Source organism: Aristolochia californica, unplaced genomic scaffold (assembly GCF_029961685.1).
Source record: "Aristolochia californica isolate CCGP_79_NKW_82.1479 unplaced genomic scaffold, dmAriCali1.0.hap1 SCAF_8, whole genome shotgun sequence".
Taxonomy (NCBI): Eukaryota; Viridiplantae; Streptophyta; class Magnoliopsida; order Piperales; family Aristolochiaceae; genus Aristolochia; species Aristolochia californica.
This window is the reverse complement of record NW_027182279.1, coordinates 4,201,895-4,272,618: the sequence shown is the minus strand read 5'-3', so window position 1 is coordinate 4,272,618 and position 70,724 is coordinate 4,201,895. Positions and strand designations below refer to the sequence as shown.

Sequence of the window (70,724 nt, the reverse complement as noted above, 5' to 3'; positions counted from 1 at the left end):
GGTTCAGCTTGGAAGGGTGTGGCAGAGAGTGAGTTACAGGTAGAGAGGCAAAGGAAGCGAAAAAGGATCGATTTGCTCTAATACCAAGTTAGATATTGGATTGAACCACATTAAAGGATAACTGAACCACTCCTTTAAAATGGGATCTTATCCATATCCCTGATCAGTTCACACTAATTATCATGATATTGAGAGTATTTTATCATAACTTGGACATTTTCACTACAATCTAGGGAATATGAAGCCATCTCAGATTGCGGAAGAATTGATAGTGCTCCCGTCCTGCTGCTCAGATGTGCTTAATTCCATTCTGAAGTGGGTGTGGTCAATAATTTATGAAAACAACAGTTTGAATTCAATCATGCCATATTGCCATTGAGTTTCCGATAAGATCTTATGTGGAAATAGTTAAAAGTAAGACAAAGAATGTGAAAGGCCACTTCCATGAATTCCGATAAAAGTCGCAACGCCTTGCATTTGATACTAAATTGCCATCCTTATCATCATTTTGTGTAAAACTAAAGGATTTCAAAGAATTTTTCAGATGATTCTTCTCCGTTTAGGAGGCTATTTATAAGATATTACATATTGATTTTAGCTCTAATTTAATCCTAAAATCAAAGTCACGGATTGATGGAAATAATTAGTTTCTTAGGGTTAAGGTTAAAGAAGATTTGGAAGGAGATAAAAGAGGGAAAGTTAGACAAGAAGATTTGGAAATTTAACACTTGATGGGACCTCTGTGAGAGTGTGAACAAGGGGGTTGATCGCAATAATCAAGAGGAAGTTGGAGCTTGAAAGCGAAAAGAGAAGTTGATCGATGGGGTTCATGAATCGTCAGAGGTCTCAAGCACGTGCATCGACCTTCGTGCTTGCACTGTGGCGTTTTCTAATCGAGGAATTGGGAAAGATTTCCATCTTCTTGGCAGTTTGTAAACATCTCATCCAAATACGATCGAGATCTCTGTACGAATCTTGGCACGAGTCCAAGGAAAGTGCTGTTCATGGAAGGGGATGAGATAATGTTTTTTACTGCTTTGAATGTTCTTCTCATTGATTTTTCGGCAGGACTCCTTCCTTCTATCAACGATTCTAGAGTGCTCTTTGCATTCGCAAGTCCTTGCAGTGATTCGACTCTAAACAACACTGACAGTGAAAAAGGAGGAAAGAAGATGTAAATTAGTCTCCTATTCCACTGGTTCGCAAATTCCACCCATGCCTGTACCCTTATCTCTTTTGATCTGGTTTTAACAAATCTATCTTCTCACCAATGATTTGGGATAAGATTTCCATATTCTTAGCGATCGTAAACGTCCCATCCAAATAATGTAGAGATCATAGAATATGCCGTTGATCACATCGTGCTTCCAGTTGTTTTTTTTTCTGCAGGACTCTTTTCTTGTTTGTTTCGATAGAAAATTCCTGTAAACAAGCAAATTTACTGAAAGCTGGAAACGGTTTTGGCAATTCAGTCGGAAAATGGAAGCTAACTAGACAAAGACTGTAGAAGAAAAAAAAAAAAAGAAGATTAGGGCCTGCGGTTAGCTGTGGGATGTGTGACATTTGAACGGTGGAAGAGACGCGCGGCGGGCGGTGTCTCAACCGCCGGATAATGCCAGTGTCTAGTTGAATACTGCCCCACCCACTCGTCTTTGTTGACTACTCTTTTGACCCTTCTTCCATTATAGCAAATGGGCACTGTCCTATTTCTATCAATCATTATTGAACAAGCCAAAGCTTAGACTCATGGAGGTGCTTTGGACTCGGCTTCTATTCATTATTGGTATCCTCTTAATGGTTACTCGTGTAAATGTGTATTTTTAGATCAGAAGTGGAGGGCACCCAAATGTTCCGGGTCCACTCGATGTATTACACTATTTCATACTTTAAATTTAGGTTAAAACTACATTTTCCATTCTATTGATAATATGTGTTGTATAGCCAAAACAATGTCAAATTTGAAGTTATTGATGCAAAACTTGTTGAAACCAGTAGGCTAAAAGGCTCGAACCTTTTAGGAAAGCAACCCCATAAATCTTATACAAGAACTGTCCTGGTCAATACAAACAAATAAACCCATGGACAAATTCACTGGAAAAACCTGAGACAAATTCCTGAAAAACCCAGGACAAATTCGGTGGGAGCAAGATTTGAACTTGGGACCAACCTGCTCTGATACCATGTTGAAACCAATAGTCTAAAAGGCTTGAACCTTTTAGGAATGCAACCCCACGAATCTTATACAAGGACTGACCCGATTGATACAAACAACTATTCCAACAAAACTTAACATTATATACATCATTTTTTTTATAAAAAAAAATATTTTATTTGAGTTGGACCTATACAAATAGCCCCACCTCCACACATGGGGATGACAACATGGTGGGTTTGAGGCAGGTTTTAGACCCCACCCTACATTAGGGTTGGTTTTGACTGATAGAGATAAAAAAGATAAGGATAAAAGAAGTTGAGATTATCTCAACTTGTAACTCTACAGTCATGTACACTTGTAACTCTACACTCATGTAAATCATTTTATCATTTTGTACCTATAAATAGTTGTATCAATGGAAGTAATATATCAAAAAATTGTTCTTTTATCTATTACTATTTAGACAAACAACCTTATCCCCTCCCCGTCTTATAATGGGGTTGGTTTTTCAACTTTATCTTACCTTGCAATTATGTCCATTCCACGATGAGGTTGATTTTAATATTGTTTATAACTTGTCTCATATAGAACTTTACAAGTAAAATCCCATACCTTATCCACCCATTCACATAGTTTAAGAGATTTTGAAAGCATGACATGAGACCTCTGGTAGGGGAACCATGACCTTCTCGACATGTTGCGACTCCATCAACCTTAATAGCATATATTCAATTTACATGGTAAAGATAGTAGGTTAAGAGATCAACGAAATGATTGTCATAGTATACATTCACTAATTGGATAACAAATCAGAGCTATGTTTCCCTGAATTCACCAAAAAAAATCAGATTTCCCATCACATGTAGTAGATTAAGGGTGGGTTTAGAACGGTATGGAAAAGAAAAGAAAAGAAAATAAGAATTTAATTATTATTATTATTCTAAAAAATAGTTAGTAAAAAGGAGAATTTGATCATTATCTTATTTTTACTAATTATTTTTTGGAATAATAATAGTCAAAAAAAAATTCTAAGGGTTCGAAACAAACCCTAAGAGATAAACTACTTTTACAATGAGTAAATGTTTGTTAAGAGCCAATATTTGGCAACAAATGGAAATTTTCAGAGAAATGTTTCTTTCAGAACTGTTTTTGAGCAATTGTTCCAAATTTTATAAGATTTAGATTTTTATATTCAATCTTCCCAACCCACACCAACTTTTTTGTCTAGGAGTCTTCAATAGTAAACAATCTGCACTGGTTTTCACTTTCTTCTTCAAATTTGAAATAATGGTATGATAATATAACAGCATGTGACCTGTGATAGGAGCAAAGGGCCCAGGTTTTATGACCAGATATTCACAACTGGACAAATTCAGGACCTGCAAAATGCAGAATCAGGGAGGAGGACGAGGAGTCTATCCAAGCAAATTTGATAAGAGAATGGAGTCCGTACAGTATAAATACTCTTTGTTAGCTCATCAAGATCAAAACTCATATAGGCGGCTCCTCAAAGTTAATTGTCGATCTTCGCCATGGATCCCTACAAGGTTTAGCTTTCTTTTCTTTCCAGAGGTTTTATATTATTTGCTTCAATCGTTTTTTAGATGGATTTCACCTGCAGTTTCTTCGTCCCGGTTTCAAGGCCATCCATCTCCCCATGATCTTTTGGGAGTTCTTGTACTGTTTCTTTATTTCATCTGTATCAAAATGGAGTTCTGTGTAGGACCATGATCAGCTTTGCCGGCAAAGAGAAATTTTCCAGAGTGAATGAGATGAACTGCACTGCCACCTTGTATCTTCCAACTTCTTTTCTTGTGATCTTTCTCTTTGAGAGAGTTGATCTAGTTTATGATCTTATCCCTGTTTTCATCAGATCTTCTTCATTTGGGTTTTCCATTCGATCAATTTTCTTCTTGAAAAATTCATCGGCCATTCATTTTGTTACTTTCTCTGACATTTCAAGCATGGTTTTTTATCAAGCTTCTTCTCATTTTTCATCTTTCTGATTCAACTTTTCTTCCCCCGATGTTGGATGCAGTACCGCCCTTCAAGCAATTACAACACGTCCTTCTGTACCACTAACTCTGGTCTGCCCGTTTGGAACAATAATTCAGCACTTACAGTCGGAACCCGAGGTAGAGACAAAGCCTGAACCAGAAGAGAATTTTATAGATTGTAATTAATATGCAGATCGCCGGACAACACCGTATCTGAAAGAGTCCCACCACCTCTGTTCGTTTCCGTAGTTGGATTTTTCGTAGCAGAGGCTAACATCTGAGAGCAGCCTTGCTCGACTGGAAACAGCACTCAGTTGACGCAGCTCGACACCATTAGATTTGATCGAGTTACAACTTTAAACCTAATTAAAAAAATGAAGTATTAATTGTGCATGAGTTCTGGGTTTCTGACGATCTTGAGCTTACAAACTCACAGGTCCGATTCTGCTGGAGGATTACCATTTGGTAGAAAAGATTGCAGCCTTCCACAGGGAGCGGATCCCGGAACGAGTTGTCCATGCAAGGGGAGCGAGTGCCAAGGGCTTCTTTGAGGTCACCCATGACATTACTCACCTCACCTGCGCTGATTTATTCAGAGCCCCCGGCGTTCAGACGCCGCTCATCACCCGCTTCTCCACCGTCATCCATGAAAGGGGCAGCCCAGAGACCATCAGGGATCCTCGCGGTTTCGCAATCAAGTTCTACACCAGAGAGGTAAATTGCCAGCAAGTATTGATTAAAAAATACTGAAAATGGGTACTTCAAAAGTTTATCTGGATCAGAAAATGTACAGTAAGCTGATCACTGTTGTTTCATTTCGAACAGGGTAACTGGGATCTCGTCGGAAACAACTTTCCAGTTTTCTTCATCCGGGACGGGATGAAGTTCCCGGACGTGATTCACGCCTTCAAGCCCAACCCAAAGTCCCACATCCAAGAGAATTGGCGAATTCTCGACTTCTGCTCCTACCACCCCGAGAGCCTGCACACCTTCGCCTGGTACTACGACGACGTCGGCATCCCCTTGAACTACCGGCACATGGAAGGCTTCGGCGTCCACACCTACACTCTCATCAACAAGGCCGGCAAGGTGACATACGTCAAGTTCCACTGGAAGCCCACTTGCGGAGTCAAGTGTTTGATGGACGACGAGGCCGTGATCGTTGGAGGGAAGAACCACAGCCACGCCACCAAGGATCTCTACGATTCGATCGCGCAAGGAAACTACCCGGAGTGGAAACTCTACATTCAGACCATGGACCCTGCGGATGAAGATAAGTTCGATTTCGATCCGTTGGACGTGACAAAGATATGGCCGGAGGACATCATCCCTCTCCAGCCAGTGGGGAGGATGGTGTTGAACAGGAACATCGATAATTTCTTTGCGGAGAACGAACAACTTGCCTTTGCGCCTTCTCTAGTTGTTCCAGGGATCTACTACTCGGATGATAAGATGCTTCAGTGTAGGATCTTCGCCTACAATGACACGCAGAGGCACCGACTGGGGCCAAACTACCTGATGCTTCCGGTGAATGCACCCAAGTGCTCCTACCATAATAATCACTACGACGGCGCCATGAACTTCATGCACAGGGAAGAGGAGGTGAGATTTTTTTTATTTTTTCCTTTCTATTTGAACTTGAAACAAGGAGATTATGCTTAACAGTGAAATTTTCAGGTGGATTACTTTCCTTCAAGGTATGATCCAGTGCGACACGCTGAGAAGTTCCCCATTCCGGACAAGGTTTTGACAGGGAAGCGGACGAAGGTGAGTCTAAACTTGTGCTTGTAAAGAAGGGTTTTAGTTTTGAATTCAAACCGCCATTTCTGTTCTGAAATTTGGCTTCTTCCTGTATATTACAGGCAATCATCGGGAAGGAGAACAACTTCAAACAGGCCGGAGATCGTTACCGATCGTTTTCGCCGGATAGGTAATTTTGTCTGCGCCAAGAATGAAAACTGTTGCCCATCAACATTGTCGTTGATTTTCTCTCCGGCTTTTGCAGGCAAGAGCGCTTCATCAACCGAATCATCGAGGGGCTATCTGACCCACGGCTCACCCACGAGCTCCGATCCATCTGGATCTCTTATTGGACTCAGGTAAAACATTCATTTCCGATCAACTACATGGATTTGGGCCTTGACATATTTACCCCTATAACATCGGCTTGGGCCATATTTACAGTGTGACAAGTCCGTGGGCCAAAGGATCGCGTCTCGCCTCAGCGTGAAGCCCAGCATGTAAATACATACGTGTTGAAACTCCCACGTGTACGAGATGACATTGCTCTTGTGATGTAATCATGTACCTCGAACAGTAAAATAAGTTCTACGTGAATGACACGTGTTCGCATATTATCTCACTGAGCTGTTTGCAGATTTTCTCCATATCAACCTATTAATTATATTCTTTTATTTTTCGTTTCCATATCAAACTATTAATTATATTCTTTTATTATATTGAATTATGTTATTAGACTTTGTTGAATCGGTTAAATCCGACTCTGTCACCTTAATGGTTTATAACCTAGTTGGATCTAATAATATTGGATTACCCATTTTTTTACAAACAACATATGATTTTGTCTCAATTTTATATCGATCAATAGAAAAGTTCATGTTACAGTGAGGGATATATTGAAGAGACAACGGAGAAAATGGGATAATCGCTTTGTTTTCCAAGTCGATTTCGAGAAATAAACTTAGTAACATGTTATAGTGAGGGATATATTGAAGAGAACAACGAGACTGAGAGGAGGAGAGGAAACAAGATTGTCCAACAAAGGTCATGACATTTGGAAAGTTATAGGGATTGAATGCCATAGAGGCTTTCATCGACTCCAAATAAGGTAAAAACAGAATTATCAACATACACATTTGAGAGATAAATCTACATTTTGAACATTGTGATCACTGTCAACAAGAAGTTAATGACTGTGGCCTGACTCAAATAAGGTAAAAACAAAGGGTTGTTGCATTCAAGAATGCATTAACACAAGATGAATAGGTCCAATCGGTCACATAAATTAGTTATACAAAGGAATAAATTTCTTGTATCAAGAAGATTAACCAATACACCCATCACATAATATCTCATTAGAAGAGAGTCATTTCAATTTTTAAAGTAAGGGTCCCATGGAGTAACATGCTCCAGCTCAAGTTGACCTACTTTGCATCGAAGAGACTGAAAGTGTTTCCTTCTTCCTAAAAGTATCTAGAATCCATTAGCTTCGAAAAATGATTCAATTATTGAAAATGGAAGGTTTTTAGTTTGTATTATCAATCAATAACTCCAAATAGTAGAAAACTATTCGATTTAGTAAAAAAAATGAAAACAAAGATGATTGAAACTGTAATAGCAAAAAATTGTTTCATAATAGCACCAAAAAGAGTTCTAGTGACTCCCTACTATGGTAACTTATAGACTTGGAGTTTTTCCTTGTGCCAGAGGAAGCATATAAATCATACACCAGGATCAACATCCTTCTAAGCAAATTGGGAGATATATGCATCTAAGAATGAACTTTACGTCATTCTTGATTATTAAAAAACTTAGACCGGCTTTATGATACATGATTTTTCATCTTTCTATCCTTAGGAAAAGAAGAGGTGCTATGTCATACTAAATAGCTTTCATAACCATGCACATACAATATTCAATAAAGATCTTTATTCTTCGAAGAAACAAAGCTTAGCATAATGTATCTGGGGAATATTGTTATAAATCAATCACCCTAGACAACTTTTGGATTTAGTTAAAAAAAATTCTCATTTATTGGTTGTTGCTTGGTATAAAGCATTTTTAGCATCAGGTCGATTTGTTTGCAAAATACCAACAACCTTGTCATTGTTACAATGTAGTTTACCTGCAATTATGAATCTGAACAATTCCTTGTCAATTTAGAGTATTATGTCAAATTTCCCTAACATTCTTCAAAGCAGGAGGCATACAGTTTAAGCCACAACACAACACCCATTCCAATCTTATTCAACACCTCACACATTCTCTTTCATCTCCAAAAAGTTTCATGCAAAACAACTTGATCCTCTCAGATGACTTGACATATCAGAAAAAAGTAGCAACAATTGATAGAAAAATGTAAAGAAAAAAAAAGGGGGTGTCTTAGATACAAAACAACAAACATTTTTAAATCAATTAAACATGCCATGTTAGAGAGGCATACCTATAAATTCGTGTTCCCTTTAGTGAGGAGGAGAGAAAATGTGGACAAGGACCACCACAATCCAGTAATCAAGTTCACTTTTGAGAGCAGAGGAGATGTAGGGGGTGTTTCTGGGAAATGGAGACCCTAACGTCATGGCAATGAAAATGCGGAGATAAATGTTGAGAAGCATAGATGAATTTTTTTTAAAAACATGATGGCAAAGGTGAAATGGTCGACATCGCCTCCCAAACTATAAAAAACAATGGCACCGTCTGACTCTCTTTTTTCTCCTTGCACCCTGACTCTCTTTTTTTCTCCTAAACTCTAGATGTTGTATCTAAAGTTGTTCTCTTTGGAAATTTTCTTGTCTCCCATGTTTGCTTAGAGTATAAGTGGGCAGGAGGAAGAGTTACCATCTTCAACAAACTTTGAATTTCTCTCGACCCCTGTTGCTTTACTTAATATATGATATAGATTTTATTAGAAATAAATTATAAATAATAAAAAATAAAGTTAAAATAAGAGAAGATAAGTGATCAAGAATATTTTAGTACTTCTTGATTTATTTTTCTTATATTTTTCTTTAAAAACAATAAATTTCTTATAAAAAATATTTAAAAAATTATTTTTTAATCTTTTTAAATGTGTTAAAGGTAGGAGGAATCAAGAAGAATGAAATGGAAATTTTCTCTATCCCCAAAAGTGATACAAAAAATTATAATTTTTTACACTACCCATGGTTTTTCTGCAATTAATTTAATCATTTAGAGAAGGCTGTGGCATAGGTTGCCCATTTCAAATCCCACCACACCTCCTTCTAGAAGCCCACAAAGGATCCCTCTCATCACTGAGAGCACACGTTTTCAAGCGCTTTTGTGCGTACGTGGCGAAGAGCAGCTGCAGCCACGTCGGCTTGTGGCAGAGCTTATAGAAAAACGCAAAAGCAGACAAGGAAGCCATCCATGAACGACGTTCTCCCGATTTACTCCTTCACGATAAATATTTCTAAATATTTAGTAAGAATCATATGATGCAAATTTCGATAAAATCGATTTAATAGCGAATGCGCGTCCGAGTATTTATAAATCCTTTCGGTGGCGTACACCAGCTCTTCACCAAGACTCGAGACACAAACATTATATCCTCAGCCATGGATCCTTACAAGGTACGGCCTTTCCGGTGTCAGTCCGTTTACCCAAGTGATTTCTTTACTGGGTTTTTGTTGTTCGTCTCTGATCCGCTGGATGGTGATACTTCCTCCGATTTTATTTTATTTTTTTGTTAACGTGAATAGTTTGGAATTGGTTCATATGTTATATCGTCATTGATTTCAATGCAGCAGTGTAGGTTCTTTGTTTTTCAACCAGTGTGGATAAATCTTATGAATTCATTCACGGGTACTTTGATTTCATTGTTGTCATTGACAAGGCTGGGCTGAATTTTTTGCTTGCTGGGTTTTTATTGCGTTATATATTCCTTTTAGGACTTTTCTTTCATTATGCCGTTTGTCTTCCTTTGTTTTAATGTGTTACCTGTGCTAAGAATTCTTGAAACTCGACGCAGTACCGCCCTTCGAGTGCTTTCAATTCTCCTTTCTTCACTACAAACTCTGGTGCGCCGGTTTGGAACAACAACTCTTCTCTGACTGTTGGATCACGAGGTACGGTTGCCATCTCTATAATATTTGAAAGATGCTAATGTTGACTGTTTCTGTTCTTCATTTTTGTATGCTCTTTGTATGGGTTAAGTTAGTGGAGATTTAATTCCCGCTGTATTAGGCTTAAGAGTACTAATTTTGATTACTCTCGTTATTTTTATGTTTTATGCCTTTCAAGGCTTTGTTTTTTATCTCATATTCTAGGTATTAATCCAGTTATTTGAATGGTCCTGGAAGTATTTCTGTTGTCAATTCTTACAGTAGAATAGTCATGAGAGATTGTGAGTGGACATCAATTTTTATCATCTGCTTCTTTGCAGTTTTTTTTTTTCTTGGTTTTTTGAAAAATTTCTTTGCAGTTAGAATTTAGATTCGTCAGTAATGATCCAACTGGAATATCAAGGATTATGAACAACTTGATAGATGTGAGATAACTTGATAGATGTTTCCGTTTGATTCCCTTGCTTAGTATATGCAAGGTCTTGAACAGTTATCCAGGATTATGAACAACTGAAAAACCCTATCCATCTATCTAGAGATTTTTGCAGTAGAAAAAGTTGACTGCAGTGACCATTAATTAGCTACCAGATTGTTCATTATGTAAATTATTTTGAGTCATCAACATATGAGATTTTCTGAAAAAACATCACCATATGTGAAGGCAATATATAGGTGGTCCTTCTCATCTGCTGCAACTCTTCTTTTGGTGATTACCTGTTGATTGATTCCTTGTTTATCTTCCTTATGATGTGAGAATGTTGTAGTCTTTGTTTGTTTTACCAATCAAATTTTCTTGTCATTGCCTGTGCATTTGTCATCTCATCCTGTATATCAAAATTTTTCCTTTATTTAGGGTTATTTGATGAAAAGGATATTAAATATTCCTTATATGATCTATTCCTACCTTAAAATTGCATATATGACCGACTATTACCTTTCTTTATTGCTTCAGGGAAACTTTGACCTTGTTGGAAACAACTTCCCCGTCTTCTTTATCCGAGATGGAATGAAGTTCCCTGACATGGTCCATGCCCTCAAGCCGAACCCCAAGTCCCACATCCAAGAAAATCGGAGGATCCTTGATTTCTTTTCTCACCATCCCAAGAGCTTGCATATGTTTACCTTCCTCTTTGATGATGTAGGTGTACCACTTGACTACAGGCACATGGATGGATCTGGTGTCAACACCTACACTCTTATCAACAAGGAAGGGAAGGTCCATTATGTAAAATTCCACTGGAAACCAACTTGTGGAGTCAAGTGTTTGTTGGAGGATGAAGCTGTGGTTATTGGAGGAAACAATCACAGCCATGCAACTAAGGATCTTTACGACTCTATTGCTGCTGGAAACTATCCTGAGTGGAAGCTTTTCATTCAAACCATTGATCCTGATCACGAAGACCAGTTTTATTTTGATCCACTGGATGTTACCAAAACCTGGCCTGAGGACATTCTTCCTCTTCAGCCAGTTGGTCGATTGGTCCTGAACAAGAACATTGATAACTTCTTCGCTGAGAATGAGCAGTTGGCATTCTGTCCAGCCATCATTGTTCCTGGTGTTTATTACTCGGATGATAAACTTCTCCAGACTAGGATTCTCTCCTATGCCAACACCCAAAGGCACCGGCTTGGGCCAAACTACCTGATGCTCCCTGCAAATGCACCAAAATATGCATCCACAACAACCACCATGATGGTTTCATGAACTTTATGCATAGAGATGAGGAGGTAAAAATTGTCCTTTTTTGTTGGTGGTGTGATTGGAATATGGTTTCGCCAATTTTTATTGCAGAATACTTGATTCCATGCTGTGGATTCATTTACAATTTAGTTTATATGGGTTTCAGGTGAACTATTTCCCTTCAAGATATGATCCCGCTCGACACGCAGAGAGATACCCTATCCCATCCAGAATTTGCTCGGGAAGACGTGAAAGGGTGAGCTTCTGCAAATTTTTAGGTCTATAACATCCACTAATGGCCATTCCTAGTTTTCATCAACCTTCCTTGTTTTTTTAGGATAAAAAATTTGGAAAAAAAAAAAAAAAACACCATAAGAAGTTGCTGAATTTCCTTCATTTCCATTTTATAAGCTTTCATGGAACTTCTGCTGGTGTTTGGTTATTTGTAATGCAACTCTAACTTCACGTCTTGATGAATTCAGTGCATGATCAAGAAGGAAAACAATTTCAAGCAGCCTGGAGAGAGATACCGTTCCTGGGCCTCAGACAGGTTCATATTTGTTTTATAGATTATAGATCAGAAGTGTCCTGTTTCCATGCCGCCATTGATGAAACAGAGTATGGTTTGAGAGATTGGCCATTGAAAATCTCATGTTGCTTTTGTACTTTTCCACTTTCAGGCAAGAGAGGTTTATCCGGAGGTGGTGGAGGCCTTGTCTGACCCAAGGATTACTCATGAAATCCGCAGCATCTGGGTCTCATACTGGTCTCAAGTGAGTTTTCTCTCTAGTACCCATGTTTGTATTGCTTTCCATGCTTCAACTGGAATTTGACAAATCTCCGTTTCTATTTTACCGTGTTGCAGCGTGACAAGTCTCTGGGTCAGAAGCTTGCTTCTCGCCTTAACTTAAAACCGCACTTGTGAACCAAATCTCATCCGGAGCCATTTTGAGTTGCAGAGACGACATTGGAGACAAGGGATTAATGTAATAAACTGCAACTTTAATGCAAAACATTCTCTAATTGATAATATTTTTGGGGATTTAGAAGAAGATGATTGAATCGAACTAAACTAATCGGTTCAGATCAGGTTTAGACCAGTTGAGAACTGTAGAAAAAATAATTTCGTTTAATCAAAATTTTCTTGTGTTTGTGGCAATTTTGAGAATAATTTTTTTTTCCACTTGTTCCTCTAATTCCTCTTGCTTTAACCTAATAAAAATTTATTGAATTTTTTTTAAACTTTATAAAGTATAAGATATTTTATATGTTCTTAAATCAGAGATTAAAAGCAAAAGTTAGACTATTTCATTTATATAAGTTGCTTAATTAAATAAAATAATAATATTAAAAAATAATAAATTTTATTTAGCATCATTCTTCGCAGGACCTATAAGAGTATTTTTGTTTCATTCTCTAAGATTCTAAACAGACTTCAACCAGTCACTCGTCATCCACATCTCAGCTTCTTAAAACACCAAATTAAACTACTATTTTACCAAACACAACACTCTAAATCCAACCATGAAATTCCAGAAATAAACTGTTGCAAAAACCCTTCCGAAAGTACAAATAGCAGTCTCTTTAAATCAAACAAACAACTGGTATTCTCATGAATATGCTGGCATAGATTAGAATAAGTTCAAGTTCTTTTTCATAGATCTCATAAAAGAAAAACAAGGAAAAACTTCTCTCATATATCTATACATTCAGGTAGAGAGGAAAGCAAAAGAGAGACATAAAGATTATTTAACTTATGTCATGGATCATTCCAACATCAAACCGAAGGGAGACAAACCTTAATCTGAGCACTTGATCATGGAGTCTTGAAGAGGCTGCTCTGATACCATGTTGACTTGAAGACTCCATAATATTAATGTCTTCAACGTTGAGGTGAGGAATGAGAGAAGGAAGAAGGAGGAAAGGAGACGAGGAGAAGATGAGAGGTCATGTCCAAGAGGAAGAGATACAAGAGAAGAGGAGCAAGTTGAGGAAAGAAAAGGAAGGAAGATTAGGGTTGTGTACTCGTCCTAACCCTCCCCCTTAAGCTTTATTCAAACGCAGTATGTGCCATCTCACCTACAAATTGCCGACATTTTCACCAAAAGTATTCCACACCCTCTCTTTCAATTTTTTTTATCCAAACTTCATGTCTGTTCCAATTCGACGCTTAGCTAGGGGGGGGGGGGGGGGGGGGAGTGTAACGGCAGTGCAACGGAAGCTTGCAGACCAGGCTTCCATCACCCAGAACCAATGGATCACCGAGCCATAAATAGTTGTTTTCAATTTTATGTATAAATACTCAATGTAATCTTAGTTATAATCGTGGTGAATAAAAAGTTTTTCCTTAAAAAAAATAGTGTTAAGGAATAGTCCCACATGATATAGTGAATACAAAAATCTTGAGTTTATTAGTTGGGAAAAAGGTTTCCTGAGTTGGCTAGTCATTTTGGGATGGGCCTTGGACCCAACTTCACATAGTATCAAAGCAGGTACTCATATATGGGCCTCCACCCAAATTATCTACATGTATGAGCCCAGAGGGCCTACACGTGAGGGAGAGTGTTAAGGAATAGTTCCACATGGATTAGTGAGGACAAATATATTGAGTTTATTAGTTGGGAAAAAAGTTTCCTAAGATGGCTAGTCATTTTGGGAAAAGCTTTGGACCCGACTTCACAAAAAGTATCAATATTATAAGTATACCCTTCATCTTAGTAGGAGTGAATAAGAGAAAAAAATCATAAGATATTTACATCAATGACACCCCAACTTATTCATATCTTCCCATATAGAGTATATAATAAAACTTCTATAAGAGTTGTGGTGTTGATACATGTTGAATTAGATGAGTCGGATTGACCAAATTCAACACCAACTCCAATTTTAGATGATGGAGAAGTAAACCTCCTTGAAACATCTAAAGGATCTAAATCTCAAGATCCAAATCTTGAAGAGAAACCACCTAGAGGGACCAAGAACTATAAGTTCATAGCTGATCACCCCTTGGAACACATCATTGGTTACCCAATGGGTAAAATGGAAACTAGAAGAGCAACCCATTAACATATGTCACATAGTACCTTTGTTTCTCAATTAAAACCCCAAAATTTTATTGAAGTTGAAAAAGATGATTTGTTGTTTATGGCAATGCAAAGGTTTAACCAATTTAAAAGAAATCAACTTTGGAATATAGTCCGTAGACCCCAAAACCAACAAGTCATAGGTATAAAATGAGTCATAAAGAACAAGGTGATGAGTCAAATAGAACTGTACAACAACAAAATTGAGTTAGTTGTCAAAGGTTACAATCAAGAAGAAATAATAGATTCTGAATAATGCACCCATTGGTGATAGGAGGAAAGGAGGTAAACTCTTCGAAACAAAGAGATATTTTGTCACAACCTCATGATACCTCATTGGACTATCAAAAATGCCTTGCCATGCGTCACATTGTACCAAGCAAGAAGTTCAAACCACTTGCTAGTTAGGATACCAAATCCAATTGTTGGTTCAACCATGAAACCAACAAAGATTGTTCATTTAAATCAAATCAAAGGACCAAAGAGGACATTAGAGTCTTTCATCACTTAATATGTTTTTCATTATTGTGCTTATAGTTGCACCTCTTCATGGATTGATCCCCTTTATGTGTAGACATTCTTGGCATACCTGATGGGATATCTCTGTCTCTTAACTCTTTCTCCAAAATAACAAAAAGAAAACAAAATGCTAAAGTGTCATGGCATCTCAAGGCAGAAAAAAGAGTCACAATATCAAGGCTCTTCCATTAGGGACCGTAGGGAGCAAATAGGCTCTTCCCTCCTCTATTGAGTGAAAAAGTAACGGAGTGGATAGAAAGAGAACTTTCCTTTTTTTTTTATGACATTTTAATTTTTTTTGAAAATATAAGAACTACTTTACACCTAAACTTCACATGTTCTGTCAACCATATCTAGAATTTAGAATTATTTAAAATTGTGACATTAATCAATCACATTTGCAAAAGGGCATTTGAGAAGACTATATATAGAAATAATTATATAATTTAAAGATAAATTTCATATACAACCTTCTTACATGTCATATTTTCAATATGACCAACTATATATAGCAATTTACCAAATTTCAACTACAACTAGATGAATATGTAAAGTTTAGAGATGAATTACTAATTAAGTTTAAATATATTTAATACTTAAAATTTTAAAAAAATGAGTCCATTGTTGGCTCTTGTTGAACAATAGTGAGGGATAATCCTGTTAGTCCATGTGGCTTCTTGTGAGGGGAGTGAATTGAGATATTTTAAATTAAAAAATTAGTGTTCAAATAAAAGTTAAATAAGTATAATGTAAAATATGCACACACATCAAAGTTGAACACTAAGATGTTTTTCTATCGATATTTTCCTATTGGTATTCACTGCCCAAGAACCCTTGCTTGGAAAATTTCACTAATAAACTCTATTAGCTAGAAATTACATAAAAGAGATTCTGTCTATCTTTTAAGCCATGTGTATACTCAAATACACAACTTTAGAAATCTTCTCAGAGATTAAATGGCTAGATTCTAGCTCTACCAAGCTCTTCTATCTAGATTCTAAATTTTAGATCAACCACGGAATGAGAAAATAAAAATACAAAGAAAGAAAAGTTTACACCATTTGAATTGATGTAGAGAATTTTGTAAAATTCTAACTCTTTTATCTCAAAAGTAATTTGTGAGGAATTTCAAATAGAAATAGCTTTGAATGCACTTGGTTTACAAATAAATAAATAAATGTTGAATAATTGCTTTAAGGCACATTTGGTGGCGGACGGGGTTATAAGTTCTCAACCAAACTAGCCGTTATATAGCCATTTATAAAAAGCTAATAGACTCATTGATTGATATATGAAAATGTATGATTGATTTATCGAGAGTAACAACTATATTTTTATGAGTCATTAAGCTTATTGATCGGTCACATGATCGATCAATGTAATTTTAAGCCTTCAAAAAATAAGGTAGATCAATCAATCCAAACCAATTGATTGATCATGTAGTGAAGCTCTACCTATGCAAATCTATGTATGATTGATCATGCTTTATGTTCCTCATTGACACAATTCTGCTGATCGATCAATACATAGGTATGATCGATCATGTTTTATATTTTTTCAATGCCTGAACAGGTTTGATTGATCAGTCCAATGAGGATGATCGATCATGTTTAATAGCTCATTCTAGCATAGTTTGTTTGAATGATTAATCCACTTGAACGATCGATCATGTTTTATACATTTTACCAATTTGTACTTTTGATGATCAATCATTACTGGATAATGATCGATCATGTTAATTGCCAGTTTTTTGAACTATGCTTCTAAGGATGATAAAAACAATCTTGATGGGTTCTAGCAAGTTCAAAACATTGATGTGCATCAAAAAACATGATTTGGAAGAAATATATCCTAGAGCTTCAAATACTCTAGTGTACCTCAAATTTGTGTTGGTGTTGTCCTTTACATTATTATAGTTCTTGAGACTTTTTTATACCACTTAGATCCTAATTTCAAGTCTTCATTTCTTTACTTGTGGGTGCTTCTTCAAGATGATTTGACACATGATTTTTGTGTCTCTCGAAGGAAAAAAATCTAAAATGCTGAATTTATAATTATTAGTACTATTGAGTTTCATTATCATGGAAATATAGATGAAAGTCAACTCTAGGTCAATAAATCCCTTTTGTCTATAAGAAAAGGGGAGAGGGGAGTCTGCCTCTTCTCCTTTTTGTCTCATTGGCAACAGAGGAAGAGAGGAGGGAGACACCTCTAAAAAAGCAAACACTCTATCAGAACCTCATTGAACCTCATTGGACTGTCAAACATACATAAGAGCAAAACTTCTTTATCACGAGTCACATGACGCGACAAGCAAGAAGTTCAAACTGCTTGTTAATGAGGATACCCAAATCCAACTGTTGGTTCAATTATGAGATCAAAAAAGATTATTCATCCCAATCGAATCAAATGACCACAAAGGAAGTAAGACCCTTCATCACTTAATACTTCATAATTTTTTATTATTGTGCTTATTATCACTCCTCTTCACCTATCGATCCCCTTTGTGTGTAGACATTTTTGGCATACCTGATGGGATATCTTTGCCTCTTAATTCTTTTTCCACAACAATGAAAAGAAAAAAAGGCACTCTATTGTCACGGCATATCAATATAGAAAAAAGAGTCATGATATCAATCGCTTTTCCCCTCTTCCCTTTACTTGTAGAAAAGCAAGAGAGTGAAATGAAACAGAATGTTCCTTCTCATTTGTTTTTTAACATATTGAATATTTTAAAGATATACTAACGAACAAGTCTAGAATTTAGTATTATTTAAAATTGTGACGTTTAATCAACCACATTCGAAAAAGTAGCATTGAGAATGTTGTATATAAAAAAATAATCTTATAATTTAAAGATGATTTTCACATACAACCTTCTTATATGTTGCATTTTCAAATACAATTATATGGTAATTTACCAAATTTCAATTATAGTAAAACAAATCTATAAAGTTTAGAGATGAATTAGTAATTAAGTTTAAATACATCTAAAAATAAAAACCATTGTAGGCTCTATTGAACAAGAGTGAGGGGAAATCCCCTTTATCTATAAGAAAAGGAGAGAAGGGAGCCTCCTCTCCTTTTTCCAGTGATGGGGGAGGAGAGGAGGGGGACTCCCCTTTTTGCCTTCTCCCCTTTCCTCTGTTTTTTTTTTTGAGAGAGGAGAGTAAGAACCCTTCCTTTTTTATTGGATGGAGTGGACAATTGCCACCCTTTCGTTAGATATTGAACTAAACCACATTAGAGGATGAACTTGGCACGATAAAGGCATATCCGATAACTAAAGGGATTATGCTTATCCCTTATCATACAATCTTGTCTCGTAGCAACTGAAATTGTTAACTTGACATTGGCTATGTAAGGAGATTTATTTCAAGGGTTTTTGGAAGCAAAAGGATGGGAAGAACAACGACACTAGTAGCGGGAAAGAGCAACGACATTTGTAGCGGGGAAGAGTAGCAATACTAGTAGAGATTAGGATCACATTGTCCGATGAAAAGATGTAGAAGAGCAGCAACATTGATAGCAGTTGGGGAGAGCAACGACTAGGAAGAGCAATGACTGGGAAGAGTAGTGGCATTGGGAGTGGGTAGGAAGAGCTGTGGCTAGGGCGGGCAAGATCGAGAGCGAATCATCTAGGTGGTTCAACTTGGGAGGGTGTGGCAGAGAGTGAGTTATAGGTGAAAGAGGTTCTGATACCATGTTAAATATTGAATTGAACACCTTTACAATTGATTAAGGGTGGTATTTATATAATTTAAAATATAGAAGATAAACTTTACATGATAAGATAAATACAACATGAGATAAATCTAATGAGATCTTATCCGATAACTAAAGGGGTAATGCTTACCCCTCATCATCTCTTGCTATTCTCTTATTATTATTTTTTTAAAATTAACAATAAACAATAAAAATATAAAATAATATTTTTTAAAAATAATGATGTTTCGTTTTTCTTTAGATCTACTAATGACCTATTTCAATCAAACATCTTCCCTTATCCACGATTATCTTCCATTTTCTGGGTAAACAGCGTAAATGAATTAAATCAAAATAATAATTGGAAATGGCTGTAAGCCTGTAACGCGTTACCGGACTCTTTTAAGGCGAAGATCCTGTCTGCGTTTAAATTTTTATGCTTATGCGGTCGTCAGGGCTGTTATGCGTTGGTCACTCCTCTTTCCCCTCGACTCGGAATTCTTCCTTCCTCAGATCCCCATTTCTCGATCCTACTATAATTCCCAACAGAAACCGCGCTACAAGGCTTCTTCAACCACTCCTCTCTCGGTCTGCTCGCCTCTCCTGCCCTTTGTGCCTCCTTGACACCTCTCTCACTTCTCCCCTTCCTCCTGGTATGCCAAGTTGATTTGGGTTTGCGTTTTATTTGTTTTTTGCTTCGATTATGGTTACGGATGTAGAGACACAAGGAATAATGAAATGGGTCCTCTTTGAATTTTTGTTTTTTTTTTGTCTCTAAGTGAAGTTTTACGTTATTCGGTCGTGAAGTTTGATGTTTTAATTTTTAGTAAATCAGATAGTGGCTGCAATGGAGAAGGTTGATTCTAGGCAAAGGTTTTGCGAGCGAATGAGACTATGGGAATTGCCGGATCAGTATGTCATTGAGCCGACTGATGGCATCTCCCATTCACTTTTGACGATCAGTCGTGTCGATGGATCTATCAAGCAAACCGGTAAGAAATTTTGAAGTTGGGAAAGTTTTGTAGCGCTGCTTCATCTTTTTCTTCTCTTTTACCATTTCTTTGTTGGATTAAAATTTGTCTTTTGGTGACCGTTTGTTTTGTTGAATATAGGAGAGCTTCCTCAAAGCAGCTCCGTTCGAGCTCCAAAAATTAGCACAATATATGGCCTCATAGGGGTGCTGAAGCTTATTGCAGGCAAGCATGTTACTTATTTCGTGTCAATTTTACTGTGCTCAATTAAAATTCATAAGTTAATCTTAATCTGTTCAACTCACATTGCACTTGTGATGTTTGAATAAATTTCATGTTCTCTATTGCCCTTGAAAATTTTCTTTACGTGTACTTTTAGTGGATTTTTAATATGATAGACGTATGCGGTTATTTTTTTACTATCCATTAGGAAGAAAGTAAAGGTGATAACAAGTGCATCGGTCTGTTACACAGACTAGACACCCACTCATCAATTACTTTTCTTATTTATTCTCTCTTTTTTTTCATTGCAGGTTCATATATAGTAGTAATAACAGACCGTGAGTGTGTTGGGACTTACATGGGGTATCCTATCTATAAAGTTACTTCTTTGCAGATATTACCGTGCAACCGATCTCTAAATAATTCTACCTCAGAGCAGGTAAAAGGGTGGCTATTAGTTGCTCTCTGTTATCTTGCAAAGTCAATGACAAAATTCATTTTTGTTCACAGAAAAAGATGGAGAATGTGTTTTCTGAGCTCCTCAATGCTTCAGAGAGAATGTGTGGTCTATACTTCTCTTATAATGTCAATCTGACTCTTAGGTTGGTGCATATCCCTATTTTGATGCAGTGTTACTTTTATCTTTCTTTTGCTTCATTGGCTTTTCTGTAGTCATTATTTTTTCCACTATATCACATCTTTCATTTAGACTTTCTGGTAATGTAGTGCACAGCGGCTGTATGACTTGGGCAATGAATCAAAAATTCTTCCTCTTTGGAGACAGGTAAAAGTTTTTATAAAGCATGAACTAAGAGAAGTGCTTCTACATTCACTTTGCAGAGTTGTTATATTGTAACAATATGGCTTTTAGTGGTAGAAGATATGAGGTTCTTTAGGCAGGATCAGAAAAGAAATGTTGAACTGATTTGATTCAGTCAGTAACAACTATATGATTTTGACATACCGATGTTCTGCAGGCAGAGCCTAGATTTATCTGGAATAATTACATGTTAGAAGTGCTCATAGATGACCAGGTGATATCCTTTTTTCTTTATCTACCAAAAAATAGATGCAATTCGATATTTCTATGTTAATGGTGTTATACAACTGTAAACTTGCCCCATCTGATAGCTTGTTTACCATTATCTTATGTATGCAGCTTGATCCATACTTGCTTCCTGTGATCCAAGGCAATATCCTCACAGTTTGAAATATTGACATTTTTCTTTGGCATCAGTAGTATTTGTAACTTGTTCTAGGGTTCAAGATGGGTTGTTCTGATTCTACCAGTTCATGGAAGGCTTGAGCTTAGATATTGTCTTCATTTTTCTGTTGATTTGTCACCTTAACTGCTGATCAGGTTTCCAGCATTTCCAGTCAGCAATGGGGAAAGAAATAATTGATGTAACTCTTATTGTTCGGAGATGCACAAGGAGAACAGGTAAGTGAATGGTTGAGATGATTGTTTTCTTAGTTTCTACTTTATCTTTTTGCTGTTTTGACTGCTCCTTCCAGATATGGTCTCAGCTAATGTGTCATCGGTGCTTAATTTCATTGATCTAACATTTGTTGATTCATTATGTTACCTTTTGCACTAAAAGCCACATCAGAACTTCCGATGCTAGACATATTTATAATGTCAATGATCTTCACATACATTAGCTTCAAAGCTGTGATGTTAGCTTTCTGATCAGCTGATCCAATTGTTAATGGGCATATTTTTGGAAGGAACTAGAATGTGGAGAAGAGGGGCTGACCCTGATGGCTATGTTGCAAACTTTGTGGAGACTGAACAGATTGTACAAGCAAAAGGATTCACATCATCATTTGTGCAGGTAAAGTCTAGGAGGTCATTTATAGAGCTCCTTTGGCTTGTAGATCTTCTAGGAAATGGTGTTATTACTCTATTACTGGTAGTTCACTTGTCTAAATGGGTAATTATTTGTTAAGGTTAGAAAAAGCATTCTGAAACTCATTAGGAAAAGCTATTATAGCCTATATGGTCATGTGCTCTAGTTCATTTAATCTGTTTGTCATTTGCAGCTCAATGTAATTTGATATTGAATAATTGTTTTGCATGGTTCCTTCACTTCTTTGTTCTTATTCTGCTGCCACTTTGCTGTTGCTTACAACTGTGGCGCTCACCTTGGGAAATTGTCTATTTTTATTTTTAGAAAGCAGTTTTAAGTTTCTGTAGTATTTAGACTGTTTGATCATGAACTATGCTCCTCATTTTTTTGAAACTGAACTCTGCTCTTTAACCACATTTTATTTGGATAAAAAAATATATCATGTTCATTCTTTGGAGATCAATTATTGTGCAAGAAAGTAAGTTCTCAAGTTTTGAAAGCTGGACAGGATTGAGGATATTGAGGTTCATATACTATTGAATACTGCAAATTTGTCCTTGGTCTACTATAGAAGCAAACAACTATCTTGGTGTTAACTTTCTGTGGTGATCAACGGAGTAAACTTATGGTTCGATTCTGTAAATGAAGAAACAAGAAAGGAAAGAGGAGAACTGGAGAGAGTGAGCTAATCAACTTGTTAATCTTGATAGTTCAGTTGCCATTCTATTCCCTGTTGTAGACACTTTATTAATAAATTTGGTGTGCAAATAGAATGCAAATGTGATTAATAAAGAGCCTTGAAGCCAATTGACTTTGACTTTTGTGTTAAAAAATTGTCTTTAGCTCTTTAAAACTGAAAAATTAATTTCTAAACTGACTTAAAAATAGGACAGTAAAAGAACATGTCGAAGAACCGGAAACATGCTTATAATCTGACTGTTGACTCCTATTTATTAAGAAAGTGAGCACCGAATTTCCCAAAGATAAAGCTAAAGATTCTTGATGAACAACATGAGGGAGTGAGGAGCTGATAGCAAGGTGCTGCTGCATGACTCCTTCCTGAGCTAAAATATTGATGATGCTATTTGTACTTGTAGGAGCTTGTAACCAAGAAATGTTCCGATTTTTACATGGGGTCCTCTATCTCACCAAAGTACATCAAGCAGTGACTAGGAGGATGCTTGCTACCACTTACCCAACTAATAACGACAACAAGGGGGGGTCGTGAACCATCCCATGTAAAGTTGGAGGCCCTGGAGGATGTCTCTCAACTCTGCATCAGTTGCCTTACACTGGCTAAAGGATGCAGGGTATACAAGATTGATATAACCTGAAATATCTTTAACAAAGCTTACCCTTGATGTCGTACATGGCTCAATTGTGGAAGAAAAAGTTAAAGAATATGAAGATATTGTTCTAGAACAATCGAAACTATACAACAAAGGAAAAGGGAAAGAAAAAAAGAAGACTGAATGATAAAAACTTGCTTCATTGGAAGCTATTGTTTTGGAAAGTACTCACTTGTAGTACTTTTTATGTAGGGCAAGATGGCAAGGTTCTACTCTCAGTAGTTTCTTGTTTTGTTAACAGTTTTAATTAGGAGAATTTTTTTAGGAAAGTCTTTGGTTATTATTGATCCTTTATTCATTTTCAAATTAGGAAAGTCTCAAAGTTATCAAGTCTATTGTTAGTAGTTTCCATCTAAGATAGTTGCTGAAATTCTTTCTTAGCAACCGATTCTCAATTTAGCAAGTTAATATTCAACTGCAATTAGAAGGTTTTAGTCGTTGGGAATTTCTATTATGGTGATGCAACTTATTTTTTTAAGTCTATGGTTGTTTTAGAGTCTATAAACTGCCATCAAAATTGAGTTTCACCCAAGCTGTGAGATTGGGTATGATGTGATCAAAAGAACTGATGACAACCTTCTAGTTCCTTTTTTTTTTTATTTGAAAATGATGTATATATTAACAGAAAAAATTACAAAGGACAAATGAGCAAATCCTTAACAACAAGAGATTGAAGGATTGTTCCCATCTTGGCAAGCACATTTGCTGTCGAGTTTGTAGATTTCGGAATGTGAGACCAAATATAAGAAAATTGAAAGGCAATTTCAAGAATCTCCCGAAAAGAGTCCCAATGGCACCACCGGGGGGAGGATGCATATTTGCACCAACCAATTTCTACCTTTGAGTCTCCTTCACTGTGAAGAGGGCCACTTCTACTTATCTCTAAACCTTCCAGTTCCTTCTTATGAGAGAGCTAGGGAGGTGGCAGGTCTCTTGAAATTAGCTTGTCAAAAAAGCACAATGCATTGAAGCTTCAACAATTCCTCCACTGAACTTCTACTTATCGTAAAAATTCCTTGGTTCTTTCTCTCCAGATGTTTCAAACGATTGCATCAAAGGACAATATCCAATTTTCTTATCAAAATTTTCCTATGGATTGAGGTTGTTTGCTCATGCATTGAATTCAAGGATGAGTAGGAAATAGTATTGAAGCCTAAAATTAAGAAGAAAAAACATTTCACACTTGCCTTGAGAAAGACAATGGAGAAAGATATGATCCACAATTTCTGGGAGCTTGCCACAATGTTTATCCGTTGGTCCTCAATAGTGTTACCTCTTCTTCATAGTTTGTCCACCGTGAGGATTCTATCTTTTGCGGTACTTGTTATAAAATGTGTGATTCCTGAGGTAGAGATTTTCTAGGTGATGATTGTCGACCTTTTGCTAAAGGGCCTAGTCATTGATGAAAGCATATTGGGTAGTGGCCATGTATGATCATGAGGCGCCACCCCTTTAGATTATAATGTCCTCTCCTGAGCCTCCAATGCAAGTATTTTCAAACATCACCTTGAGGTTCATGGCTTCCATCTCTTCATTCTCCCTCAATGCTCTTCTTATGTTAAAATCCCAGATGTGTGTGTTGTGTGAGATGCCATATGAGGAATGTATGTCCATTACTGATGCATCATCAATTTACTTCACCAAGGCAAGGAGTTGTATGATGACTCTTGCTATGCCATGCTGTGAACTTCTATTAGTAATCAATTCTCCAATTATTCTGAATTTGATTTTGATATGTTTTACTCAGGTTGTGGCATCTTAAATTACGTTTTAATACTCATGAATTTTATTTAGCAAAGAGAAGGAATTCAGAAAGCACCATTCGCCGAAAAGGAGAGGCAATGGCAAAGAGCCAAAGAAGAGAAAAATAAAAATAAAATGCAAAAAGGTGATAAAGATGTCCACCACAAGGGTTTAATGAGCAAAGCCATCACTACCCAGATAGAGCAGTACTGAACTACCCGATCTTGGATAGTGGATCCAAGAGACAGAGAGCAGTGTAGAGATGTTACAGTCCTTGCTGAATTGATCAAGTCTCCAAGGAGCCTTGTTGGTTTCTTTAATGCAAGATATAATGACTATGGTATCTCCATTCTCCTGCCACCATTCAGTGGCTGGAGCTGGTATTCTTGTAAAGCTTTAGGCCTTGAAGAAGGATTCTATTTTTGCCTCAAACGAGTAGCTCTCTCCAATGGACCGGAATACTTCAGCTAAATGCACCCTTATACTTGCTAATGACACTACTCAACCTTGCTCAAATTTTCTCTGGAGCTCCCATTAGAGTTAAGCTAGTGGTGCCTGCCTAAGTGGACATTCCACCCTTGAAGCTGTCCTTGGTATGAGAGCAGCAGCTACTAGTCAGGGAAGGACTGTATTCAATAGAAAGCAATGAAAGCCCATTTTCTCCAATGAATTTACTTGGCTATCTTCAAACTCTTTGTTGGATTTCTTCAGAACAGGATGTAGTGGATGTCTTTTCAATCACCCTAAATTTTCTGAAAAAAATCTTTTCATTCATACCAAGCCCTTGGCACTGAGAAATGGGAGCAACACTGATTCTCTAAAACAACATCTCTAACAATGAGACTAACATGTGAAGCTGGGTAACAGAATCAGAGACCAAATACTACAAGGAATTAATTCAGTCAGAAAGAGAAAATGAGCATGCACAGATTGAGGATACAAAAAAATTCTGGTCCGATGAACTTCCAAGCCATCGATGGAAGGTGGGTGCTGTGGTAACTGCCTTGCTACAAGATACTTGATCCAGCTCCTGTTGTGTTCTGAAGAAATTTACACAACAGACCATTCTCCTAAATATAAACATTGGCATAAATGAAGATTTATGCATATCTAGGTCTATCTCTTTGCATATTTATAAATTGAATACACTCTGTCAATAACTATGTATCGCTTGTCTGTAGCCTTTGCATTTAGACTAATGCTGTAAACCTGATGAGTGATAATAGGAAGCTTGTATGCTTATTGTCTATCCAATTCACCCAGTTTCCTCAATTAGTTGAACTGGCTTGATGTTATAAATGATAAACTCAGGTGAAAAATTCAATATAAATTAGTCTATCATATAAAATGTGATGATGTGTAAAAATTGCTTTAAAAAGGGAACATATAAAACAATTTCATGGACCTGTCTGGGTTTACTGATTCAGCAGTAGAATCACATGACAGTCCAGATCGTCTGGTTTTAGGAAGATACCCTTTTTGTTACGTAAAAGGAGCATACCTCTGGCTCCAGTTCAGCCTTATTGGGCTGCTGCCTTCTCGAGTTCTTGAAATACTGATTTGTAGTTTGTATAACATGTAGCATATTCCAATCTTTTGCTATTCACCTTTCTTCTACTCTTTTTTAAGTTGAGTCTTTGTATTTGTTAATAGTGGTGGCATTGTGTTGCACCAAGCCAAACATGAACTTATACAAGCTTGGGCTCAGCTCATGTCTTTCCATTAAGGTTTGAGCTCGGGCTCGAGTTCGAGCCTATTGCTAAGTTCAAACTCGGCTGGAGCAATTTTTCTACGAGCTCAAGCTCTGCTCAAGTTACAAAAGCAAAGGAGAAAGATAAACCGGAGATCCAAGAGAGAGGAAGAAAACCTTAGAACAGAGATGAGAGAAGAGGAAGAGGAAACTGAGTATTTTCCTCAGGGATGTACAATAGACCCAAAATAAAATCACATTACTTATCCCAAATAACCTCTGTCCTCAACCCCAAAACAAAATGAGTAGCCAACGAATGAATGAATACACCCTAATACACATTCCAAACATCAATCAAACCCCCCATCCACACACTCTGGTTTGATTTGTACAGTAGAACAACCAAAGATAAGAAATGAGCAGATGGGCATGCTAGGACGACCAAAAAAACCCCAATCCAGCATCTAGCAACAAGGCCTGTATGGAGACTGTGGCTATGAATATGGCCATGATGACGAAGAAGAGAGCTGCAAAGACTACTAGTATAAGATCTTAACTCAAAATAACTTGCAAAAAAAGAAAGAAAAGAGAGAAAAAGGAAGAAAAAAAGAAGAAGAAAAGAAGAAGCAAGAAGCATTGCAATTTGAAGTCTTTATGTGTCTGTAAACGTGTCAGTAAACTTGGGCAGATAAAAAGAAGGCAGAAAAGAAAATGGAAAAACAGTTGTCCGCTTGCTTGTAGCATTTAATATAGGGCAGATTTTCAGGGAACATTTAGAATTCACAGGGAGCATAAAGGCACCATCTTTCATCTCTTGAAACAGCTGCAAATGACCATGTGGCTCTCAAACTCATGAGCTGAGCATTATCATGCTCGAGCTCAGCTTGTTTCACCTAACGAACTCAACTTAAATCCTGAGTTTGGCTGGAGTTTGAAAAAAATCAAACTGAACCAAATCAAGTATGGCAGGGTTCGGTGGTGTTATCCACGCTAAAAAAGGGTGACCTCCTCTTCTCTTATGCAGGCCCCCTTGGCAACTCAGATTCTACTATAGCAGAGCTCTCGGGTCTTTAACACGGGCTCAAAATCTTCTATGGCAACCTTTCTGGTCCCCTTTGTATTGAAGGTGACTCAAAAGTGGTCATCAACTGGTGTGCAAACCACGACCATCTCCCATGGCGTCATTGGGATATGTTCAAGGAAATATGTAATTTAATTTCTCCTTTAATCTATAAGTGGAATCACATTCCACGATTTGCTAATCACCTGGCAGATTCCCAGGCCAAGGTGGGCATCTCTCTCCAACACTTTGTTGTGGAGTCAGGCCCCCAGCATTAGGTTTGTAATCTTCTTTCTTTTGTTATCAATATATGCAGCATAATTCAAAAAAAAAAAACCAAATCAAGTCCGAGTAGTTCACGAACCGGCTCAGTTTAATGCCACCCTACTTGTTACGCTTTAATTTGTAAGATTTCCTGGATTTTTTTCTTACAAGAATTCTCTCTTTGTAGGTTCGAGGGTCCATTCCAATACTATGGGAGCAGGTTGTTGATTTGTCATACAAACCACCTTTTAGAATTGTGAGACCGGAAGAAGCAGTGAGTGTTGAAGCACCGTATTTATTTATTGAATGATATATGACTGTTTTTTATTGTATTGATATTATATTACACTTACAATCTATTATAGACTAGTTTTTGGTGCATAAATTGTTACCTTATTGATTCCATGGCAGTGCTTTTTCTAGAGATTCGGAACTAAGTTTGTTTTTCTTTCAATTTTGACTAGCCTCGAGTGGCTGAACGTCACTTCCTTGACCTGCGAAAACGTTACGGATCTGTCTTAGCTGTTGACCTTGTCAATAAGGTTAGCTGTTGACCTTGCCAATATGAGATTAAAATTTTCTGATACAATTTGTAATACATGTCAAGTAAAAAAAAATAAAAATAGGTGTTTATTTTATAGATTACAGTACAAAAATGGATGAAGGTGCATGTTGATTATATTTCTATCAATTGGTCATCTGAAGCACCTAATAATTATTTATTTTCTCACACTCTTCAGCATGGGAGTGAGGGCCGCTTGAGTGAAAAATTTGCTAGCGCAATGCAGAATCTTTTTAGCGAGGATGTAAGGTGAGAACTCTTGGTTCCTTATTTATAGAAAGCAGAGTTTTCATTTCTATGCATGCTCAGCTTAATTTGTTGTACTTAGATATGTACATTTCGACTTCCATCGGATTTGCGGGCATATTCATTTCGATCGCCTTTCCCTCCTTTATGATCAGATTGCAGATTACTTAAACAGAAATGGGTATGTGATCTTACCATAAACATCATTAAGCTTTTTGTTTTAAAATGTTGACCTGTTGGACTGTAATCTTAAGTTGCTTTATTTTCTCTTTTTTTTGCTGCCTTTTTATCTGAGGATTTGGATTCTTTAGGTATTTTATGTTGAACTCTACTGGTGAGAAGGTGAAGGAGCAACATGGAGTTGTGAGAACCAATTGCATCGATTGTTTAGACCGTACAAATGTTACACAGGTAAAATTTATGTTAGGTTTACTAAGTTTTAGCTTTGCATGTTGAATGATTCCACCTGATACCAAGGTTGATACTCATCCAGTTATATTTGGAGGATTCATTTCTGTCAGAAATTTGAGATGTTTTATATTTCATTTATCTGTTTGACATTGCTGATGTACACTTTGTATCAATTTGAGCTAATTGTAGAAACCCATTTCCTTTCTGTTGTATGTTGTTGTGGAAGATGATGAGCTCAAAGTCTAAAGCGTAGAATTAATTAAAAATAGACGCGGGAAGGCTCTGTCTTCTACATAATTTTACTGCTTAACATAAAGTATCTGTAGTTTGAGTTAAATGTACCTATATACTTTTTAGATATATTTATATTTGAAAAATAAACTTAGATATTCATGGCATTAACTTAATGTCTTCAATATGTATGTGCCTCCAAATTGTTTTGCAATTTATCACTCATATTCTCATTATGTACTGAAAATATGATCTTTCACCTATTAAAGGTGGTAATTTGGTGATGGAAATAGCTCTGGAATTTGGGGTTGGACTTTCAGAAATTCCGAGGATGTCAGCATTGAGTTCATATCTTGTCTCCTGTAGTTATTTTCCAGCTAGTAGTTTATTCCAGAATATTTTCGGGTTTGATGCACCAAGGAGACTATCTTGGGTGATTTCACATAATTTCAAATGCAAACCAGTATCAAGGCATGCCTAGGTCCGTAGGTGGTCCAACTTTTGTATTCCTGGCAAAAAAGAAAAGAAGCTCCTTCAGATTTCAAAAGAGAAATTTATTTTTTCGGATGTTTGCATGGCTGGCCAACGATTAGCTGCACCTAGAGGATTTGATTGCATTTATATGGCAAGGCAGAGCCAAAGAAAAAAATGGAAAAAGAGAAAAAGGTGAAAACAGATGATCTCCTTTGGTACTATGGCTGTTTGTTGCGCCCTGGGTCGCTATTATACTGTTATAGAGTTAATCTCAATCTTTAATAGTTATATCTACAACTGCCGTAAGTATAGATTTTTTATGTCTCTGATAGAAAACCTACAGCGATGTTTCTGTGAATGGGTTCTTGCTTCTGGATAGCCTAAGTATAGCATTTGTTCTAATAATCTGCACTATGACTTTCAGAGCATGATTGGAAGGAAGATTTTGGAAAGCCAGCTTCAGCAAGTAGGGATTTTCTCAGAAAATGAAACCATTAGTGCACACCCAAATATTGATGAAAGCTTCAAGAAGGGTAAGTAGTTTTCTTTCTTATTTTTTATTTTTCTTTAAAACATTGTTCAGGTTACTGAGCTATTTTTAGAACTAGCCTAGCATCACCAAAAATACAAGGGATGATCCCTATCCTCCACTTGCTTTGGAGAGTTGACTCGCTGAGTCGTGAATCTATGCTTTTTTCATTGAGTTCCTAAAAATGAATTCTGTTTCCTTTTATAAACTAAATTATGGAGTGACTCACTTTCAAAACTTGTTCTGGCCCAAGTCCACTGTAAACCGGGAACAACAAAAGCAGATTAATTTTTTCTTTATAAACTCAGGACATGTTTAAGGCATTGCATTAGGAAACCTGACAAATTATTTTTTCGGACCTGATCTTCAAAATCAGGTTCACTGTCATTGGGTATAATTAGGGCTGTGTAGTGTTCAGTGGGTTAGGGGACCCAAGTTGCACTGATGGGAAACTTGCTGTGAAACCCCAAATTTTCCAGCTTACAAACCCATGGTCAGTATTGACTTATTGGTTGAACTGGTTCAGTAGTGGTGCAGCTTAGGGTTTAGGGTTTAGGGTTTAGTGTCTGGTATGGCTTTTTGGAGCCCAAAAGCTGTTCTTTCAATCAGAGAGTGTTCAAAAATGCATTTGGTAAGCTTCCTCTTTGAAAGAACTCATCTTCTGAAGAAGAGAAAACCACCTCTTTGGTGAACCTAAAAAATTTTACTTCTCCGAAGAGGAGATCTTTTCTTTTGGAAAAAGAAGATAATAAATATTTATTTGACAAATATACCTTATAATATTACAAAATTCATACATATACCTCATATAAATGGTTGACATAGAAGAAACCTCACTTTTTACATGGACTCATAAATCTTATGTGGGACCCCACCAAACAAATAGTACACAAAATAGGCTAACTAATATGGGTTTACACATGTGATGTTGGACTCACTTATCCTAAAAATTGGTGGGCCCATAATCTAGCCTTTAAATTTATTATGCAATCTATTATATTTATTTTATTATAAAACTTTATGTACAGGTATTTTCATAATTTACCTTTAAAATACATCTTGATCTATGACATTTATTTTGTTATAAAACTTAAGTTAGTAAGGGTATGTTAGTAACTTACCTTTACAAATTGTCTTATATTGGTATAACAAAATCGAAAACATAACTTTTTATATAATGGATTCTTTGAAAATGGTTGTAGCGAACGATACTTCCTCTTCTAAAGAGGTCTTTACAGAGAAGAACTCTTTGATTAAGGCCTTCTCAAGAAGGCCTCTATAGAAGAGGTTGGCCAATTTGATTTATCATCATTAGCTAGCAAACTTTATAAGTTAACTGCTAACTAGTATCTATATTTGTGTCATTCTAGTTTGGGCTTATCATGGGGATGATATTAGCATGCAATATGCTGGTACTCCTGCTCTGAAAAGGGACTTGGTCAGGTATTCTCTTTTAGTCAATTTACTTCATTTATCTTCCTTTGTTTCACTTAATGTTATTTGACTTGGTTACTTATCAAAGTGGGAATAGCACTTGGCAAGTGTTTTTGAAATGGCTGTTAGGCTAGTATAGATTAATGAATTTCTCACTGTTTGGTGTTAAGATTATCATTCTCTTAAGATTATTTCAGTTAGATCTTTACTTTTCTTTCCAACGGTCAGTTTAACCTAGTTCTAGTAGTTATTTGTTCAGTAAGTAGGCTTAGAATGACTTTGCATAGAAAGATACTAAGCAGGGTGGCTTATAAAAGAGTTCCTAGTCTCCTTATTGTGTTAGACTCGACACAATGAACATTTCTTCAGGCAGTTGTTTCCTTGTTGCTGGGACTCAAGTTGATCAATCCCCAGTATTTTTGCAAGTCATTCTTTAGCTGAAATAATTTTTCCAGCCCCCAGCTATCACCATGTTGTGCTGACCTATATCTATTGACACAAGGTTGACTTTAATATTGCTATTTTAACCTTATTATGCTATTAAAATTAATCCTATTCTCCATCCGATGTTATTCCCAAACTTGTGTCATGCTAACCAAATTTTGCCCTTTAATCATCAATTCACTGTTGTCATTTCTCTACAAAATCTGCTAGTGTCCTGAATGGCTGGCTCCTTAGTTTCACTGAAAATTCTCAAAATTTTAAGCTCTACTAGACCTTTACAAACATTGCATCCTTTCTGATTGCTCATTCATTGATGCCTTCTTTCTTTGGCTTATTCATAATCAGGCTTGCTTCTTTAGTTCTTAGTTCAAACGTATCAATTGTCATACTTTGAGCCTGTCTGCATGAATTTCTGTTTGAAAACAAATGATTTGTACTAGGAAAAAAGCAGTTGAAGAACTTGCAAACAACTATTGATTACATCTGTGAAACTGGTTCGCTATGGGTCAGCATAAAGAGGATATTCGAGGAAAAGATGACATCTAAGCTAATGGGTTGCCCAGCTGTGAAAATGTTCTTGCCAAAAGAGCACTGCTCTTTCCTTTAACCACTTGTTTGGAATGCTGTCCCTAATGAATATCTCTCATAATAGTTGATTCTGATGTAAATGAGAGTTTGAACAGCTTCTAGTAGGAACAGGATCTTGGTTAAATTGTGAATAGAAAGTCTTAATCTTCAAATAGTAATTCCCAGAAGTATCTTGGTGGGGGAGGGCGAGATTTGGCAACTGACTTAATCCAGAAAGTGATGCCTGTCCTTCATGATATTCCTGTGTTGACTTTTCAACTGATCAGGCATGTTTTACACTATAATAATCTTAAGAGAATTCTTGACTAAGATGTGCTTATAAACTCTAGGATCATATGTGGTTTTCTATGTTTGTTTTTCTATATTCCCTATGCTTTTTATCTTTCAAAGATACATCCACCCACCCACCTTCTCAATTGATCAGGCATATTTTGCACTATGATGATCTTAAGAGAGTTCTTTCACCAAGATGTGCCTATAAGCTCATACACTTTGGGGGATATGTGTGTGTGTGCAGCGTTCTCCCTTTCTTCCTGCCTAGTGAGGGGCCTTGACTCTCTCCATTAGTCAGGGTGTGGGGGGTCGGGGACAAGAGGTTCCCCTCACCCAGCAGATGGAAGAGGGTAGGGTGGGGCTCCACTCCCCCTCCTCCCTCATGTACATCTTGTTAAAAGTTCTCCCCCAATTAAGTTTTTAAAAGATCTGGTAACTGGGGGTGAAACCTGGTTGTACTGGGTTCAGTTGGACCCAGTTACTGGGTTGGGTTTAATAACAATATATATATATATAGAGAGAGAGAGAGAGAGAGGGAGAGAGAGAGAGAGAGAGAGATTAAATGAACTGTTTTCTGGTGTTCTGTATTTCATGAAACTCATTTTCATATTCTTCTTGTGAGTATGGAGTCATTGAAATATATTGGAAGCTCATTTTTAATATCTTTGATGCTGTTTAACTTTGGACTTTTAGGCATGGCAAACAAACAGTTCCAGGACTTATGGCAGATGGTTGGAACGCCATGACTCGATATTACTTAAACAATTTCTGTGATGGAACAAAACAGGTTTGTATGTATTCATTCAGTTGTCTATGGTTAACCTTCAGAATATTGTATCAACTATATTGAGGTTGGTGACATGAATCCTTCCGTTCTGTTACGCTCTGTACCAGGCAACCTCCTTAACCAGGTTGAGGATTAGCTGTTTGACCAATTTGAGTTGCTTATGAGTATTGAGTGTTGATATGTTACATTGAATATTCAGTAGTTAACTATAAGCACCATTTAGGAAACAAGTTAATGTAATATATACTTTTTTCCTTGTAGTTGGTACTGTTGTGCTCAGTACCAGGCAACCTCCTTAACCAGGTTGAGGATTAGCAGTTTGACCTATTTGAGTTGCTTATGAGTATTGAGTGTTGCCATGTTATACATGAATATTCAGTAGTTAACTATAAGCACCATTTAGGAAACAAGTTAATGTAATATATACTTTTTTCCTTCTACTGACTTTCTTTAGTTTCTTCTCTAATTTGTAGTTTTGATTATTAATAAACTTCCCTAACTATGTCTTTGGTTTTGCATGAAAAGGATGCGATTGATCTCCTTCATGGACATTATATAGTTTCTCTCAGCCGAGATATGAATACACAATCTCGATCTGGAGGAGTTGAAGCTCTAGCTGTGAGTACATGCACCATTGAGCACTATAAACGGATAGAAAATTTGTGTATTTCTGCAGTTATTTTTTGTTATGGTTATCAAAGTCCCTACCATTTGATAGGCTAAACTGACTATAAGAAGGATTCTTATTCTTTTCCAGTCATTACCACTTGCACTGGGCTTGATTCTGGTTGGGTTGATATTTTCGACTATATCATTGAGGCAAGGTGAGATGATTTCCATCACTCATTAACTCATTTTTCTGTCTTAAAGACTCGGTATCCTTTATTTTGCCAAGACACCAATTTTTTCAAGAGAATATTCTAAGCCTTTTGAAGGCTTTGTTTAAACAGCTTGGTTTATCAGTTTTCTTTATGGAACAAAGTGTTTTTGGTTGCCAAAAACTTTTTTTTCACTTTCTTTCTGCAACCTGAAGAGTCCAAAATTTCCATCTTCCAGTTTAACTCTTTATGCATGTGTTTAGCTCATATGTAAAGAGGTAGTGTTAAGTGCAAATGGCAGATTGTGCTATAATGGCTCCAAATCTATGGAAAGTCTAGTTGTTGTAATGGAATTGCACTTAGTTCAGTCAACAGTCATATTACGTTCAGATATGACGATGCTCGATAGTCTCAACCATCGTGCCAGAACGTTCCACCTTGCATTCTCTTTTACCCTGAAACTTTTAGCAAGACAAGAAGAAAAGCATAATGCTCAAGAGTAGTAAAAGATGTTCTTCATGTTTGTTCTGGAGGCTTAGTATGTTCGGCTGGGGTTGTGTTCTAACAGTGATTAATGATCTTTTACAGTTCCAAACAACCTTCGTCACCTGTTGTTTTCACTTCTGTGGGCGGGTATGAGTATAGCAATTGCAGCTTATGTAAGAGGCAATGGCCGGGTGTTCTGCAATCGTCCTCGACTCAACAAGCGCCAATATTGATGGTGAATTGCCCAATTTGTGCAGAGACCAACGAAGAATTCCAGTCTTCAAATGCTCAAATCTTGCAGCAGATTTTGATATACTTCAGATTCTTTTTGTTTTGTATTTTTTTATTTTTTTCTGTTAACCAGTTTGCTAATTCAGACATTTTGCTGTGCCATTTCCATTCTTTGCACTCAGGGACATTGCTTTCTAATGGTCCCGTAATAATGAAAAGATCGTGTGTATCATAAATGTGTTATTAGTGGCATTCTTTCAGTATTAAACTGGGAGAGATGACTTAGACAAATCAAGCCCAGTGGTGTCAATCCATAAACAACTAAAACCAGTTCATGATTTCGACAGAGAATTCAGCCATAAGGGGTGGCTCTTATCATCAGAAGAATCAGTCTCTGGAAGCCTCAGTGGGAAGCTGGGGTCATGGATCTGTCTGATGAATTTCCTGATGAGAAAAGTAACGCGCGTGCACTCTTTCCGTTTGTAGAGATTGCTTTGTTCCTCATCAACAACTCAGATTATAAAAACAGGCAACATGACGACATCTCTCTTTTATTTAATCGGTCTTGGTGGATTCCTGTAGCAAACTTTCTATAGAAATATAAAGTATTTATTCCAGAGTCATCTTCTCCATCAGTCACAACTAGTCAGAAGCATTTATATATCTGGATGATCATCCTCACAAGTAATCTTCACTTGGTATCTGCACAATCTATTTTCCTGCTTAGGAATGATTCCTCCTTGACCAAGGCAAATCTCATTAATCTAAATGATTAATACACCACCCTGAACCCTTTTAGGACTTCACATTTAAATACATGTTCTATAGCAGTATACTTGACTTAATGCATGATTCCTACTTGCCCAATAAGGGCTGTTGTGAATATTTCTCTACCTTCAATTATTTTCTAAAAATTCTGTATATATCTATCTATTTCTAAGGACGTTCTTCCATTAAAGATGATTTAAATGATGAGATACGATGTGCTTTTATTTGGATAAAATTTCCAAACAGATCAATCCCTTTCACCCAATCGAAGGTGTTGAATTTGATCCACAATATTTAGTTTATAGAAAATTAAATCAAAATTCTAATCAAGCAAAAGTGTCCTGTCCGTCTGATAGCCCCCTTTGCTGCCTACTTATATCTCTTGTCACTAGTTTTCTACATTTTTCATGTTCTCTTGAAAGGAGTCTGGAATTGAACTGCTGTCTTGATATCCCTCAGTATTCCTCTTTTTGGCTCCCATGTTGTGAAAGAGAATCCATGAATGATCTGTCATATATTCCCCAGATGCTTCCTTGATTCATGGAATCCAGTGAGTTCATCGAAACTTTTACAAAACCACAAAACTACATACACTTTAAAACATAAGATTGGTTCCATTGATTTTCAATTGTTGAATGAGAAGATTATCTTATGCCAAATTGTTGAATCATAGTTGCCTATAGGATATGATTCTATTAATGCTACTGATGTATATGAATCAACACGATAGGAAAATGTTCTTCTTCACATCAGGTCCCAGGAACTAATTATTTTGTCACAAAGATTTCAATGATCGAGTGTGTGAAGACCCACTTGCATCTTGGCAAGTTACTTAGGATATATCCGTGCACTTTTGTAGGTTGTTGGCAATGTTAGTCTCCATGATGATGAGTCTTGAACTTAAAGATAAAACTCAGAACAAAAGCTTAATAGATAAATTAATTTATGCCACTCTTACGAGGCCAAATGCATAGAGTGACAGTGATAAAACAATTTATGGAGCACCCTCATAAATACACTTAGTGGCTGCACATAAAAGCTTTGAGATATCTCAAAAATGCTTTGGGCAAAGGTTTGTTGTATACCTCTCATGGGAAAGTTGAAGTACAAGGCTGCTATGATACAGATTATGCAGGAAGCAAGATAGCATAGGAGGTCCACAACAGGTTACGGTTGTTAGTTGGAGGAGTAAGAAACAAAGTGTTGTGGCCAGATCCAGCACTGAAGCCGAGTATAGAGTAATAGCTCATACCGTAAGTGAACTCATATGGGTAAAATCTGTTTTGGTTGAATTAGGTTTTTGTATCACAAAGCCTATGGTTATGAAGTGTGATGATTAGGCAGCAATTTTTATAGCAAGTAATCCAGTTTTTCATGAGAGAACCAAATATATATATATCAAACCTCTTGAAAGAGGTGAGCATCATTTATTCTATGATAAGGTGGGGCTATTTGATATTTATGCTTTAATTTGAGGGGGAATAATGAAATTGTTGAAATACATGTATAAAGGTATTTTAGTCATTTTCTATTTGTGTATGTCCCTCTAAGTATTGTAGTAAGTTAGTCAACATAATAGGAGTCTATGTTTAAAGTTTCAAGTTATTCTCATAAGTGTTGAGGGAGTTATTGAATTTTAGGTGCTGAGGGTCATTGTTGTAATTTGTCTGACTTTCACTTGAGTGAGTTAATTAAATAGAGAGGGCTGAGCTTCAGCTCTAACGAGTGCTTATTCCATGCAGTCTTTCCATCTCTCTTTTGCCTCTACTTCTTTTCTCATTTCTTACTCCAATCTCTCTTCTTCTTTGCTACATCTCAAAGTTCATTCCCCTAAATCAGACAATCGCTGCAAAGTGCAAACCTACATATTGATATTGAACTTCTCTAGGCAAAGTATGGTTGGCAACATATCTTAGATCATCGATAAGCAAACCCGTCGCCAAAACTTTGTTATCATTCAATTACTCTTGTTTCAATGTGTAAGTTGATGGTTAGAAGAGTCTACACAAATAGCTCCAATTGGTTAAGAAAAACTGACTTCTCAGGCATTGTTGCGCCAGATACAGAGAGCTTCTGTGGGTAGGGCTTCCTAGTGGTTGGCTAATAGAAGTATCAAAGAGCATAATAAGTGTGTTTTCGGCGCTTCCCCCATTAAAAAACACAGAGGGGAAGGAATACTTTCAAAGCTATAGGGTGGAATGCACGTAAGAGGAATTCATAATTTAATCAAACATACTTGACACCTACACTCTTCTTTGAATAAACTAATCATCATTAACCGAGCCTAACATTTTCCAACAGCATCACACAATGGCACACCATCAGTAGCGATATTGTATATTCTTAAATGGCTTACACAATTCCACAAACACTTAGTCGGCCACACATATCACTCTCACAAAAGCTCCTACATTTTTTCCTTGTCATGTCCTTTAAGATGACAGTGAGGAAGACAGAGAAAGTGCAAATACGAATACAGGAAGACAAGTAACATTCAAAACGAAGCAAAATTTATGACATATATTCAAGACAGAAACTGATGAAATAGAGTGATGATGCCAAAAAGGTTTGAAGGGAAGAAAAAAGTGCTGAAACTACTTACTGATCTGCCGTGCTTTGGGTCCAACATTTCGTAAACTCACGAGCTATGATGAATTGGATACAGCCATTAATTTGGAGTGGACCAATAATGCTTCTAATAGAATAATGTTTTATGCAGGTTTTGTTTATAGCATTTGAACCCTTTAATGAGGGTAGTTTAATGGAAGGATAGGGATGGATAAAAGATAAAGAAAGAAGGATGATGGAGGGGATGCAAAGGTGGGAAATGGGATGGTGGGAGCTTACTTTCTCAAAGTCGGAGTTGGAAGTGATGGGGGGAGAGAAAGTAAGGCTGCTCTTTCTTTATTTAATATAAGGAATCAAAGACCAGGAGATCCATCCATAGACAGCAAGAATATTCAAGAAAACCAGTTGTGGCAGGTTTTGGGAATCTATGGAGTATAAAGCTTTGTCAACTAACTAGGTTTTTTTTTTTTCCTAAAAAGGGTTAAATCTGATCCGAGATCTAAACACGAGGATACATGGTTTGTTTATATTAATCTTGGATTAGGGGTTAAGTATCGAATTTTAGTGGAGGCTGTGAGCTGCTGCTTGCTGTGTCTATGATGCTTCTCACGTCGACAATTTGTCACAATAGCATAGAAGGAAAAGATGCCACCCCACGTATGAGATATAACGTGGTTTGGGTAACTGATTGCCAAGTCTGGCTGGCCATACAATATTCCAAAGACAGGTCGCCCTGAATCTGAGAGGAATCAAACCGCATTTGGTCAGAATCTTTTCAATTTTTATCCAACGTTCATCCCCCACAGCTCCGTATTACCCAATCCAGAACGGAGCCGCATCTCTCACTCCAGAAACTCGAAATCTGTCTCTTGAACGCCCTGGGGATTTCGATTTCTAGTATTGAACGTCTTCCCAGGACTGAAGTGAAGAACCTCCCATGTTCTCTCACAGTCCCTCCCCTGGGAATCCCCGTAAAACAAAAATCCTTTCACCATAGTTGACTTGGCCAATTTGCGTAGCAAGTGGTCGGGAAAGGCTGGAAATCCCTAAGTCTTGTGGATCCCTTTGGAATAGATTCTCCTTTACCGGGAGGGGAGAGAGAAGGAAGCGAGGAAGGAGTTTTTTTTTAGAGTGAGAAACGAAGTTGGAGAGTAACTCTCAGTGAGCTTTTGGTGGGGGTGGGTTTTCCTGGGGACAAAACTTTATAGGGTGGAGATTGTGTTCTTCATGTTTTTGCATCTGGAGAAGCAGAGGGTATTCGAGGATAAGAGGACATCCTCACATCTTTGAGTGCTTTGAATATTCTTCATATAAAGTGAGTTGTTCTCTTTTCCGGATCGTATGTGTTTTCTTGGCGGCTTTCCTAATTACTTTGGATTTGGAGTGGGGGGAGATGGGTTGTCCATGCTGTTTCGTAGTTGTTTCCGATGTTATTGGAAGTTTTTCCTGGGTTTTGGTACTATCATTAATATAGGAATTCGAAGAGAAGGTATAAAGCCATACATGTCCATATTGGACAAATCTGCTTAAAAGTGGACTGGTTTGTATCTCGATCTTTCCGCAACTGTGATGTTTTGCCGGACCTGTCCAAAAGGTTGTCTTGTTTTAGCCCCCGGATTTCTCTTTATGTGGGTCTCATTTCTTCAACTTTAGCTGATTTTTATGGTGAAGGAGAAAATTAAAGAGCCCATCTTTTCAAATTGATCTTTACAAAAGATCCGCAGAAAGGGAGTTTTTGTTTTCATTTTGTGCTCTGGTTTCCGCTTCTTTGCAGATTTAGAAGTGTTTCTCTGTTCAAACAGATTTGTTTCTTGACAACCAGGGACAAGGTGCTTCTTACTGTCTATCGAATGGGATACTGACGAGAACTGGTCATGGAAGATGCCATTTTCTCACGTGGAGCAATCTTGCGGGCTCTCTCTGATTCTGCCCCTGAGTTTGATTTCTCCGACGATTTCTTGTTTGGAGGATGCTGGTTAGAAACTACAGATGGTTCTGATTTCTTGCTAGCCAATGCTTCTACATCTACCCTTTTTGATTCTTCTCCTTTTAACCCTTTTTCCGACATTAACAACACTAATTTGAACGGGAACCCGCACCTAGATGCTGCCAAGGATGGAAAGGAAAAGTCACTTTTCGATGAAGAACAGCCATCTGGCAAAACGCAATCCGACCATCTGACTGGAAGTCAGGGTCTTCACAGAAGTATGAGTGAGATTCCAGAGTGTTCTGCCCAACCAGCGCTGTGTCCAGCTGATGATGTTGGTAACAAATCTGAAATGATTGCTCCAATCTCTGAGTTGAGCAGGAAGTGGTGGATTGAACCACAGGCACATCCGAGCCTAATATCTTTGAAAGAAAGGTTAATTCAGGCACTTAGTTACATAAAAGACACTACAAATGGTGCGGAGGTCCTTGTTCAAGTATGGATCCCAATAAAGAGAGGAGGCAGAAGTGTTCTTACTACTTATGGGCAACCTTTCTGGCACGTTCCTAATTCTCAACAACTGGCTAATTACAGGACCGTCTCAACCAATTATCAGTTTGATGTAGAAGAGAATGCAAATGAGGCCACTGGATTGCCAGGTAGGGTTTATCTTGGGAGGTTGCCAGAATGGACTCCAGATGTAAGATATTTTAGTAGGGAGGAGTACCCACGAGTTTCTCATGCTCAGCAGAATGGAGTCCAAGGAACTCTTGCTCTTCCTGTTTTTGAGCATGGAAGTCGGTCCTGTTTGGGTGTTCTGGAGGTTGTGTTAACTGCTCAAAGGATTAACTATCAGCCTGAACTGGAAAGTATCTGCAGTGCTCTTAAGGTATTTTTTATCCTTTCAGAACTTTTTGAATTTTGATTCAGTTTTCTATTCAAAGCTTGGATATTCTTGGACTGTATTTGTTCCCTGTATGTTTTTTTTAAGGCCAATCAATTTCTGTACTGTTGTTGATATTTTAAAGAAACAATGTTAACAAGAAGAATCAAGACCCAGAGGATACCTTCAACATGCAGGCAAATTATGAGAACAAATTTGAAACTTTTGTTTGTCTTTTCATATTCCACTAAAGAAACCTGTTGCTTGCAGGCTGTTGACCTTAGAAGTTCTGAAGTTTCAATTATTCCTCATATGAAGGTACAACATCCCGGTCTTCCATCTTATTTGAAAAACCTTGTGGGAGTACAATTTCAAGTTCATCATTCTCTAAAGGGGGACTTCTTTGAACAGGAAGGCAACAATTCTTATCACATTGCACTACCAGAGATCCGGGAAGTCTTGAGAGCTGTCTGTGAGACGCAGAGACTACCATTGGCTCAAACCTGGGTACCATGCATCCAACAAGGCAAAAGTGGCAGTCGGCATTCTGAAGAAAACTTCTTCAATTGTGTCTCAACCATCGATGCGGCTTGTCATGTGACTGATCCTTGCATGAAAGGTTTTCATGAAGCTTGCTCTGACCACCACCTGTTTAGAGGCCAAGGGGTGGCAGGAAAAGCTTTTACCACAAATCAACCTTGCTTCTCTACTGATATAACAGCCTTCTCCAAGTCTGAATATCCTCTCTCTCATTATGCTAGGGTGTTTGGTCTAAGAGCTGCAGTAGCAATTCGTCTTAGAAGTATATATACTGGAGTTTCAGATTATGTTCTGGAATTTTTCTTGCCTGTAGAGTGTAGAGACAGTGAAGAACAAAAGCAGATGCTGAATACGTTATCTGTTATTATACAGCATGTTTGTCGGAGTTTAAGGGTTGTCACAGATGAAGAACTTCAAAATGAATCTGTTTTGCCCGTTAATGAGGTAGGTCCTGCTGGCGGTAATTCAGCCAAACCACCCTGCAATGAAGTTGGAAGACCTAGTGGGGAGACAACTCCAAACCTTACTGGAACTTCATTGGAGGAGCCACCATACATGCCAGATGTCCTGCAAAGTGCACAAAAGGGGAAAAGCATTGTGACACCTGCTTCCTTTTCATCAAAATTTCAACAGCGGGAGCCTGTAGAATTTATTGTTACTACACAACAGCATCAGCATGAAGAAACATTCTCAGAGTTCAAACAGCATCACCGAGCTGTCAAAGAGAATTTTGATCATCTGAATTCTGTGCTAGGAGAGAATGGAGTTTCAAATGTTGGTAGGGGCACAGAAAAGAGACGAACAAAAACTGAGAAAAATATTAGCTTGCAAGTTCTTCGGCAGTATTTTGCAGGAAGTTTAAAAGATGCGGCAAAGAGCATTGGTGGTAAGTTTTTTCGTTGTGCCTAATCAAGATTATTACCCATTAACTTGTCGACCGTGATTCTGCCAGTGTGCTTTCTACTCTATAGTAGCCTCCTGATTTTCCTCCACTTAAAACAATCCAGCACTGGATCCCTCGGTCAATATTGCCTCTGAAGTCATCCATGTGATTTTGTTAGACTCATCGATATTTGCCCATTCCATTGTCTCAGTACCTCACAAAGTCACTAACCCACTGAACATTTTACTTTTTACTTAACTAATCTTCCTCAATTTATCTGATTGATAAGATACCTGGAACATCCTTTGTTCAGGTAGAACCCTTCAATCAGGTCATGTTTTCTAAACAATGTTTTTTCTTTCTCATTTTCTTTAAGTGGATCCTCCCACATATTTAATGAGTGCAAAAGATCAAGTCTAGGTTGCAAGTAAGAGGATTTTACAGTTACCAAGGGTATGAATATGAATTGAGCATTTTTGTAGTACAAATCTCCTTGTATGCTGGTCTTGGCAGCTGATATTATTATTATATTCATTTATTTACAAACAGACTTCAAAAGTAAACTAAAATGTTCTAAAACAGCAAGATTTTGTTGTCCATTACTGCATTCTAATTTGCTTCTCTTAAGTATTTTTAATAATATAAAACTTCTTTGGAACTCGTGGTACATGTCCGATCACATTAACTTAGCCTTTTTAACTGCTTGTTTAAACAAAAATGACTGTTTCGTGAAAATGGTTGCAAATATTCTTTCTTTGTTCAAAACATTACCTTTCTGAACTGCTTTTTAGTAAAGGACCAATTTGAGTTGCTCCCTGTTACATACAGCGTTATAGCCTGTCGCAACTAGATAATCCTTCATAGAAACTTCTCCATACATCAGGGAGGAAGATTGTTACTCCTGATATTAATGTATATCTTATCCCCTATAGTCATTTGCTATCACTATTATACATAGATACTAATGGTAGTTAGTTTTTTTTTTAATTGTTTGCATAATTTAACAAGTTTTCTTTGTTGTAGTGTGTCCCACTACTTTGAAGCGCATATGCAGGCAACACGGAATCACACGTTGGCCTTCAAGGAAAATCAAGAAAGTAGGGCACTCCTTAAGAAAACTGCAAGTGGTAATTGATTCAGTGCAAGGTGCAGATGGTGCTTTTCAATTGAGTTCTTTATATGCAAATTTCCCAAAGGCCTATGGTTCAGATATTATGTCTCCAAATATATCAGGAAACACCGCTTTTGCTACATTAAACCCAATTGAACCATCAGTATCCTTAAACATATCTCAAACTCAAGGTATATCCAACAACAATCCCAGTGCTTCAAAATCCCCATCGTCTTCTTGCAGCCAGAGCTCAAGCTCTAGCCTCTGTTGCTCGAGTGGAGCCCAGAAAAACTCTGATGAAGCCCCACCTTCAAATGAAGATATGTTGATGGAAGGAAACAATAACACCATGCTAAAGAGAGCTTACAGTGAAGCAGAGTTGCATGCTTTTATTAAAGAGGAACCAAGACCACCAGCTAGGTCTCATAGCCATAAGTCCCTCAGTGAGCACCCTTATGCAGAGAATTTATCTCCTATTCCCAAGAGTAATAATACTCGTTTGCCACGAGGTGCATATCCAAGAGTGAAAGTGTCATATGGAGAAGAAAAGGTAAGGTTCAGCTTGCAACCTTCATGGGGTTTCCAAGATCTGCTACAAGAAGTTGGTAAGAGATTTAATATGGAGGATATGAGTACCATGGACTTAAAGTACTTGGACGATGATTCCGAGTGGGTCCTCCTGACTTGTGATGCCGATCTAGATGAGTGTAAGGATATTTACAAATCATCTAGTCCACATGCAATTAAACTCTCAGTTCACCAAAAACATTTTGGTATGAGGAATTCCTTGGGAAGTTATAGTGGGCTTTCATGATGGTCGTGAAACCTTTCATTTCACAAAAAGAATTAGGTTTAAGACTTCTGGTGTCAATGGTAGAGGAACTCTCCGAAGAAAGGATCAGAACTGAATTCACAGGAAATTCACATGTAAATATAGGACTGCAGTAAAACTATATATACAAAGAATTATAGTGAAGTTTGTAGTACCATTCACTTTGAACGAAAATAATTAGAAGGAATGACAAATGGACAGACAGGGATTTGTTGATCATTTACTCTCAAAACCTCCATGGTGGCAAACTGTACCGGACACATGTCATATGTCAGTTGTGAAGCATGAGCATAAAGAAGTGTGATGTTATCAGACAACTATAGAAGATGATTGGGTCCAGAAATGGTGTAGGGAGTAGACCTTCATCAGAGCGTTCAGAAAGTGGAAACCGCTTTCCTGCAATGAAGCTTTGGGCAGCTTTAACATTTGAACCACAAGGTAATGTTGGTATTATATAATCCATTGCTGCTTTCTGCATCTTGGTTAATTTTCATGTAAATAATATAATTCTTCAGGGTGTCTTTGCATGAAACACCCTTTTCCATCGACATGATAATTGACTGGGTTTCAATTTTCTCTCAGGGCAAGAGACGATCGGGTTTAACCAGAGGAAGAAAAACACAAGAAAAGTATTGGATTGTCTTTTTGGAGGTTTCTCTGGTGCTGTATAGTGTTTACAATAAAGAAGGGTTTGACATGCAGATGATTTTTGTACAAAAAATTTGTGGAAGAGCCGCTGAGCCATGAAATCCTTGTACATGTAGGCAGGCCGATAGTGGGGTGTTTTGGTCTGTTTTCTTTTTCTTCAGTGGCACGAAGTTTCTGTTCACTTTGACATGGCAGTAACATCAACTTTCTTAGTTGAAAGTGACCAAAACAATGTGGAAGGATTTTTAATTGCGAGTGACGTACCCTTCCTGGCTTAGTTTTTGGAATTCTTGTCCGACCTTGGTCTGTTACTAGTTACTTTTCAACTTTGGATTTTTTATTTAACAATTCAAATTTCAGTTTATTAGATCTGTAAAGAAATAGAGACGATAACCTCCAGAATTCTTGTAGAAAATTTTGAAGGCATCGCTTTTACGTAGCCTTCTAAGAAAGAAAACCTTTACATACTGTTAGTGAAATCCTTACTTTGTCTCTCACCTCGGTTATTTTTAAATGCAGCCTTCTCAAATGTTGCAATTTTAAATATAGGAAATAGAGTCAAATTTCGAATATGACAAATAAAATCCACTATGATTAGAGATAAAAAAAAAAACCACTACTCTTCTGCTAAAAATAAAAGATAATACGCCATGTTAGAATTTAATTAATTGGATATAACATACATACATACATAGGAGATATAAAGGCACTTAGGCTATTATTTGAAACGATTGAGCTGATTGGTTTGGATTCAATGTGAACAGGGGATTCATTTTCATATTAAAATAAATATATATATCTAAGTCGACAAAATCGAAATATTTGCTCCCGCACTTTTAACTTAAACAAAAGAAAAGTAAAAAGAAAAAAGAATCGCACCTTTCGAATAAAATGATTTAGCAAGATGTAACTATTTACAAGGTTATTATCATTTCAACAACAAAGCGCTATCTCTCTACCATTTTCCTTTTTTCGAAACTCTGATAACCCCAGTAGACATTTCAGCTAACATGTGAGGAAGCGCTTGGCACTTCCTGCTTCCTCTCGATCACCTCGTACCTTGAAGGAGGTCCGCATAAGCTTAACACTACCTGCAAAGCATTCGCGTCTATTGTCATGAAATTTCTCTCTCTATTTTCAATATTATATAACCAACTAGAGCTTAATAAATTTTGCAATAAAAGCCCGATTTCTCTTACCGGTAAGAAAACAAGCCCGTGCAAAAAACCAATTAGCACCAAGGCAAAATACATTTGAAAATAATAAACCTGCAAATCATAAGAAACCGTGATCAACGAAACAGAAAGAAATTGAACGTACGATACTTACGAATGCGGAAATCAAGTCTTCCTGACCACAAATATCTCTGATTTTGCAAACCGCAGGACGATGACTCCCACGAGCTTTGTCAATGTTATGCCACTGCAAATACATTTGCACCAACATGACCTGTTAGTAGGAATTTTGACACCTAAACGGAACCGAAGAAGCCTTTCTGGAAAATAGTCAAAGCATCTTCTAGTTGCTGAATAAAAATTCAATACACCCAAGCTTCACATCCTTGAACCGAGTAATCAAAAGCAAGTCGAGGTAGGAACTCTCACCTAAAGACAGAAGCACCCATGGTACTCAGTGCCTCCTTTGCCCTTTGCCCCCTATCTCCAATGCTCACCTGTAAAAGAGAATCGGTGAATGATTTAAGTATAGAAAATGGACAGAGAAATCGGTCCAAAAAAAACAACATGAAAAATTAATTATAAAGACAGCTCACTATTTTTTTTTATTTTTTTTTTTAATGACAAGGATTATGCTTAGCAAGTAGAAGCAGATCAAATACACAGGAAAATGGTAGAAACAAATTTTAAAATCTTTGATTCCATTTTTTCACCCCTCGTTCCAAGACAGAAAAGGTACGAAAAAAGTTGGATTGTGAGCGAAGGAAAAAGTACCGGACCACTTGTGTCATTACAGACAGGAAGAAAGCAAATGTATACAGAGTACATTACCCAGTCATGGAAGAAATCCATGACTCCTATTGGGCAAATGCTTTCTTCTTCCTTGTTACTTGCTTTCGGCATTAATTTTTTAACTTATTCATTCCTTTGATAAAGTATAACCTCAGTGAAAGAATAAACTTTCAGAGCATTAATTGATACTTGGAATTCTATTTTCAAAAGGGACGTAAAAGATCCCAAGCAGAATTATGATCTATGATTATAGATAGTGCACTCCAAAGCAGCATATACTATGAAAATCATCAATCCCAGCTCCCAATAGAGAGTGTCTGCAACTAAAACAAACCCTTTGCCCAGCCACAGCCATCTGCTGAAGAAAATGGAGGGCAGTGGCCTGTCGTTTGACACAGTATTCAAATATTCTTTATTTATGAAGAAAGCAAAGAGTTAAAACAGTAAAAGGAAGAAAAAGTTAACACTTCATGAGAACTCTTACAACATCACAGATCTCAACTTCGTTTAAAAGAAGGGAAGAATGATGCAGTACATGCCAATGTGGAAGATCTAGCTGAAGAATATCTAAGGATAACAGATCATCCTAAAATCTCTCATGTTTAAGATCTAGCTGAAGAATATCTAAGGAAAACAGATCACCCTAAAATCTCTCATGTTTATGAAAGAAGAAGAAAGAAGAAGACTATTTAAAAAAGCTTAAATTTCTTATTTTGGGCTCAAGTTCCAAGAATAAAAACTCCTACATCAGAAAGTTTCTCTAAGTTGTAATTATCAATTTTAAGCATGCTGACAAGTTGCTGTTTTAGTTAAAAACTTCAATTAGAAAGTCTTTTCAAGCGGTAGCTTCCTATTTTAAGCTTGGGTCTTTGTTTCCAAATTAGAAAGCTTTTTCTAGTGGTAGTTTCTTGTTTCAGATTTTGGTCTTTGTTTTCAAATTAGCATAGCCTAAACCGAGCAACTATTTAAGTTAAACTAGATCCAGAAATACCTAATTACAGTCTATTTCCTACTGTGGAAACGATAGAGTTTGCTATTTTGTTGATTTGTTATGCCTTTAAAAGTCCCCCATGTGTAACCCAGAAATCACTCTTTTACCACTGAATAAATTTTTGGTTTGTATTCTCTTTTGGATAAACTTATCCTTGGTTTTTTTTCTCTATTTGTTATTTTTCCTAATAGCTGCAGAAACCCTAATTTCTGTCTTTCATGTTTTATCCACTAAACTCAAACTGGATTACAGTTTTAACTGTTGCCAAAATCCACTGAAAAATTCAATTTTTTTATTTATTGAATCTAAACCACTGTGCCACGTCACAAATCAATGCATACAAATCTTCCATTGCAATGCACAAAAAAGATGTACAAATTTCAAGAAAGAATTGACAAGTAGGATCTACTTAGAAAGGAAAAAATACTTACTGAAAAAGCATGTGTTATATGCACACAGAATTCGACTGCAATTCCTATAGACATTACAAGGTTTACAACTGAAACTGCATTCAGTTGGATGCCCAGAATTGCCATAACACCCTGCAAAGGTCCTTATTGTTAGTATGAATCTTATCTCAAGCAAATACAGACAAATTGAAGAAAGTTAACCACAGTGATGAAACCAAAACTAACGACATTTGTAGCATTTTGTGGATAACAAGTATAAAGAAAACATTTTTTAAAGTAATTTACATCCATCCCAACCACGCAAACCAGAACTTTTTCATCAATAGTGAGAGCTGAAATGCCAACTCTTCTGTGACCTACGAGTAGTAAATCAATGTTGTTAAATATTTTCCTTTTGATGTTTCATGGCACAATGGAGTATTGGGAAATATTCACTACCAGTGTATCTAAAAAATGATTCAGCAGTAAACACTACATGTTTAAACACACTAAATATAATACCACATTCTTCAATCAGGCCATCCAAGCCTTAATATTATGATTCTCTTAGTGTTTAACTCATTCAGCCAGTCCGGGGAACCTCATTGACCTCCCTGACTTCTGAGCATTAAAAGATAGATTTGTCAAAAATGACCTGATAACATCAGGTCATTTGCCAAGCAAGACGGTGTATAACAATTTATCAACCTGTCCCAAACTCCACCCAGCTGGAGAAGATTCGGTATGCAATTTAAAGTTCGGTATGAAAAACTATTGACCACAGTAGTCCGTTATCAGTCGTCCATTTCAGAAAAGTGGTTATTTACAATTGATATTGTTAAGGAATAGTCCCACATGGATTAGTGAGTACAAAGATCTTGAGTTTATTAGTTGGGAAAGAGGTTTCCTAAGTTAGCTAGTCATTTTGGGATGAGCCTTGGACCCAATTTAACATGGTATCAGAGTAGGTACTCATGTGGGCCTAAATTATCCACATGTATACCCACAAAAGAGGGCCTACACCTAAACTGTTTACTTGTAGAGCCACAAAAGAGGGCCTACACCTAAACTATCCACTTGTAGAGCTACAAAAGAGGGCCTACACAAATTATCCACTTGTAGAGCCACAAAAGAGGGCCTACACCTAAATTATCCACTTGTAGAACCCACAAAAGAGGGCTTACACGTGAGGGGAAGTGTTAAGGAATAGTCCCACATAGATTAGTGAGTACAAAGATCTTGAGTTTATTAGTTTGGAAAGTAAGTTGGCTAATCATTTTGGGATAGGCTTTGGACCCAACTTCACAGATATTATTCTCTACAGATCATATCAAGGATCTTTTTGTGAATCTGACTTTTACAAGGTGACATGAGCTTCAAATAAACTTAAATAGAAAACAAAGAACAAGATAAATTCATATTTCATTTGGAAAAGAGAGAGTCTAATATGACTTACAAGGAGATCCACAACAATCATAGCCAACACTAGTAAAATAATTGCTGAACTCCATAAACTGCATTAAAGAATGCAAGAAAACATACATCAAAATGAGGACTAATGCCGCTAAATTATAGAAATAAAGTTCATAGAAAAAACTGGAATATGGGAGCTTTGCCATCTCAACTCTAGGAAATTCCTGGTTTTCAAGTTCCAAAAGAAGAACTTGAAAATTCAGGTGTTGTTTTGTAGTTAGCAATAGCTAATACAAAAGAAAAATCCACTAAGAAATTATTCTCAGCAAAAGAAAGAAAAAAATCAATGGTGCTGCAGCAGCCAAAGAAAAAATCTTTATTATTTTTTAACTTGTGAAAGTTACAGCACATCTCCCTATTTAAATACTCTAAAACTACGATGTCCGTGCCAAAATAGGCTACATCATTTTGGTCTTTCTTAGGACTAGATTTCCTAATTACAACTGAACCAAAAATTTACTAAATTGAAAACCACTCACTGGAAAAGAATTCCAGCAATTAACTAAAATAGATATTGCCAAATATGAACACTTTACAACTTCTGTAATTGACTACTAATAAAGGAATTACTAACCAAACATTTTTCCCAAATAAAACTCTCCTACTTGGGAGTTATTAATTAACTAGGAAACTGATGAAAGTAGAAACTTCTGACTTCCCTTTTCTACTTTCCAAAATATTAAGCTGTCGCCTTCTCATTCTTCCTCTTTCCTTTTCTGTTTCCTCATTTCATAAACCTTTAATGATTGAGGATGACTTAGTTTGTTCTCATACTTTTCAGCAATTTCAAACTCCGCTTATACTGTAACATGTAAGATTTGGTCCTAGAATAACTTGTCGACATCTGATGATATAAATATCTTTCCATGTTTTTCTTTTACTTCCAATATCTATATTTATATCTCCACATCTGTTAGATGACGTCCAAGCATCAGATGTTGACACATGAAGTAAAATTATCTAGTTCACAAAATGAACCAAGATAGAATACCTCTTTGTAAAATATAAGAACCCAAATAATCACTTATTACAAAGATCTTAAAGGTTTAAACGATCCTGGGTTAACGGCTAACAACATTTACCTGCAGGTGATGGCCAAGCAAACAATAAATACAGCACCTAAAAAACAAATTATGATATCAGTAGCTAGTCAATTACAGGGAATAGGTCTAGAAATGTTCACCAAAACTGCAACCAACATCAGTAATAACAAGAAGACAAATAACAACTCAAATTTTAACAAAGTAAACCAACCGAACATATTTTCCTTAGCTAAAGAGACATGTAAAGGCTAACCGAGAGCTAGACCAAGGTTGGTCAGTGCAGTCCTCCAAATGCTCAAGTACTGCTCAAAAAATATATAAAACACTGAATATGGGAATATTTCCATCTGCAACATTAAAGAAAACTCACATCAGCTCTCAGAGATCATATTTGGAATAAATGCAGTCCATGTATCTTCAAATAAAGAACCATTAGGAGCAAAAGCAAAAGTCTTAAACCTTTGCCAGACTTGCTCCATGACATAACCATGGTGTTCCAACCTACACTTGGAACCAACTTGGGCACTTGAAAATCGAGCCTCTGGCAGACTCAGTCCAGACTCTGGGCGAGTTTAGGGATCTGATCCACCGATCTAACACACCCCATGCCAAATGAGGGTCGACCTAACTGAGTCGTGGTTGACTTGCTAGGTTAGAACACCATGAATATATGGTTATGTGACATACTAATTTATTGCAAAGAATCCTGACATTTATACTTGCTGTGAAGTAAGTAAATTCCAATCAGCTGACTCTTGCTTTCTTAAATGGAAACCTTCTCTCGTTGACACGCAAACTCAGCTAATTCAATTACGTACTTCTGAACTAAGATATTTTAGCCACACCTAAAACATGCCAAAAGAAATAAATAACACTTTCAGCTCAGTTTTGCTCATTTACCTGCAAGGCATCAGAAACCCTTGAACTGAATTCTCGAGCTGCACGCATTGAATTCACATAGTCACGCTGGAAAAGAGCCAAGCCAAACCAGGTAAGTCATATTAATCAGGCTAAAAGGTGATTAATGAAAAAAAATTCATTTAGGGCACAGATATACTTGTTTATTAAGTGGTGTATGATATGTTCGGAACTCTGATGCTTGAATGACACCACTTTCATAACCTGTTAAACAGATACCAGACAAGATCACATGTAACTGGAGCTAAAAACTAATAATAAAGTTTTCGTGCCTAGACCTATTCACAAAATAGGAATCAAGGTAACCTGGTCTGCATAAAAAGTATCAGAATTTCTCAGGGCAGATTACCAGTCAGATCTACACTTTTTGTGTAAGCCCCATGACCACCTTTAGCACAATCAGCAGAAGGCAATGCATTTAGAAACCAAGGAAGCTTCTCCCTGAATTGGGCAGTAGATGGACGACCTTGCTGCAAGTCCGAATGACGAAAACACTGAAACCAGAGACAGCTCTAGTCATTCCGGAGACCTATTTTTTAAAGATACGAGAAGAAAAACGTTCTCCTCCATAGAGAAAGTCAACTAACCGTAGTACAATCTTTACAAACCCCACCAACATCGCAAGCACCATCATCAGATTGACAGCAAGGTGGCTGGAACACAAAAAGGAAAATGTTCACTCAACAGTTGCAGGTAAATAAGAACATCACAGGTGTTTTTCTTAAGATGTAATGAAAAATGATGCAATCCCAGGTTGCAACCAGCTGTTAGGAACCTAGCTGATATGCCCCAAGCTTATGAAACGTATAAAGAAAAAAATTTAAACCTATCCCATAATAAGTGGTCTGACCTGACCAATACCCAATTTTGGCTCAAAGGATCATAACTATCGACCAAAATTACATGCCAACATCCAAGACTGCGCTATTCTATGATAATTTTCATTTTGGACTAGGTAGCCCTTGTCAAATTTCTGCTCTGGGATCAAGTAGCCCTTTTCATAGGTCGCACACTTTGGGACACAGTTGCCCACTCTTTGATGGCTTTCACTCTGAATCAAGTAATATTTTTCCATTTTTCTTGCTCTAGAACTACGTAGCCCTTTTCATATGTCCCACATTCTCAGACACAGTTGCCCACCTATCAAGTAACATGTTTCCACTTTTTTACACTCTCATTTTGCCACCAGATAACTCTTTTTATAGGTCACTCCCTCTAAGATTTGAACATGAGATATAATTTGTACTCTAGTTCCACATATTAGATACCTAGCCAATACACAAAAAATTCCACAACTAAGGAAACAAAGAAAGCTATGCCCTTCAATCTAATGATATTTGGTTGGTTCCGCCCGACACCCAAAACCCAAGATGAACCCCACAGAATCCTAACACTAACTTACACCAATACATGTCAACCACTGTGTTACCCATACTGTTCACATATTTCTTTGACAGAAACATGTTTCCCCTACTTGGCAGTACTAAATATTCCAGTTTATTTCCATAGTTCATACTACTAGATTGTAAAGTAACAACTAGAAACAGAAACAAGAGAATTCTGAAGTACTTGATTGTCTAGTAACCAAAAATGTGAACCTGTTCTTCTGTCTCATTTGAAGACCTAAATACCAACTGAATCTCTGAAACAACATACCATATTTCTTCACATTGACCAATCAACTATCAATTTAAAGTGTTACTCAAAAGTTTAACTAGAGAAACCTGATCATCAGGAGGACAATATGTTCCATTAGTGAACACGCGGCAGCAACCGAATGCTTCTGGAGATAACCACACAAGGAAGTCATCAAGCCACGATGCTGCTGGCTTAGCTATGTGACTTGATGCTGGTACCAATGATGCTCTTGATATCTGCGTACAAAAAGATAATTGAATCTGTATTCCAGCAAAGACAAGAATGATGTAAACAAAACTTCTACGTCTCAGTCCCAATTCCGTCTCTCAGACTAGCCAATAAATGTTTCACCTCATTTAAAAGAGAATTAGCACCACACTGGCTGATTGAGCATAACTGATTCGTTTCTTTGGATTCCACACTGAAAACACAATTAATACAGAATAAGAACAATTTCCATGATTGCTTAGACTTACTGATTTTGTGGTAAAGTAAAAATATGATCTTGAAGATCACAATGACATCAGGAAGGGTATCGGTTTTTCATTGATACATGAGATTAATCAACAATACCTATAATTGTAGTTCTTCACAACAAAATATAATGGAGGGCCCACTCTGAGATACTCAGATACATTACTAAAGTAACCCTACAAGAAAACTTCAGTCAGCCACAGCAAGTAGAAAATAAAAAAGCCAACATGTTATACATTCAAATGAAGGAAATGAAGCAAATGTGAAGCCCACCTGAAGATATGAATCACGGGGAAGAGCAATTTGCTGTTCTAAACCAGGTTGGATCCTTGTGGTGAGTGCCTGTGAGGTTCAATATAGAGGGTAGAGTTGCATAAGATTACAATGAAAATCAAGAACAATATTCTTATTTGACAGATATTACACCCAGATGAAAGATTAGATAGACATGATTTCAAGTACTTACAATGCTTGCAAAAAAAAATGCAGTGAATAAAGCAATCACTGCAACTTTTACTCCCCAAAGACTGAGAAGTGGTGCATGAACTTCCTACAGAGTTAAAAATAAGTTAAGATGTAGACATTTTTTGTTTTTTTTTTTTCTGAAAAGACAACCGTGCGACAGATAGAAGACTCTACAAAATACAAAAAAGGTAAACACACATGAAAAGCGAAACAAATCATAAAAGGGACCACAATTAACACTTCATTTAAAAACAAAAGGAAACAAAATATTACAAGAACAATACCTTCATATAACGGGCTAACAAACCAGGTTCTCTCTGCCCAATACCTACAATATCTTTAAAAAATTCCCCATTCTAATCAGTAAATACCCTAAGCAGAACAGAAGTCCTTAAAGAATAACAAAGCTACACAGACACCAGAAACAATCTAAATAATAACAACAACAACAACCAAAAAAAAAAAAGTAAAAGAAAAAAATAGAGGCAAGTTATGGGAAAGAAGCTTGTGCCACCTACCCTTGTCAGCTTCAGCTGTGGATACAGGGATCTTGATGCATGGAAAACAATCAACCCTATGGTCTTCCGTTCTCAGAAAGTCAAAAACTATCAAGGCAACAAAGGCCGTTACTTGTAGAAGGAAGTCTAACAGAACAGCAAGTGCTGCAACAAAATAGATCAGTTAAAATCATCACAAGATGCAGAGGGAGAAAGGCACGAAAATGTTAAACAACAAATTCACATATCTCAACAGAATATCTATCTTATACTTTTTAAAGTATAACTCAAATTTCTAGTCAAAAGAAATAGGGTCCAATTTTAACGAACCTGCAAACATGGAGAATACACGACATGCAGGCATAGGAATGAAACTCCCAATTGCAAATGCTAGAACCTCTGATAGACTTGCTAGAGTTATAGATGGTCCGACTTCAACCAGCGCATTACTAACTCGTCTTTCTAGAGGCAAATCCAATGGTTGACGTTTGACAGCATGCACCAGGATGCACATGTTATCCACCCCGACCTGTCAACACAATAAACCAAATAATGATCTATGCAAGCAATGTGCTGATTGCATTTTTATTTATCTACCATCATAAAGGATGGCGCCATAGGAATAGCTGAGATTATTAAGACTTCAGATGCTTTCTTAGAGGTTCAGGATTGCCTGGTTCAGCAAGTTGCTTAGTGAACAGTGTATTTGACATGTCTAGAAGAGAAACAATGGAGATGAGAGCTGGATACTGAACGCTTTTCAATCTATACTTGGGAGAGAAATATTCAAACACTGACATACTGTACAAGTAATTTTTTTTCCTGGTATGGAGAACACTCTTTTTTCTTTCTGAAATCAAAATTGAAAGAAATCACCATCAGAAAAACACAATATCAAAAACCGAAAGAAAACACCGTCGGACAAACGCAAAGGACAAGATCTATGTTGCAGCATACCAGTTATAAGAAACAATTTTGATCAAGCAAATGAAGGTATACAAGCCTGAAAACTAAATGTTAGCCAATTCTTCTACAGCTATTGTGGCCCAGTTCTCTGGCAGACTCATTGTGTTGGATCTAACTCCACCAAGATATGCTGTGATATTGCAAGATCTACCATAAACATTAGGAACATTTGGTAACAAAAGATGGATAGAATATATTGTAATTTGCCCATCAGTTAATTGTTGGAGGAGATTCAGCTGTTCTAATTTCATGGGAAATGGGAAAAAACAAACCACCTAGGAGATTTGACCAGATATTTCTTTTAAGTTTTAGATCTTGCTATTGAAAAGCAGTGTTCATGGGCACATATTCCAAGATCAGCAAATCCAATAGCAGATCAATCGGCAAAGAAGGGTGTATCTTTGCAATGGTTGTGAATTTTAGTCACACTAATTGATAGCATTTTTATTTTATTTTTATTTTTATTGCATTTTTTTCTTGTATAGATTATTTTTTATCTATATTGTAATTAGTTTTCTTTAGTGGAATAGAACTTTCACAACATTCAAAAAAAAAAAAAAACTGAGAAGTAGCAGAAGTACAAGAAGGAGAAAAGCTAACTTACAGCCAAAACAAGAAATGGGATAACTTCCATAATGATGAGGGTGGATTTTACTCCAATTGCACTGAACAATCCAACCGACCCAAGTACAGAAAGCATGACAACCACAACTCCTGACAGTCCAAGGAGTATCTGAAATTCCATAAAAAAGCCATTAGGAGTTCCACATATAAGGGCTACAACACTAATAAACATACAAGTCAACAATTCAGATGGGAACATTGCAATGCTCAAAAAAGAAGTGAAATTGTAATAAGTCTTACCTTTGATGAAATAAAGAAAGAAGCTAGATTAGGTGCATCTCCCAAAGTGACCGATATATAAACAAACATCACTAGATAGCTAATCTGATGCAAACAAGAAGGTAAATTAATATCAGTTGCGACGTGACACCAAAAGTACTTTCACAAAGCAATGGACAACCCCTAACTAGCTCACCAATATGGTTATCACATCTGCAGAACTCTCCCTTTTTAACTCATCCTCAATAGAACTTTCTGAAGAGAAAGAAAGTGTAAGATTATGCTTTTGCACCATTGGAATCAGCTCCTCCTGAAAAACAGCACAGTTTTTTTTTTTTTTTTTTGAAAATTATGAGAATGCATTAGAAGAGGAGAAGTTAAATTTTAATAACCACATCCTTCAAAAAATTGATATATTTAATAAGAGAACTAAATGAAGAAAAAAAACAATGTAACAATAAATAAGAATGTGAACCTTTACTAAGTGAATAAAAGCCTTTTCCCAGGCCACTGACTTCCCGTTTTCTTCGCCTGTTTTATCGACCTCATTGTTTACTGGATAAGTAATTACAAATGTGGAAGCCTGATAGAAATATGAGATTTTGTATGATTACTTGGATATCTTCAAATGAACAATTGTTTGTGCACAAATCATGACCACAATTAGAACCTGAGAATAATTGCTCCCTCCAAAGCCCCCCAATGCTGTGCTTGGATCCACAGGAGCTTTGAATGCACTCAAACATGTTTCTGCAGATGTATAATGCTGAAGAAGAGCCCAGGAAATATATCAAAATTAAAAATATCAGGGATACAAAATTAACTGATGGGTAAGATCTAAATTTTAGTCTGTATGAAATATCATACGATGCAAGCATGCTTCCTTTCATTCAAAAGCAAGAAGACATGCCATATATACCTGAAAGCAGTACTCAGCATGTTGAACTCCTCCATAATCATCATACTTTTCTGGATCCATTTTAAAATACTGACAATATCAGAAAATACAGGTTTAATGATCAGAAACATGGTAGTCAACAAAAACTATGATTATACAAGGCTGAACTGAAATGAGCAATACTGAAAACCTATCTAACTGGAAAATAATTAAAAATACCATCCAACCGCTATCATAATACCTGTAATACACTCTGTGTTGCACAATCTGCACCAAGGGGCTTCATGCAAATGTCAGTAAGAGATACAATAGAGCCTGAGTAGTTTGCACGTATTCCATCAACCTGAGAAATGTACACATCATAGCAACATTGTAGTCCAAAATCAGGTTATGACAACCAATTGCAAATCCAGATTATTGCACATTTCACCATAACTATATAATACCTTTTTCTGAATTTCAAAGAGAAGCTGGATATTATTGTCAGTCACAATACTTCGTGAGTTCCCATTCTTTGGATCTGGAATAGTTGCTAATATAAGCTGCACAGGAACCGAAAGAAGCACACTAACCTTGTCAAGAAACCACAATATACATTAAAACAAATTCAGAAAAGAAAAAATGCTCGAGAGATTCATTTTTTGATTCAGTGACATGAAATGACAAACGCAATGAAAAGCACACACCCGACTTCTAGCCTCTATAAGAATGTCATTTCTAAAGCCAATCAGTTGAAGGGATAATTAAGTATCTTCAGCTCATGAGATGGCAATCGAATTGAATCAGTGTCCTCATATTTATGCAATAGCTTGTCTTGAAATATAAGAAATTAGCACCCATCCTACTAACTCCCAAAAGGCTTCGTTAGTGCTGTTAAGATTGTTTTCAAAGCACAATAGATAAATAATTTTAACACCAGATGGGACAAATTTAACTCACTTAGGATAAAATATGATCAGATATTATGTATTAGATAACTGCAGATTAGCCTGCGGGAAACTGTAGAAACTAGATAGAGTCAAAGCCCACATTCTGAATGTGAGGAATTCTTACAGTGCCTTCAAGAGTGTTTGCAAAAGATAATTAGCATCTACATCAAAGCCAAAGTCTACTTTTAGATTACAAAAGATTAAAGACACGTGATAACGTGTGATACAGATATTGTCAAGTCTACTAATCTGATATGAAGAAAATCCCAGGGGGTGTTAGTGTATGAGAAATTACTGTGGAATTGGAGTTCAATACCAGATGGCAATAATTAGATTATACACATTAACTCTTCTCCTCCCCTCTCCTCAATGTCGGAAGCAGCCAACCAACCCCTCCCCCTCTCCTCCTCTCTACGGCTGGGGAGAAGATAAGGCCATCCCCCTTGTCTGTATGAATGGACCGCTCCCTCAAACAAAGAAGGGGAGGAGACTCTCCTCCTACCCTATCCTCTTCTCCCTATTATACAAGAGGAAGGGGGGGAAAGCCTCCACTTACCCATTGGTTTGGGGAAGAGCATCAGCCTTCCCCCATTTCCATGGAACAGAAGAGGCCTCTCCTTGGATAGACAGAGATGAACCCTCCCCCTTCTAAAATTAAACATATGTTTACTTCTAATTGTTAAATATATTTATATAAAACATCACGTTATGTTAATATGTAACTAAAATTTTAGTAAAAATGTAAATACACAAAATTATGTTAATTTATATCCGTTTTATATCTTAACAAAAAATATTTTAAAGCAATGTTTCATTTTTAAGAGAAAATACATATTTCTTGCTACTTAATCTCGACCTATGAAAAAAACTACAAATAGAAAATATTTTGTTTGACCAAATTTTTTTGGCGTTTGCACCATTTTTTTAAATATATATATTTGGTGTTTGCACCAATTTTTTTTTTGAGAGGGGCATGGCATGATTCGAACTCACTACCTTATGCACCTAATGTAAACAGAATACCACTAGACCAAAAGGTGTTTGCACCAATTTAGAAGATGAAACTTTTAACCCTATTAAAATTGGGTTCAGGTCCATCCCAAAATGACTAACCAAATTAATCAGCATCTTCCCTATTAATTAGGGCATCTTGGATCTATCTAGAATTATAGTAATACTCCCCCTCAGGTATAGGCCCGCATATAGTTACTTGCTCTGATAACATGTAAAGTTAGGTCCATCTCGAAATAACTAGCTAGCATCAAGGGGCCTCTTACAAAGTAATAAGCACAAAATCTTTCTAATTATAGATCTAAATGGGACATTAAAACATACCTCAATTCCTCTTATTTGACAAGTAGTAAAAGAGGTAAGAAAATGAGTTTTTTATTGCCCTATTAGGAAATGATTAAAAACTTAAACCAAGAAGGCACAAAAGCAAGAAACCAGTCAATGGGAGTTTTTTTTCCAAATGGAAAAAATCTTCAATGCGAAAATTGGTCAGGGAGAAGTGAACTCTAAACAGAGACAAACAGTCCCTAATAGCATAATTCATTTGTTGGGAGAAGTGAACAATAATTCCAAAGGTAACTCCCATATTATCAATTTTTTGTTTCAAAAATTGTCTTTCTGGTAGTAAAATTCTAGTATATATTTCTAGAGATTAAATTCTAAATTGAATAAACCCCCCAAGGCACAAAAAAATAAAGAAAAGGGAGTTAATAAAAACCATTATATTCAAGAAACAAGAGAATGATATTGATGATCTCCTCCAGGCTCCCTACACTCATAAATACTTAGAAAAATTAACGAATTAATTTTACTAAGTCCCCATTCTCATTTTGCAATATCTATGTCTATACTCAACTTTGAAAAGTAAGATACATCCCTAGTTGTGAATGATGTTTGTTAAGGAATAGTCCCACATGGATTAGTGAGTACAAAGATCTTGAGCTTATTAGTTGGGAAAGAGGTTTCCTAAGTTGGCTAGTCATTTTGAGATGGGCCTTGGACCCAACTTAACATGGTACCAGACCAGGTACTCATATGTGGGCCTACACCTAAACGATCTACTTGTAGAGCCACAAAAAAGAGGGCTTACACCTAAACTATCCACTCGTAGAGGCACAAAAGAGGGTCTGCACCTAAATTATCCATAGTGCCACAAAAGAGGGTATACACATGAGGGGGAGTGTTAAGGAATAGTCTCACATGGATTAGTGAGTAAAAAAATCTTAAGTTTATTAGTTGGGAAAGAGGTCTCCTAAGTTGGCTAGTCATTTTGGGATGGGCCTTAAACCCAACTTCACAATATTAAATGAGCAACCATTGTGTTTTGCCTTCCACCAAAGCACAGATAATAAAGAATATAACAGAATTTAAAATTACTGATGAATGCTTAGAATAGAACACAGGAAATCAACTGAAACTCAAAAGGTGCATTACCTGTTCAATTCGATAAAAAGGTGCAAGGTGGCTGTCAAAATACTTTTTCTCTTCTGCAGCCCTACTTCCAGACCCCACCCAGAGCTGCAATGGCACAACCATCGTCAGGCAAAATTACTCATCCACAAAGACTATAGTACAGGCACATAGTTTGTTATCTTAAGAGTATCACTAGAAGATGCCCAAAACAGTCCAGAATTATACCTTCTCAGGCTTTGTCTCCACCTTGAAACGGATAAGACCCAAGCACAATACAAGTGTAATAGCCAGTGATGAACAAAGCACTAGAGCTGGGTTTCTAGCAACCCATGTTCCATATCTCCTGCACAATAGTATGAAGGCAGAGTTACAAATCCAAAGGCTGTACAGCCAAAAGAAAAAAAAAAGAGCAAGAAGAACAGAGAATAACCTGTAGAAGCTAGACATATAGCCTTGCACAACAGAAAGTTGGAGGCCATTTATTATTCTAGAACCCTCTTCAGGCACCTGTAGATCATTACATTGATCAACCACCATATCACTAAAACAGTATATCTGTTGATAAATTGAAAATATTTTGGCAATTAACGTGGATAAAGAAAACTACAGGAAATCAGTTGCATAAATAGAAAAAGTACCTGCTCTGGGTGGGTTTCACTTTCCTCTTTATTCACAGATTGGAGCCCACTTTCATCTCTTATATTCAACAAAGGCTTTGTTCTAAGAGAAGGGCCACCTCTATCTCTCTTTGTGTGTAAAAAACCCCAGCCCAAAAGTACAGACACTAAAACAATGTATAGTAATGTTAATGACAGCTCTATACACTTCACCTGCATATATAACATAAATAAAAAATGATATAGTAAGAGCAAAAAAAAAAAAAAATTGTATTCACTTGAAAGGACTTTAAGAAAATAATGGTACTTGAAACTTACATGGAGGGACCCAATTTTAACAGAGCATGAGCGTTTATGATGTGGAGAAGGTGGAGCAGAACCAGCACATTCAGAAGAAGAAGGACAATCACCGCAAGAACAGCCCAATGAAGTGTCAGCACATGAATAGACAGATACATTCATTGGCTTCATTCCAGATGATTCAGGGGCACTTGACCGGAAATTTATTGCATAGGGTGATCCAGGCACATTCAGGTCTGCTTGTCGTCCAATAAATGCAAACCATTCTATACAGAGAGAAATGGGAAAGGTAATTATGAAAATCACTTTTTTTCTAAAAGTATTAGTGATCTCACTTAATATGTTAGCATTATATATTTAAATTTCTAATTGTTTTGAGTGGCATTTACCTTTAAAATTTTGAGCCCCTGCACCGATGAACTCCATGGCACGAGTGTTCATTGTCCCAAACTTCACATCTTTGCAAGAGTTGTACAACTCTTCACCAAAAGCATCAGTTACAAAAAAGTCGATGCCATCAACAGTGAAACTACCATTAACCTATAAAAAAGAGCAGATATATTTTCCTGAATCTATATATTGCTTACACAGGGGAACAATAAAAAGCAAGAGCAAGCAAGAAAGTGAGAGAGAGAGAGTGTGAGAGAAAGACTGAGAGAGTGAGAGAGGGAGGGAAGGAGAGAAAATGAAACTATTTACTTATGAAGAACTTGACCAATCATTTTAACAATAAAGACCAGTGATCAGGCCCTCATATATAAAAAAGGAGAACATATCAAATAACAAAAAGGTATCATAATGTCAAGAGCTAACCTTAGATACAGAAGTCACATTGATGAAAATACTTTGATATGGAGAGCAAGAAAGCTCACAGAAGAGATTTAAGAAATTCCTCAGGCATGCTGGGCAACCAACAAGGAAAGGAATTGCCTGCACAGATTAGATAACCAGTTTAGGCCAAATGAGGACAATCATCAAAGTCAGACAAGCTCACAAAAACGATGAACAGTAATATGTAGAGAATAGGCCAGATCAGGCAATACCTGATTCACAGTCATGAGGGACATGGTTCATTTAAAAGTTTATCCCATCAGAAACCAGTAAAACTCAAAATGGCATTTTTTTCTGAAATGGTATGAAAGATTTTCTTTTCTTTGGTGAGAACTAGAGCTACATACTTGAAGGTACAATGAAAATCAGTGAAAAACAGGAAGAAAATAAAAGGATAGTTATAAGAGGAGAGGGGTACAGACCAGTCATAAGGAAAGTTCTATGGATACCAAAAGATTGCAATAGTAGGCCGATCCCTTACAACTTAAAGAAACTTCGGAATTTGACAAAATAAAAAACTACTAGGCATGAGAGAAATGACTTGTGAAAAGAAAAAAGTCAGTTGAGACATACAAGATACAGGAGTTTCCATCATTTATGTCATTCTGCTAGTTCTTTTACAACTAACTTATTTAAGAGTCTTCTTTTAAGTGTTCAACGGATATGTTTATGTTACCGTGGGTATTATTGTCCTACTGTACTTTGTCACTTAAAATCTGCCTTACGTGAGGGGTACTTGTGTCCTCAGATGTACTACTTTATTAAGAAGGTAGCGAGATCAACCAGTCAACCCTATTCACACTGAATCTTCTCGATGCAAACCACTGGGTGCTGTATTTCTCTAATTTCTGCGTGATTAAAAATCAGATTAGTGCCTGCGAATCTTTTCAACATTTCTTCTTCTTTCTTCTCCCATTATTCGAGTTTCCTGATTGAGTACCACATCATTGTATTGTATACACATCTAGGTAAAATGCCATAGATCATGATTGAGTATCTTATAGACCTAAAGACAGCTTCATGGAAGGCACACATGTGAGCAGAAAAACTTCATAAACTTGCAGACATTTGATGAAACATCAAATCAGTTTTAGTCATGTGTCTTACTTGTTGAACTTGCCCGCGCAATGTGTCAAACTGATCTGCAGTGCAGCAAACATTTCCACTGATTGTCGGGCATAAGCTCTGAATCTTCAAAGAAAGTAAATCATCTGGCTGGAAAAAAACATAATAAGGTGTAACCTGTAAGAACACTCAATTAAAAAAACGCTTATACACATTAAAAGATATGGATTCATTCAAAAAGGTTACTGCAATTTAAAGATGAGAAAACTCTACAAATCAATAAACATGCATTTATTTTGATATATATCATTTTTCAATGAAACATTTTCCAAACTCTGTGTCGCCACAAATAATTTTCTCACTGAGCAAACAAACCACACAGAGAGAAAGAGAGAGAGAGCCTACTACCTTAACAGAAGGGGAGCCATAAGGGCAGTTTAAAACCTTCCCATCTTCACGCTGTCCACAAATACCATACATAGCACAATACTCTACTGAATGTCTGTCTCTGTCCATGTAAAATAAAATGATAGCAGAGAATTCCAATAAGTCAGTGAGGGGTAGTAGAAAGAAATTTGGTGAAAATTTGACCTAGAGAGAGCTGTATTCTCTCAATCAAAATGCATCAGGAAAAAAGCATTAATAAAAGAGAAGTAGCTTGGAATTTCCTTAGAGGAATCCCAGATTTGATCATTTTATTCGAAATAATATCTACCAGAAGTTCCTCACAGGAATAAATGATTAAGCAAATTATAAAGTGACTACCACAAACTTTCATCAGGTAACAATATCTTCAAGTGGATCCACCACTAGGCATTAATACACTGCCATGAAATTTAACAAAATACTCAAAGATTGAGAGGCTTTCCATATCATATTTAACATGATGTAGATAAAGAAGAGAGACCAAAAACAAATCTATGTAAACATACTAGATGAATTGGTTGAGTCAACAACGTGATCAAATAAAATTCTACTCTTTTTTTCTCAACGAAAATAAGAATCTACTCGAGCATAAATCCAGTGCTTTCATTTGAGAGATATCTTCCGAGGAACCCGAAACAGAAGTAAAGTGCAGGCCCACCAAATTTTTTTACCAAATAGGTCCCCCTGTATCTCTACGAGATGCTTTAAACAGAAAAAGTAATTAGTACTCTTCGTTCGTCGAGCATACTTATACTTTTCCTTCTGTTAATGAATTTTCATCCATTAACGACAGCAAGTATGACGTAAAGATTCATGCAAGTTTTGCCCCTTCTATTAAATTCTGTTTGACCTATTTTACAATTCTTAGATCAGGTGTAGGTGTATCAGATTCTCAATACATATCGGGGGGCTCAAATACATACTATCGGGGATGCATTTACCCTTGGTTCAAATAAATAGACATGATAACTGAAACAAAATTAAACACCACAAAATTAAATTTCAGTTTGTATCAGTAGTACCACATAGAGGAGTAACCGGCAATAGAAAATTTCACAGAAATCCAGTGAAATCAGTAAGTCGTTCAAGAATTGTAACTTGTGCTAAAAGTATACAATATACGAGGTACATATAAATCTCTCAGATTCCAATTCATCAGAAAGACCTAACATTCAAATGTCTTACTTAGATGTAGAATTGGCCTCCAGAAGAAATCTAGCATCATATGTCTCCCCCGCAGTTGCTGGCAACACAAAAAGAATAGCCTGCGTATGTAAAATTGCAGCAAGTCATTTAATGCCATCAACCTTCATGGTCATGTATCGGTACTGAAGACAGGATAATGAGGAATTTTTTTAAAAAAATCTCAAAATTCCTAGGAAGCGTATAAAAGACAACCCGACATAGTGTCCAAAGAAAAAAGTTAGAACAGGAACATGTGGACCATCAAAAGAAATGAAGAATTAGTAAAAGGATGACGAGTTAATAAGTAGATCAAAAAGAAAAAGAGATGCCTAAAAACTTCTAGTTATTGGTTTCAGCCGACAACGGATCATTGTCCTCGATTTAAAAGCATTCAAACAGAAGCTCCGACTCCTGCCCTCCCAAAAACTTCCGAATGCATATAATTTTCCGAAGTTAAATCCCTAACCGGTAATACACTCCCTTACAGAACTTGTTTTCTGCTCACGTGAACACTCAAAATTTCAAATGTGATCAGTCATCAACCAGACGTTTTACGGCAAAAAACTATTCCGGAGGACGAAAAGCTGAGAGACCGGAGACAGCAAACAATCTCAAAGCTTAATATTTTGACCAGTAATCATCAGCTAAAATCGAAAGGTCAACCGATTTAAACGAACTCCATTCCTCAGAAAAATTTATAATTATTCTTCTTTTTAACCAATCCAAAACTATCGATAAGGTTCCACAGATCACAGTACAAAAAACAACAAAACAGTCTCAACCGAATAACAATCAAAACAAAGAAAACATGACGGAATTCGTCTCGCATTGTCTTGCCTGCAAAAGAGACACGGCCAGGAGTAGGCTCCGCCGGAGCGCCATTGTGTTCTGTCCCCTCGGTGAGAACGCTAGCGGGTGTACACGGGGAAGTGTGGCAGATTGCAAGGACAGTCAAAAAGTCCCCGGATTTATAGTCTTAAGAAGAAAGCCTCGACTGTCATCCAGTTTTGAGAACTAAACGACAAGAAATACTAAAATCACAGAAAGGACGAAAACGCCCCGGTTCAGTACAACGTGAGACCGAGAATGAACGTTGGGTATTTTCGTATTTTCATCAACTAGAGGTAATGGCCAACTACCAGCATCGTTGACGTTAATGAATACATGATGCTGACGTGGTTCAAGGATAACGAAGAAAACTGAATATCACTTTTATTTTAATTTGTTAAAATTATTATAATAAATAAATAGAAAATTTATTTTCATTTAACCAATTCAACCAATCGTGCGAGAAAAAAAAATTAATAAAAATTAGCTATTAAAGAGCCATTGGGTACGTTCTAGAAGAACAATCATTAGTGGAAACTCTCACTTTCAACTTCCATTTCCGTAATATAAAGATCCGAGACGAAAAGTGGTCCCACGCATCTGAATCTTTTGCTTTGTTTTTTTACAAAAAATATTTTAATTTTTTATTAATTAGTGTTTTTATTTTTCAGGATATTTTTTATTTTTGAAAAAAGGAAAATCCAACGACCGCACCCATTGACCCAACAACCGCATTTACCCCTGGCTCCCACTTCCACTATCTGTCAACGCCCTCGATGATATCGAAACCGGGCGTAGGGGTAAAATTGTGAATTTAATAATATTCACTGAAAATAAGCCTACTCGACACGTCCGTGTGATAGAAATCATGCTCGGGGCCCAGAGAGTATATAAAACTGGTGGTGGGGTCAGGGGAGTAATGATGGGATAAGCCGTTGGGCCCACCGCTGTATATGGGCGGCGGGGGTAGGTTGGGCCGAAATTTTTGAGTTCTGAGTCTTTTGACCGTGGGAAGCGCATCATTGCGCGCATCCCGAGACGCGCCACGCCGCGGCCGGGCGCCGAAATTATCTCGCGGGAGAAATGATTCCGTTTCATGTGTGTGGCTCGCCGGGCCGTACGGACTGTATATTTAAAGAATAAAAGAAGGGCAAGCCGATAAAGGGCTTTCCAGAGTGACGCAATGATTAGATGGCCTGAGCCGAAATAATTGGTCTAAAAGTGTTAGATGTGCTTTGAAAGTGGTGAATTTGAAGGCTCAAAGCCCGAGTCTCCACAGGATGTGCGGATCCCAATAACGCTACGGCTTGGTCCTATGACCCGGTCTGGTTCCTAAAAACTCGATTTAGCTAACCAACCCGGCTTGCTATTTTCTATGACCCATAAAAGTAGTTAATGATTTAAATAGAAAAAAATATCTTATCATTTTTAAAAAATATATTTAATAAATGAGGAATAGTTTAACACGGTAATTCTTGTGATGACAATGTTTGATTGGATATTGATAAATGACAACTGTTAGCTAATTCACTCAAAAGACTGATCTATTAGATGCGAAAAACTACCACCTACAAGAGTGGACGGAATCACTCTGACAATAAAAACATGTGGTAAACAACATGAGTTGGTTAGTCGTAGGAGCCAGAAAATATTCGAAGGGGAGGACGGAGATAAATCATAAAATTAAATATTTAATAAAAATATTATTAAAAAATTTATGATTAACTACATATCTACATTGTCCTTAAAATATTGACATTTTGTAAACAACAAATAAAATGAAAAATATTTTATTAAAATATCAACATAAAAATTGAAACATGTTCATTATAAACTTTTCTCTATATGAGCCATCAATTGTTTACATCATTTTCTCAAATAACTTATTTTTTTAAATTAAATATATAATATAAAAGAACAACATAGATTTAATAAAATCTAGAGTTATGAAATTTAAAATAATTTTGTTAGAATACCAAATATATTGTATGTGAATTTGTTTGTATTAGTAATATTATCACAAAAGTAATGTGTTATCCACAATTATTAACGTTGATAATTTTTAAAGGTGAACTATGGTAATTATACAAGATGGTGTATGTCATTTTATATATTTTTTCTCTTAATAGATGTTACCCAAAGAGTATTATTGACATTGTAATCTTCACACTTCAACTATAAATAGAGGCATGGGGGAACAAGTTAGAGCATTCAACTCTAGCATTTCTTCTTTCAATTTTTCTTATTTGCTTCCTTCTTTCCCACGAGTTAGGGTTTCTCCCTTCTCATTTTTTCTTCTCTTGTTTTTTTTTTTTTTTTCTCTCTTCCTTCTTCTCCTAACCCTTTGTAAAGATTATGAGAAAACCCATGATTTAATACGGTATTGGAGCGGGCTAAGTTCTGACATGGAAAAAGAAATGAAGACAAAGAAGAAAGGGAGGAAGAAGAAGAATAAGATGAAGACTTTTTTTCTAAAGTTTTTTTTTTTTGTTTTTCCCTTTAGTCTTCTTTTTTCCCAATTCTTTATAGATTTCACATTGTCTTATTGCACTTTTTATATAGAAAATTATATATTTTCAAAAACATCTTTGAGTTTTGTTTCCAACTAAAAATGAATTTTCATAATCATATTTTTATATAAAGAGAAATTGACACCTAAAACAACTAAGTTTTGAGCAGCAATAGAAAGTTTAAACTTTCAGGATGGTTTTTGCCAAAAAAGACCAAGAATTTATATAGATAATTATATTCCAAAAAAAAGATCTGTGAGTCTATTTTTTGGCCCAATAAATTGTTTCTCAATTCAATCTTTCTAGAGAGAGATTCACAATAGAAAAATCAAAGATCACAACGGTAACCTATTGCATGCGAAAAATATGAATTTAAGTTATTTTTTGCTTCACTTTTTAAGTTGTTAATCTTGGTTTCACTGATTTTCCTATTTGTTTTCAAACTCTAGTTAAGATTTTACCAACTTAAGTATTTGTCCTTCCTTAAGAGTTTTCTTTCTTTGATCTCACATTACATGAATTTTCTTAAGAGAAGTTTTTTGTTACATGAGTTTAGTTTCTTTTTTTCACACAGTCTAAAACTTTTGAATTAGAAACTTTTGTTTTCATATTATAAATTCCAAATATTAGTATCCTAAATCTCTCTTATTCTAGAATTTCTTTCTTGGATACTTTCTTTCTAAATTGGTTAGGATGTGTTAAAAAAATAATTGCCTTAGATGATAATTTCTTTTTAGAAACTTTTATTATAATGCTCTATCACAAAAATTTATTTATTTGAACTTTTTTTTAAGTTTGTTCATAGAGGAATTATTTTTATCTCCCTTTTAAGTCAAAACTAGTCAATTTGTATCCATCTATTGGTTTAAAAGTGTCTCATTTTTATTTGAAAGTATGAGGATTATTATTTTTTATTTACATCTTAATTCCTCAAAGTACTTTCTCTTCAATTTGTGTTGTTTAAAGTCATTTCAGAGCAATGCTTCAACACCCGATTTAATTCAATTTTTTTATTCTTTTTACTCCGATGGTCCTTGCCCTAAAATGGGCCCAATAAAACTCGAGTTGGAGTTTTGTCATTGGGTTAGGGGTGATTTTTCTTCTGCCACTAATATTTTGCACTAGTTGGGTATCTTGATAAAAAATAAAGAAATTCCACCCCTCGCACCATCGCTTAAAGAATACATTTCTCCAAATAAAATTTTGAATGAAAGTATACAAAGGGAATGGGCGTAAAAATGCTTACAACAAATAATGAATTT

The 70,724-nt window shown here is 36.6% G+C and overlaps 6 protein-coding genes across 12 annotated transcripts in view; 4 read left to right on the top strand and 2 right to left on the bottom strand.

Moving 5' to 3' along the window:
• Positions 1–3,633: 3,633 nt before the first annotated feature.
• Positions 3,634–6,563, top strand: LOC137938161 (catalase isozyme 2-like). The gene is made up of 8 exons (XM_068783149.1): positions 3,634–3,702; positions 4,194–4,290; positions 4,589–4,866; positions 4,978–5,754; positions 5,830–5,919; positions 6,015–6,082; positions 6,158–6,251; positions 6,337–6,563. Exons 1-8 carry the CDS (start codon positions 3,688–3,690, stop codon positions 6,394–6,396), a joined length of 1,479 nt encoding a protein of 492 aa, XP_068639250.1. The 5' UTR covers positions 3,634–3,687; the 3' UTR covers positions 6,397–6,563.
• A 4,036-nt stretch (positions 6,564–10,599) lies between these two features.
• LOC137939449 (catalase isozyme 1-like) lies at positions 10,600–12,580 on the top strand. The gene is given in 9 exon segments (XM_068784715.1): positions 10,600–10,690; positions 10,739–10,800; positions 10,927–11,644; positions 11,647–11,702; positions 11,822–11,911; positions 12,138–12,205; positions 12,336–12,355; positions 12,358–12,428; positions 12,521–12,580. Coding segments are annotated over 9 exon segments (1,236 nt in total).
• Positions 12,581–19,420: 6,840 nt separating this feature from the next.
• On the top strand, positions 19,421–35,861 carry LOC137938615 (phosphoinositide phosphatase SAC7-like). Of its 3 annotated transcripts, none has more exons than XM_068783578.1 (21): positions 19,421–19,615; positions 19,798–19,954; positions 20,075–20,158; positions 20,467–20,594; positions 20,666–20,757; positions 20,882–20,939; positions 21,133–21,189; positions 21,315–21,348; positions 21,516–21,596; positions 21,884–21,990; positions 28,299–28,385; positions 28,576–28,653; positions 28,852–28,922; positions 29,002–29,100; positions 29,231–29,330; positions 30,460–30,568; positions 31,935–32,007; positions 33,997–34,090; positions 34,616–34,708; positions 34,848–34,914; positions 35,497–35,861. In XM_068783578.1, exons 2-21 carry the CDS (start codon positions 19,810–19,812, stop codon positions 35,625–35,627), a joined length of 1,788 nt encoding a protein of 595 aa, XP_068639679.1. In that variant the 5' UTR covers positions 19,421–19,615; positions 19,798–19,809; the 3' UTR covers positions 35,628–35,861. The 3 variants fall into 3 exon arrangements, with proteins under 3 accessions (XP_068639679.1, XP_068639680.1, XP_068639681.1); XM_068783579.1 differs by having other exon boundaries at positions 19,790–19,954; XM_068783580.1 differs by lacking the exons at positions 34,848–34,914; positions 35,497–35,861 and having other exon boundaries at positions 33,997–34,094; positions 34,616–34,657.
• Positions 35,862–40,727: 4,866 nt separating this feature from the next.
• On the top strand, positions 40,728–46,062 carry LOC137939255 (protein NLP5-like). Its single transcript, XM_068784490.1, has 5 exons — positions 40,728–41,777; positions 42,042–42,089; positions 42,183–43,197; positions 44,218–45,575; positions 45,720–46,062. The coding sequence occupies exons 1-4, from the start codon at positions 40,836–40,838 to the stop codon at positions 45,117–45,119; spliced, it is 2,907 nt and encodes a 968-aa protein (XP_068640591.1). The 5' UTR covers positions 40,728–40,835; the 3' UTR covers positions 45,120–45,575; positions 45,720–46,062.
• Positions 46,063–46,641: 579 nt separating this feature from the next.
• On the bottom strand, positions 46,642–67,048 carry LOC137938827 (uncharacterized). 3 transcript variants are annotated; one of them, XM_068783882.1, is made up of 39 exons: positions 66,962–67,048; positions 66,125–66,204; positions 64,922–65,021; positions 64,556–64,690; positions 63,431–63,547; positions 63,007–63,157; positions 62,636–62,883; positions 62,339–62,530; positions 62,131–62,207; positions 61,926–62,043; positions 61,722–61,805; positions 58,794–58,889; positions 58,589–58,690; positions 58,369–58,437; positions 58,120–58,215; positions 57,925–58,032; positions 57,646–57,759; positions 57,471–57,554; positions 57,211–57,339; positions 55,971–56,169; positions 55,662–55,805; positions 55,428–55,480; positions 55,145–55,228; positions 54,952–55,020; positions 54,778–54,854; positions 54,556–54,625; positions 54,291–54,440; positions 53,154–53,219; positions 52,916–53,060; positions 52,706–52,770; positions 52,549–52,614; positions 51,902–51,995; positions 51,688–51,724; positions 50,589–50,646; positions 49,175–49,285; positions 47,390–47,457; positions 47,141–47,207; positions 46,985–47,053; positions 46,642–46,876 (listed from the first exon to the last, which is right to left on the bottom strand). In XM_068783882.1, exons 1-39 carry the CDS (start codon positions 67,004–67,006, stop codon positions 46,787–46,789), a joined length of 3,927 nt encoding a protein of 1,308 aa, XP_068639983.1. In that variant the 5' UTR covers positions 67,007–67,048; the 3' UTR covers positions 46,642–46,786. The 3 variants fall into 3 exon arrangements, with proteins under 3 accessions (XP_068639983.1, XP_068639984.1, XP_068639985.1); XM_068783883.1 differs by having other exon boundaries at positions 55,428–55,471; XM_068783884.1 differs by having other exon boundaries at positions 55,428–55,471; positions 64,556–64,663.
• A 3,609-nt stretch (positions 67,049–70,657) lies between these two features.
• The window catches only part of LOC137938667 (probable galacturonosyltransferase 3), a 4,896-nt gene continuing 4,829 nt past the window's right edge, over positions 70,658–70,724 (bottom strand). For all 3 annotated transcript variants that reach the window (XM_068783650.1, XM_068783649.1, XM_068783651.1), the window contains one exon: positions 70,658–70,724. This exon is cut by the window's right edge and continues 304 nt beyond it. The gene's annotated coding sequence lies outside the window, so the exon portion shown is untranslated.

What these genes read in the sequence shown, in the direction of transcription:
- LOC137938161 (XM_068783149.1), top strand. An exon ending in TCAAGTTCTACACCAGAGAG is followed by an intron (nt 4,867 to 4,977) that starts GTAAATTGCCAG and finishes CATTTCGAACAG; the next exon opens with GGTAACTGGGATCTCGTCGG. An exon ending in CGATCGTTTTCGCCGGATAG is followed by an intron (nt 6,083 to 6,157) that starts GTAATTTTGTCT and finishes CGGCTTTTGCAG; the next exon opens with GCAAGAGCGCTTCATCAACC.
- LOC137938615 (XM_068783578.1), top strand. Translation starts at nt 19,810, where the DNA reads ATGGAGAAGGTTGATTCTAGGCAAAGGTTTTGCGAGCGAATGAGACTA. An exon ending in AAGTGCTCATAGATGACCAG is followed by an intron (nt 21,190 to 21,314) that starts GTGATATCCTTT and finishes TTATGTATGCAG; the next exon opens with CTTGATCCATACTTGCTTCC. An exon ending in TGATGAAAGCTTCAAGAAGG is followed by an intron (nt 30,569 to 31,934) that starts GTAAGTAGTTTT and finishes GTGTCATTCTAG; the next exon opens with TTTGGGCTTATCATGGGGAT.
- LOC137939255 (XM_068784490.1), top strand. Translation starts at nt 40,836, where the DNA reads ATGGAAGATGCCATTTTCTCACGTGGAGCAATCTTGCGGGCTCTCTCT. An exon ending in GTATCTGCAGTGCTCTTAAG is followed by an intron (nt 41,778 to 42,041) that starts GTATTTTTTATC and finishes TGTTGCTTGCAG; the next exon opens with GCTGTTGACCTTAGAAGTTC. An exon ending in TGCGGCAAAGAGCATTGGTG is followed by an intron (nt 43,198 to 44,217) that starts GTAAGTTTTTTC and finishes TCTTTGTTGTAG; the next exon opens with TGTGTCCCACTACTTTGAAG.
- LOC137938827 (XM_068783882.1), bottom strand. Translation starts at nt 67,006, where the DNA reads ATGGCGCTCCGGCGGAGCCTACTCCTGGCCGTGTCTCTTTTGCAG. An exon ending in CAAAATCAGAGATATTTGTG is followed by an intron (nt 47,054 to 47,140) that starts GTCAGGAAGACT and finishes TATGATTTGCAG; the next exon opens with GTTTATTATTTTCAAATGTA. An exon ending in ACGGGCTTGTTTTCTTACCG is followed by an intron (nt 46,877 to 46,984) that starts GTAAGAGAAATC and finishes AATGCTTTGCAG; the next exon opens with GTAGTGTTAAGCTTATGCGG.